The sequence below is a fragment of the Musca vetustissima genome, unplaced genomic scaffold, assembly GCF_032173495.1.
Source record: "Musca vetustissima isolate MV318-11 ecotype Yass unplaced genomic scaffold, APGP_CSIRO_Mvet_v1 utg17042, whole genome shotgun sequence".
Classification (NCBI taxonomy): Eukaryota; Metazoa; Arthropoda; class Insecta; order Diptera; family Muscidae; genus Musca; species Musca vetustissima.
The window spans coordinates 41,601-113,689 of NW_026878944.1; the positions used below are offsets into that span (position 1 = coordinate 41,601).

The 72,089-nt window shown below is 34.4% G+C and overlaps 6 protein-coding genes across 6 annotated transcripts in view; 3 read left to right on the plus strand and 3 right to left on the minus strand.

Moving 5' to 3' along the window:
- The window catches only part of LOC133323725 (activating transcription factor 7-interacting protein 1), a 5,623-nt gene extending 1,955 nt beyond the window's left edge, over positions 1-3,668 (minus strand). Inside the window, exons 1-2 of the mRNA XM_061532646.1 lie at positions 3,491-3,668; positions 201-3,423 (exon numbers count right to left, since the gene is read on the minus strand). Coding sequence (XP_061388630.1) covers positions 201-3,423; positions 3,491-3,668 — 3,401 coding nt within the window. The remainder of the gene's footprint in view (positions 1-200; positions 3,424-3,490) is intronic.
- Positions 3,669-21,814: 18,146 nt separating this feature from the next.
- LOC133323730 (H/ACA ribonucleoprotein complex subunit 3) lies at positions 21,815-22,095 on the plus strand. The gene is made up of 2 exons (XM_061532651.1): positions 21,815-21,878; positions 21,941-22,095. The coding sequence occupies exons 1-2, from the start codon at positions 21,825-21,827 to the stop codon at positions 22,079-22,081; spliced, it is 195 nt and encodes a 64-aa protein (XP_061388635.1). The 5' UTR covers positions 21,815-21,824; the 3' UTR covers positions 22,082-22,095.
- A 149-nt stretch (positions 22,096-22,244) lies between these two features.
- LOC133323727 (transmembrane protein 223) lies at positions 22,245-23,038 on the minus strand. Its single transcript, XM_061532647.1, has 2 exons — positions 22,612-23,038; positions 22,245-22,537 (listed from the first exon to the last, which is right to left on the minus strand). The coding sequence occupies exons 1-2, from the start codon at positions 23,036-23,038 to the stop codon at positions 22,245-22,247; spliced, it is 720 nt and encodes a 239-aa protein (XP_061388631.1).
- Positions 23,039-30,463: 7,425 nt separating this feature from the next.
- On the plus strand, positions 30,464-30,769 carry LOC133323732 (uncharacterized). Its single transcript, XM_061532653.1, has 2 exons — positions 30,464-30,579; positions 30,676-30,769. Exons 1-2 carry the CDS (start codon positions 30,515-30,517, stop codon positions 30,767-30,769), a joined length of 159 nt encoding a protein of 52 aa, XP_061388637.1. The 5' UTR covers positions 30,464-30,514.
- Positions 30,770-31,041: 272 nt separating this feature from the next.
- LOC133323728 (mitochondrial intermediate peptidase) lies at positions 31,042-34,370 on the minus strand. Its single transcript, XM_061532648.1, has 3 exons — positions 34,236-34,370; positions 32,507-34,168; positions 31,042-31,344 (listed from the first exon to the last, which is right to left on the minus strand). Exons 1-3 carry the CDS (start codon positions 34,368-34,370, stop codon positions 31,042-31,044), a joined length of 2,100 nt encoding a protein of 699 aa, XP_061388632.1.
- Positions 34,371-36,802: 2,432 nt separating this feature from the next.
- LOC133323731 (stress-activated map kinase-interacting protein 1) lies at positions 36,803-38,668 on the plus strand. Its single transcript, XM_061532652.1, has 2 exons — positions 36,803-37,548; positions 37,607-38,668. The coding sequence occupies exons 1-2, from the start codon at positions 36,808-36,810 to the stop codon at positions 38,591-38,593; spliced, it is 1,728 nt and encodes a 575-aa protein (XP_061388636.1). The 5' UTR covers positions 36,803-36,807; the 3' UTR covers positions 38,594-38,668.
- The last annotated feature ends 33,421 nt before the right edge of the window (positions 38,669-72,089 follow it).

The following is a 72,089-nucleotide window of genomic DNA, read 5'->3' on the forward strand; positions in this document are numbered from 1 at the left end:
CAATAGGCGCGGATTATTAAAGAATATTTTTGGAAAAATCTGCAGGCCAATAGGCGTGGATTGTTAAAGAATATTTTTGGAAAAATCTGCAGGCCAATAGGCGTGGATTATTAAAGAATATTTTTGGAAAAATCTGCATCTATAGTCTACGTTCGTTTTACAAGTCTACTCTCCTTCAAAGAAATAATAATTCTACTCACTTATTATGCATATTTCCAACTGGCGGTCTAGCACTTTGTTGCTGTTGCTGTGACGTCAAACGTTGTGCTACATCCTGATTGGCCGCTTTTGCTTGTTGCAAATACCGTTGCCTCTGCATTGCAGATGAATTCATATTTGCTGCTTGTATAGTAGACCCGCCCATTGGCGATGCGGCGGCATTTTTATTCAATATTCTCGGCTGTGCAACTTGGTTCTGATTCAAATTGTTGCGATAAACCTGGGTTGATGAATTACTAGTTTGTGGAACACTACTAACTGGCGAAGGATTGCTAGCACCGGGTACCGGTCGTATCGGTGTTACTTTCTGTGCACAACCACGTCTGGGCGGTGCCGTAGTATTTGCCGAATTTACACTGGTATTGGGTGTAGTGCGCAGAGCCTCAGATGCGGCAGCGGATTGGGGTGAATTGAATTGCGATCTTTGCGGTGATGTTAAATTGCTGTGTGATGGATTGGTGGCTGCACGTTGTGGTGAAACGGCCGGTATATTACTTGTTCCAGCACCAGAAGCAGCAGCTGCGGTAGCATTCGCTTCCATGAGGGTTTTTTTATTCGGTATATATACTTGAAGACCAACAGCTCGGGTAATTTTCACTGGCATAATAAATTGAGCATTACGCTGTTCAATATCTTTCACCACGCGATTGTGTACCATTTCAAGGTCACGAAATTGTTTTGATAGCTCCGATATTTTAGCACGATGTGAGGTAATTAGTTTTTCTTGTTTCTCAATTAGCTCACGCATTTCGGCAAATTCACTGCGATGTATTATGGCTTCGACCACCTTTTGTAGTACCAATTCTTCGAGATCTTGTTTTGTCATTTTGTCAAATGATTTGCGGAATTTTTTCAAAAAACCCAAACTAACATTGTCGTCCGAACCCAGATGTTTTAGCTTGGGCGCAGGATACAAACGTATCGGTTCGTCTGAGGGTTCAACTTTTAAAATATCTTTCTTGACCTCCTGTTTTTGATCAACATCTGTTGATTCATCTGTCTTTATCACCGGTGGTTCATCTGTTTTCTTTAACACCTCTTCACCCTTCTCGATATTCGTTTTGTCCTCAATTCCCTCTGTTCTTGGTTTCTTCGTAGATGTTTCGGTTACGGATGACTTGGAATCATTGGATTTGTCATTATCCATCTCTAGTTCAATGACATCATGTGGTCGTTTCAGCGATGTTGATAAAATATTCGAGGCATTACTTTCGCTCTCCGGTTTCTTTTCCAAACATTCGGACGCTCTTCTACTTTTGCTATTGTCATCGGTCTTGCAAGACAATTCACTGTCTTCACTAAGTCTTGGTCTTTTGGCGGGTGGTACAGCCTCTGAAGATTCATCACCTTTTTCCGAAGAATTTTCTCCAGCTTCTTTTGATTCGGTTTCAATGAGTTCTACATCACCATCGTCATCATCTTCTTCGTTATCGTTTTCTTCAGGTGTAGGCTCATCGCCGGTATTTTCACTTTGTTTGGCTTCAAGTAACAGATTGCTACTGCTGCTGCAATTGCTGTTATCCTCAGTGTCTTCAGGTTTTTTAAACGTCTTGTCTGTGCCAACAACAAAATCATCACGAGCATTATCTGAGTTGTCCATATCGATGGTGGAATGTTTTCTTTCGGTATCCTTTTTGGTTTCTTCACTTTCCTCAGTTGTTTTTGAAGACGACACATCGTTATTTTTATTTGTATCCACGCTTTTTTCTTCACAGACTGACTTCTTTGGACTCGAATCCGTTTCTTTTTTGTCAGCCTGCATATCATCATCATCGTCCAAGATGACAATATCATTATCTTCTGTAACCTTTTCTGCTACTTTGTTTTCTGTGTATGACTTTTCTTCAGTAGCTGTTGTTGTGGAAAGTTTGGCATCAGCTTCTTTAGCCTCTGATGCTGTCTCCTTAACTTTTTCCGGTGGTTTATCAACATAAAAGACTATTTCATCATCTGAATCTTCAATTTCTGGCGGTCCATCCATATCTTTGGGGCTTTCTTTTGCTTCCGATTTTTGTGATAGTTCTGTTTTTTCTTCCTCTAATTCATTTTCAGTTTCCTTAGTATCATCAGATTGTTGAGGTTTTGAGTTATTTTCCTCTTCTTTAGGTTGTTCTGTCTCTTCCGACTTCTTGTGCTCTTCTACTTCATTTAAGTTCTTTGTTTCACTTTCGACAACATTTTCTTCTTTTGAATTTTGAGTATTCATATCCTTTTCATCTTCAGATAAAAGTAAATCTTCAGTCTTATCGCCATCTGTTAAAACTGTATCTTCGTCGTTTTTAGCGTCAAGCAATTCATTTTCTTTCGTAGAATCTACTGTTTCATCTTCATCTACTAACATTTTTTCCAAATCGTTAGTATTTTCTTCATCTAATATTTTATCATCCTCATTTTGCTGTTTGTCCGCTGAGATTTTCTCCTCCGAGCTAGTTTCTTCTGTGGCAGTTGTAATTGCAGGTGTTTCATCAGATGCATTCGTTGGTGGTAACACATCTTCTGAGATAATGCCTTCAGAGTCAGGGTTTTCAACCTCTTTCTCCTTATTGTTAGTTTCTTCTTTACTACTATCTTTGTCATCAGTGGGAACTACACCGTCATCTTCTTTTTTATTTTCATCCTCAGCAATATCTTCATTGGTCTCCTTATTTTCTGCAGCTTCACAATCGTTATCTTCTGCTGTAGGTTTTGCTGTTTCCACATTTTCCAATTCTCTGGGCAGTGTTTTATCAACATCCAGGCAACTTTCATCTGTTGCTGTATCATCTAATAAAATTACACTTTCATCCATAGATTCGACTTGAGGTTCTTTATCGCCACCACCAACTTGTGCTTCATTTTTAGCTTTCTCTTCTGCTGCTGCCAGATTTTCCTCGTCTAAACAATCCTCAACGATGTCATTGATTTTTGACAATAGTGTATCTAAATCATCACCCGGATCACGAACATTATTTGAACTTGTTGTTGAATTGGATGTCTCCGCTTTATCAGCTAAGAGATCATCCACAGCCACCGATTCAGATGCTGCAATGCTATTTACTTTAACATCTGTCAATTTGGGTAGGAGAGCATCATCTTCGGCCAATAAGGCATCTTCAAGTTCTGCACTGACTGGTGTGGTGTTGATGGCACCGGCTGTAGAATCCAAATCAATTATGGATGAAAGTGGTTCATCACCGTTTTTAACTAAGCCATTGTTGGGGGTTTCTATAAAACAAAAAAAAAAAATATTTAAAAATTCCTTAATAACTTATTTTTGATTAATTTATCTTACCACCAATATTATCTGTTTTCATTATGTCATCACAATTCAAATCGGCGGGTCTAACTTCATCGGTTAAATCTGTCATGACCACATCATTGACTCCTCTATCGGTGACATCGTCAGTACTTTTGACCGTTGCCAACAGATCATTTAAATCAACCGGAGCACTTTGTTTAACTTCCATCATTTTGTGTTTGTGATTTTGTTGTTGTTGTTGGGAATTTTTAATTTCCGTTCATTTGAATTTTTAAATGTTGCTTAAAAGAAAAAATTACACAATTTAATATTTTTAATGAATCGAAAATAATATTTAAATAAAACAAACATAACCTATTCGCACTGAACACACGCCATACCAATTAACATTAGCTCATGTTACCGAAAAATATACTAAGAACCAGCAACGTTCACAGGATTTCATTTCGGGGGGGGCCCGGGAGTATAAAATGAAAAAATTCGCTGTTGCTAACATAAATTTACTGTGCGTACGTCCCTGCTAAGAACTAATGGGGACTATGTTTATAAATATACTAAGATCTGAAATACTGTTTAAAGTTTAACCCATTAATATGTTGCTGTTATAGTAGGCCAAATATATAATATACAAATATATAATATAGTGTCCATTAATATAGCGTCTGTCTGGGTACACAAGAACTGGTAAAATTGTACAAGCAAATGTACAATAAGATAAAATTGAGGATAAAAAGGAATCTGGATATTGTTTTATTATATTTTGAAACTATAAACTTAATAATAATCTGCAAATAAAATCGTATTTATATTCTTCGGCAATAATAAATAAGGAATGCTAATTTAAAAAACACAGGTTTGCTCCCTCTCAAAATTAAACACGTCCACTGAACATACCCTACACAATGAATGCGCCCACTGAACACATGCCAAACAAATAACCTGCTGTTTGTCACAACCAAATGAACCTCACACAACCAAATGAACCTCACACAACCAAATGAACCGATTACAATAACCAAACAAAAAAGGCATATTTTTCGGTTTGTATTATTAAAATAATTATAAAACATTATAAATAATAATAAAAATATATGAATAAATACAAAATAAAATTATTATGTTTCTTAAGTTCTATCTTCGGCAATAACAAAATTTAAAAAAACACCGGTTTTCCCTCTCAAAGTTAAACATGTCCACTGAACATACCCTACATAATAAATGCGCCCACTGAACACATGCCAAACAACTAAACAGCTGTTTATGTCAGCGACAAATGCACACAACCAAATAAACCGATTACAATAACCAAACAATTGTATATTTGCAAGATAAAATCCATATATTTATTATTATTTACATTATAAATAATAAAAAATTTTTTATATATATAATTTTTTTATATAATGAAGTTAAAATGAACAAATTAAGTTTATAAACGCCACGGATATTATCAGTACAATAGGGAGTAATGAATAAATTATTTATACATATATACTTATTTATTATATTTTATAAGAAAATGCTGTATTTGCATGCAGGCTGTAGCAAATACAGTAAAACCCTGATAATTGAACCAGACTTTATACTTCTCGTGTCAGTCATTCATTAGATTACCAAGCTATGTAATTAAGGCAAGGCAACTAATTCGGTTACTCGTATAGTGCGCAACACTATGATACATGGAAACAAAAATTACAAATGATGATTGCGAAAAACAAAAAAGGAAAACTTGTAAAAAATATATAAGTGAAATGCTGACAAATAACGCAATTGAGAAAGAACTAATAGAAAAAATATTAAAAATTTTGAAGATTTACAAAAATTTTTATAATATTATATATCTTACTATTCCAAAATTGAGACTTAGCTAATTAAATTACTTTGAAGAGCTATGGCCACACAGCTATATTATATTATCAAGTACGCTTTTCTTAAAATGTTTACTTCAATAAGAAAAAGAAACGGTATGTTGTTCTTTAAAACAAAATGGCGAAACAACTGTCATGTTCTATATAAATGATATGTCAATGTACGGCGTACGGTACGTTTTCTATATAAAGAGATAAACACAATACGGGGGCAGGCACAGGCAAGCAAGCAACTAATAACAAAACAATAAAAGCAAGAGAGCGAGAGCAAAGCAACATTATAAGGGAGAGAATGGGAAAGATAGCAAGCAGCAAATAGCGGACATACAACAAAACCATACATTTTGGTAAAAATAATAATACAATTAACTATATTTTTATTTAACTTACATTTTTCAGTTCAGGTTTTATTTTATAGTATGCAGAACTTTATTAGAAGCCACAGAGGCTTGCAGGGCAAAAACAAAAACTCTGTTGCAAATATGATGTTAACCAAAATAACGCAACCGTACGTCACCACGTGAAGCGGAGAACTGAACACAGCGAGCTATAAAAGAAACAAGTGAGACATTGTGCTTGCATGATTTTTATGGATGTGTTCGTGTGGAACATGTTCGGCTATAGGTTCGTCGTATCGGTTCAGGCTGTACTCTCGGAAAAATGGAAAGTTACCAAGTCTAAAAGCATGGACCTAGGGCGGTGTCGAGGGGGGTTTGCATACAAAATAGGTAAATTTGGGCCCGTTGTTCTCTTTGGTTGGAAAACATTACAAATTATTCATTTTAATTATAGCTACTAACTTTGGACAGGGAGGTACCTTTGAAAATCCTAAACCATGGAAGCAAAGATTTAAGTCCTTAGTTGGAAGTAGAATTGTTAAATATAACCAAACAAACAATACAAAGAGCGCGGACGGACGTCTGTGCCAAGTAAAATGATGCCATCTATATAACACCAAACAAAGTAGATGGACTACAACAGAACAAAATTTGTATGTGCAAATTTGAGGCATTGAGAAGGCAATGGAGGGCACGAGACAACAGCTACTGGCTACATGTGGGTTGTTGCATAACATAGAGAAAGTCAAAAAGATACTCGAAAGGTTCTTGTTATCGAGCCTAACCTCAAATGAGGCATTTTTTGGATAAATTACCCAGATATGATTGCTATGGAATTGTACAAAATTTACCAAGTGGAAGAATGTATCTATGCATATAACACATTACAGAGAAACCAGATGTATACCAACAGACAATACTGCATGACGACGACATAAGCGATTTTGTTTTATATTATACATACACAAAACGAGGTTTATGCTATGAGACGACGACAACTGGCTGAAATGTTTCCAGCATACTACTGACTGGAGTAAAAATGAGCAAATCCAAAATCCATTTGGTTGGCGAAAGGAATGATTCCGTTAAAACTAAAACTATCCGACGGAGGGTCCAGTATATCATACTGTTTCCCCTTTGTTATATATGGACTAGAATCACCTCTAAATTTCCTCAAGTACCCTTCAATAATCCATCAATAGTAATACAGTTTCCATTATTCGAACTACAAAACAAAATATTTTGACGAAAGATTTGCGATGCAACGACCAGATACTAATAGAATACACCCATCATCAGTGTGTTGGGGCGTTTGTGTGTGTGTTTGTCTGTTCGGATATGTTCAGCCAAAGGCAAGTCACATTTAGTGGCTCAAATAACTCAGACCATAAATATATAGGAAATGATCCACAGATAATGGTCACACTTAAGTAAAATTGTGACTCGAATCAAATTATTGATTTATTCAAGAAATTTGTAATAAATATCAATATTGAAAAAAACTAGAAAACAAGAGGAACATAACCACATTAAGACACAATACTGGAACCCACCATACTAAAAAATTAATGCATTGGATGATTTTCTAAATAAAAATAATAATATTTCAAAATTTCAATAATAAAATATTATAAAATTAATATAATAAGAAAATAATTTTTATATGATTGGAAAAAAAACAAGAGAACAAAAGTAGGCGCCTCTCTCACATAAATTCTCCTCTCTCTCTGTCTTTTTGGTTTGTTGTGTTTGGTGGGGGCAACACTGTTTTTTTTTTTCGTTTTGCTTTATTTGTTACCTCATATGGCCCCGCGCTTACTTATATAAATTAAGAAAACATGGGAGGTATATGAACCGATAATTTAGAAAAAATATATATACATATACCCCAATTTATTTCCAAGAATTGTTGAAAAACAAATCCTTTGGTATTCCTGATATCTGAAATCGGTTCCCTATCCTATATAGTATTGTCGAACAAGGTAAAAAAATCGTTATACCCTCAAATAGCACAACAAACCAAAATAATAAACAAAGCAAATGTAAACGGAGCAACGTTACACAGATATGTAGATATAGGTGGGTAGAGAATAAATGAGGAAAAAAGGGACAAATAAATGCTGCAGAAAGGTATAAATAAATTATAAACTAGAAAAGGCATTTCTGATTTAATAAAATAAAAGTTTATTGGTATAAAAGTATAAGAAGATTAAATGACTATAGATAAAAGAAAAAAATTGGAACAAGAGAATAAACAATAAACCCGTCATACCTGATTCGCCTTACCCGCAGTAGTAGTATGTATACATACTCAATGTACCTAACATGGAATAATAAACGAATATCGGGAAAATTTTAACATCATCGAAATGAAGATACAATTTAAATTTAAAAACCTATATTGTAAATTTCTAAATTTAAATTTACACAAAATTATAAGGCATTGAGTACATTATTTTTTCAATTAGTCAAACAATACACAAAGAGAAACAACAACAATGTATGCGGTAGAGAGCGTGTGAGAGAGAGAGAGCTTAGTCACTTGGCCGCCTTAAATGGCAAAATAGCAAATTTTCTGCTTAAGTATTATTTTTTTTTTACAATATAAAACTCAACTTTAACTTTAATATATCCGTTTCTTGCATATATGAAGATAGTTTATATTAGGATTTGCTATTCAATCTACATACTTATATATTTATGATATAATAGATTATATTCATCTATTTTTTTGTTGTACTTATATTTATTATGTTGTAATTATATTATAAAATTTTATTAAAAGTAGTAAATCTAAAAAATAGAATAAAGGGGCATATCTTGAATGGAATTTGTTAAAAGCAATATTCTAATAGACTGTTTAGTATTTAAAATATGTTATGACGAATATGTGTGTTCATTAACCTACTGTGAGGAGACTAATAACGCAAAGAGTTATCATCCCGCTCACAAATAGTTGAATGTATATGTATATAATGCTACCGTTATTCATTCAATTACTTTTAACCCTTTGTGGCAAGTGGCACGTTATAAAAGCATTTTTGGCAACATTATAAAAACAAATCAAATCGTTAAATGAGCATCCAATGAAGCGTTTACTGGGAACAGTGATCTCTTCTTCGGACATTATACATAAAACAATTCTATGCCAACGAACAAGGTAAACACTACTAATTGCTGACACTACTTCAAACATTTATACAAAAAAAAAGAAAATAAATACAATAAATTTATAAAAAATCTCAAAGTTTTTCAAAAGTTGGCATTCGAAATAAGTCCTGATTTATATTAGGCGAGTTTACTTGCGTCAATTTGTATCGTTCTCTTTTCAACTTGCTTTATGCATCTATACATGGCAATTCGGTTTCCAAAATATTTTTTTATTTGTTGTTTTTTTACATTTACACAAAACGAATTGCCAGAAAATTGTCGGTACGAGCAATTTTTTTCATTTCTATTCCCCTTGCCCCCCTCTCCTACAAAAAAATATGCAATATACGGTAAAAAGTTTATCGAGTCCTGATCAAAACAAGTTAAATATTTTTTGGGCATTCACTGGTATGATGAAAATGTCCATTACTATGACAAATAATTTAAGGGTAAGAATCTCCGAAACTGCTTCATTGCTCAAAGCTTGATTTATTCATACTGGACTGTCCATTTTGTGGTTTCTTTCGGATGAAACAACGCATACAAATTACCAAAACCCACTCCAAAAAATGGTGATTCTACCACATATTGTGATTTAAGAGGAGATTACGGTTTATATAATCGTCCGTCCAACTACGCAATTAGGAAAATTGTAAAGACATTTGAAGATACTGGAGCAGTTACAATTTTTTAAGGCCGCTCGATCTGCAGAAAATGTCGCGGCTGTAAGTTAAAGTGTTGCCGAAGAAGCGGTTGTGTTTATTCCTCGCCTTTTCAGGTATTAGGACTGTAGGACTTAGATCTACGGGTACATCCATATAAAGCTCATGCAAAAATTAAAACCAGCTGATAATTCAAATCGTCGTAGATATGTAGAATGGGTGCTTGAACAACGGACGGTGTACGGCAATTTTTCCAACAAATTGTTCTTCGGCGATGAATTACATATCTCACTCGATTTTTTGCAATTTTGTTTACATTTAGTAAACAAAATTGCCGTATTTGGGGTTCTGAGAATCCTCTAGTAATTGAAGTGAGGACATTGAATCCAGAAAAAGTACATGTTTGGTGTGCTCTTGGGTCAGAAGGTGCGATTGGACCTTACACTTCTTCGAAAACGAGGTTGGAACGACAGTCCCTGAATATTAGGAAAGTTATGTGTCAAGAAGACGGTACCACATGCCACACAACGCGAACGACAAAAAAACCGTATTCGCGTTCTAAGAAATGTCAGTATTTTGTTGGATATCCTTTTTGTTTTATGACCTCACATAGATGCCTAGGCTTTGGAGGTTAAATGGGGTGACATTTGATATCACTCCGTTTTTAAAGCTATAATGTTTACCATCACTAAGCCGCCACCATACTTGAATGTAACAATTCTTTTCCTAAAGTTATAGCCCTAAGATGATACTATTTGGATAAAAACTATCCGCTAATATATGGTTTTCTGGCAGCATTCCGACGTTTAAATCCAATTTTTTGATGTAAGTTAAGATGTAACACGAATTTCAAAGTCTCATTCTTTCAGTCAGTTGTACGTCACATACTGAAAGATCGATGCGGATTTGACGACGTAGAAATGACCAGTGACTTCTTGAGAATTAGAAACGGTTTAAATTGTCCACTTTGTATTTGTTACTAAATATATCGCTCATTTGCTGCAAGTAAGTTTTCAATTTATATAGACATTACATAGAACAGAGGAAATTCTATAGTGTCTCAATCAGAGTGTATAATGCCATGTACAGACGGGCGTCGTTCGCTCTCTCATTCGTTGTTCGACCCTTAATTATGAAGTAATTACTTAGTTCCCCATACAAAATTGTCTGAGCGAACACCGACTTTTGTACGTTGTTCAATTTGGTTCTAATTGGCGTACAAAACGAGAAACCAATGTGGGGAAACCCAAACAAAAAATTCTCCAATTTTTGTACGTGACATTTGAATTGAGAAAAAATGAAAATATACTCATAACAACAATACTTTCAGAAAAAATAGAAAACATGAATTAAAAGTAAATAGATATGGGTTCATACTATAGTCAGGAGAAAGAGAATTATTTTTTCTATTTAGATCCATATATGATTCACGCAAATATGTTACAATTTTGGTGTAAAACTAGAAACAAACAGTTTGAAATAAAAAACTCTGATGACATGAATTAAGAATAGTGTTGTATGAATGGTTATTTCATGTACGTAATTCTGAGAGCGAACTACGTTGTTCGAATGCCCGTCAGAACTTGGCATAAGAGATATTAATATATTTTTTTACAAAACATGAGGTTTATTATAGCGAACAATCGTGCATTATTAACTCGAAAATCACCTTTTTTGAGTTTTGCCTGTCTTGCAGCAAATGATCGTTATTGTATGTTCAATGTTCGTCTGAAAGTTCACTTGATTTCCATCCATATCGAGTTTTCCGAACTTTTTTTTTGTAAAAATTGCACTGAGTTTAATATAGGGTAAACGCATCTGTTTTATATAACTACAAATAACTAAAACATCATATAACTAAATATGAAAAATACCTTGAATAATCTTCAATAACACTGCAACCTATCTCTGTATAAAATTTAATAGTACGTTTATTCAGTCAAAATTTGGCATTTGGTCAATGAGGTTTGTCAACACTAACGATAATGCATGTTTCTTAAGAAAAAATTGGTGGGCATGTCGATTTCAAAAGACTTGTAAATATATTAAAATTATATATTTTCTACAAGAATCTTCTTCGTAATTGTAAAGAACATAGATGAGAATATTTTAGAATTTAAAATCATTAAAATCATTGCCGCCCTTAGGAACAACATTTTTGAAGGTTTTCCTAAGTTGACATATGGGCATGGTACAATTATAAAAGGTAACAGCAAGTCCCAGCTGATTTGATTCCAACGTAATACTAGTGCCAATATAAATTTGACAAATTATGTTTTTAAAAATCATCCAACAGGAAAATTGGGAACGCATACAATTTAAAATTGTTCTTTATTAAATGTGCTCCTGTTTTCAATTTACTCAATCTGCCTGCTGGGAAAGTTTGAGGAAGCAAATCTTTCTTCAAGGAATAACTCGCTATTCCCAGCATTTTCATATATGTTACACATATATATGACAATAGCTCAATTAAAGGAAAGATGTGGAAGCGATAGAAATATAAATTTGATAGATTTTCATTCATGTTTTTCAATTTTTATTTTGAGGATTCGAAAATATTCCATTTTCAAAATAAAAATAATTTGATGATAATTTGTTTGTTTGTTTACATTTTTCTGTCAAATGAGTTGACACTAGTAGAACTTACAACAACAAATTTCCATGTGGTTGTTGTATCGTTTTTTGTACAAAAACACTTGCTGTTACCTTCTATTATTATACCATGACATATAAGCTCATTTCCAATATTTTTGGCTCAAAATTGGAAAAAAAATGTTAAATAAGTGCTCTAAATAACGATTAACTTATAAAAAATCAGTTTTAAGTGGTTTTACATAATGGAAGACTTGGTTTTAATCTTAAATTATTTTAACCTCTGAAATGCCTTATTTAGCCATGCCGATAATTGGATAAAAGGTTCCCGAAGTCGCCACCATGTTTTATAATTGTAATATTTTAATAAATAAAATTATTTCAGATAATTCTTTTTATAAAACGAAATAGCATAAAAATTAATTAAAAAAATAAAATTTGTTTAACTAAAATACGACATGCTGACTATTGGAACATGACATGCCGACAATTGGAAAAAAAGTGTCGACTATTGGCACAAAGACATTATTTTATCTAATTATCAATTTAATCTACTTTAATACAAATTAATTAAACAAATTTTTCTTGCATCGGGGAGTAAACAAAATTTGGAAACATATGAACTTAAATACAATGGTGAAACGTTTAAAATGCGAAAATCCATAAAGTGCCGACTATTGGTGCACTTACCCTATATATTTTTAGTTTTTTTATGTAAACAGCGCCATCTAGCTTTTATGTCATGAAACCGGATGCCACATGTTACTCTGTCGTTTTTTGTTTTTAAAATACAAATTAAATTTCATACAATTTTTTTTATTTTTACATTACATACATTGAATTACTACGAATTATTATTTTATTTATTATGGGTATGCTCCGACATTCAGGATCATTCTAATGATTTACTACGTACATTCTGCTAAGAGTCCGCCGGCAAACCCAAGCTATTGCATATCAACAATGCAGCATGACAACTCTTTTCATTACAAGTCTCCTCATATCAAATACACACACATGTATGCATATTCATACGTACGTGGATGAAAGAAAATATTGATAAACATAGAAATTCGCATTATATACAATTCGAAATTTTTTTTACGATTTACCGGCTTTTTTATAACAAAAACAACCTGATATAAATCTAGGTTTGCCTATAACCTAACCTAAGATAAAGAAAAAAAAAACTAACATCAATAAATGTAATGAGATTTATATGCTACATATTCTATTAATATTAATTATACTCTCATTATATATAAATATTAATTATGCTATATATTTTATTTAACGAAAAACTCAACATATATTTTTGTTAAAGAATTTCATTTAAAGTGTGTATACCAAATCATAACCTGTTAAATGCATTTCCATTCTCTAACAGCGAGAGAGAGAGAGAGAGACATAGCGAAAGAGAACATACTGTGCTTTAGTCTGCTGCCTCGTACAAAATGATGTAGGGTGCTCTTTTTATTTCTTGCCTTTTTTATACTTTCAGAAGATACTTAAATGACTATAAATTGCAAAAATACAAAACAAAAATCAATATGTAATGTATGCAACTTTATTTTTTTAATTCTCTAACAACTTAAAGAACATCAAAAGAAGACCTACAAACATTTAAGGAATTTAGATTGTTGTGCAATTAGGAGTAAACATAACCAAACATTATAGTATGTATTTTTTTTTTTTTTTTTTGTTTGTTTATATTCCTTATATTATTTTTTCTGTTTTTAAGTCATTATTAAATTAAAAAAATATTCCCATTTGCTAAACATTTGGTAAATGCAATTCAGACAGAAACAAATAAAATTATTTTCCCCGTACCTATGTCAGACTTTAACAACAATACTATAGCCAGCCCATATGTGTGACAGAGATAGAGCTATCCACGATAAAAATAAAACGCCAAAGTAGTAATTTTAAAAGAAACGTTTTTGGAAAGGTAATTTGAAATTTGTTTTATAGAATATAGTCTGAAATTGATTGAAGGGGTCAAAGTCCAAAATCCTGGAAAAATCTCAATGGGAACATAAATGACATTTTGGTATTCAAAACATATGTGACACCGTCCGTCTACATGACTACGCCACAAAGTATGACGGGTCATAACAAAAACCGACAACAAGAGAAGCAACTAAAAAGAGGGGCTGGTGGCTGGTTCTCTGTAAAAGATTATACCATGTGCATACATCCATATAGAGAAGATGTTTGTGTGTGTGTATGTGAGGGATTTTTTATAAAAAGAAAATATTTTTCTTTTAATTTAAAAAAAATATGTAGAGGAATTTAAAAAGTTTTAATAATTTTTTTTATTTTGTCCATTTTCCCCATAAAATATTCCCTTTGTGTACAAACAGCAAAAATATAACCTACAAGTGTGCAAAACGTAACACACCACTGGCCATCGATACATAACAATGACCCCAAACCATTAACCGATTTTTTTTATCTAGAGGAATCGTATATAATGTATATATCTGGGATTATATATAGTAATCTAAGCCTATGGACTTTCAAGATAGGCATAAAGCTGAAATATATCAATTTCAAGGCAAATAGAGAGGAGAGCGGGAGAGCAAAAGAGAATACATGATGAAGAGAGAGCTCTAGTTATTGCTAAATGAAAACGACTAACAAAAGACTACACATATAACTGTACAAATAGGTTAGGTTATACTTCGTAATGGTAGAAAACAATGTGGAACTGCAAGTTTTCAAAGACGAATTAAGAAAATGAAAGGAAATAGAAGAGAATTGATTTTTTATACTAAAGGCCTTTTAATAAAAAATATAATATTATACAATATGTAATATGCGAAAGCATATAGAATCTCCTTCTTAGATTGATTTTTATTAACAATATTGCATTTCCAGACTAGGAACCCCAAGCCCATACGGTCGTGGGACCACTGAAATTGTTTTTCCCCTCCAAGCATTCCCTTTTCAGACAAGGGGGACTTCAAAAAGAAATGCATACGAAGTATAAAAGTACTTTTTGTTGTTGTGCTCGCATGACATTGTTTTTTTCAAAGATGGCCGACTTTGTGTATCAGTTGAGGTTATGTCTCTCCTCTCTCACACATAATCAAATAATGTTCTGGGTTTTTATATAGCATTTGAACCTTGAATTCCAAATCAAATTACCTAGGGATTTTAATATGTTTTCTAAATTCCAAAAAAAAAAAAATGAAAATAGTTTTCAAAAAATCAAAAACGATTTTGCAAAAAAATACTGGTACCGTAATTGATGTACAAATGAATTTAAGGGTTGCCGTCACTATGAAAATGCGGCTATGCGGGGGATTTGTTGAGTGAAAATCCCAGAAAACACCCAAAAAATGCAAGGAACTAAAAATTTATAAAATTTTGGAATTAATGTAAAGAATTATGGAAAAGAACAAAAAATTAATCAAATAATAAATAAAATCTATAAAATAAGTTTTCTTTAATTCTTTAATTTAATTTATAAAATTATTTGAAAACACATTTACATTATAATTTTTAGGTTAAGTATAGGAGCTCATCTCCAATGAAATTTTTATCACAAGTAGATCTCGTCTCCCTGATCACGAAAATATATGAAATTCATGGGGGAAATCCATATTTCCTGAGATATGGACCTCTGAAGTTCCGGTATTCATATATTCATAACTTCGACATTTATGGTCCGATTATGGTAATATTGGCGGATATTTAGAGAAACATCTTTATTTAAAAGAAAATTTCGATCGCGTAGCCGAATTATCCTTCTGGCCATAGGAGAAAGTCTAAAATACCCGATCGAAGGCCGGCTATATATCAGAAAAGAATTTTATGTAAAGGAAATTTAAATCGTGTGGCCAAATTTTCCACCCTTACACAGGAGAAAGCCTTAAAACAACGGCCGAAGGCCAGCTATTTCTAAAAAAAACATTAGTTAAAAAAATGATGCGCTAGCCAAATTTTCTGCCTTTCCTGGGAGAAAGTTTAAATCCCCGGCCGGTTTCTTTGCAAAATTTTTGGTTAAGGCGAATTTAATTTCATCTTTATTTACTTTGTAAGTGAAAATATAATGCTTACGGTTTACAACCATTTCGGAACTTTAAAGGTCCATATCTCGGGAAGAAATTTCAAAAAAAAATCCGATATGAGCCCCTAAACTCAACTTGTTCCTTTTCAGTTATAAATCTGACAACAGGTGGTGGCTGCCATGAAGCACATTTCATACAAGGTGGGTATGTTAACAAACAAAATTGTCATATTTGGGGTTCTGAGAATCCTCAAGAAATTGAAGAGTGGCCGTTTGGTGTGCCTTTTGGACCGAAGTTGTGATTGAATAGATGTCATTACATGCAGAGAAATTCGCCGTTTGCTGTGCCTTTTGGACTGTTTTCTTCGAAAACGATCATGGAAGGACTGTCACCGTCAATTCACATTACCATATGATAATCGATTTTTTTTTTTGCCTCAAAAGAATCTGCAAGCATTGATTCTTTCCAGTGCGCATTAAATCATTTAAATGAGCCGTTTATTTTGAAAGTGGTTTAAGTCAATTTTTTCTTATATTGAGATATTTTTAAAAGTTTGTTTGAAAAATATTGTTAAGTGGTATTAAATTTGTTAATTATTGAAGCTATTTGTTGGGCTTCTGTGGTCAGGTATTTTTGATGAAAATAAAGCTGGTTTTTTTCATATTTTGCTCGAAGTTGGCGTTTTCTTAACATTTTCAAGATCGGTTTTTATTGATCTATTGACAAAATAAAAATTATAACAATATACTGCAACGAGACTCCACAATATTTAAATAAAAATAAATAATAAATTAAAAAATAAAATAATTAAAAACACAGTTAAACAGATGGACTTGAAGATTGTATAACAAAATTTGATAATACTGGCAACCTACATAATTTTGATTTTAATTTAAGTTATAAATAATTGTTCTCGGCCCGTATTTATCCTTATCTTTTATTGTGATTTATTTATTTTCTCTGGCCATAACTTCTTCTTTTGCATGTTCCTCCATAGGCCTTTGTTTTTCATAAGTAAATATTTGTTTATTTAAGTAAAAAGTCAAAGCATTTCGAAATTTGAGAAAACTTAGTTTTTTCTGACCTTTCTCACTGTTAAGAGAATTAAGTTGTAATTCCTCTGATCAAATACAAAAAAATATGAACTAAATGTCAAATTAAATCCAATATTAATGTCCAGTTGTCAATATATCACTGGGTACTAATTATCACATAATTAAATTCAACCTAAATTTACTGACAGGGTTCAGGTGATATTAACTAGCAAAGTAATCCTGGCATACAGTTTCTATTGCGCAATTTTAAAACCTAAATATGATCATTGATGTGATCATATTTAGGGGTTTTAACCGGTGAATATATTAAATTAAAAACTAAAATATATAAAAAACAAAAAATATAAAAATAATTATTTTTTTTTTAATTCACATAAAATACAACTTCGTAATTATTTTGATGCAAATCTATCCCATATACATATTTATTCCTTTATATCTGCAATTGGGAGCACCTACAATTTATGTTGTAGACTTTCATACGACTGACAATGTTAAAGCAGTGAGATATGTAATATTTTTTTTTTCATTTTAATATATGATAGCAAAAATTCCACAATATTTGAATCTCAACATATTCAATTTTTTCCAATAATTTATCCTATGATCTTCATTCATTGTTTTCAATAAACAATATCTCTTTATCACACAACGCAAAACTCATATCCCATTATTTTATCAAAACAAACGAACAAATTGGCAACCCTTATGCGACGTTCATGGCGTGTATCCATAAAACAACAAACGGACTAGTTTCAAATAAACGATATATTACAATGAGCAAAACAGAAATTATATATTCTATATATTCTTCATACACTTACCTAGTTTCTTTTTTGATTTTAATTGTTTCAATATTATTAGTTATTTCAACAATTGATAGTCTTTAATACGTAAACAAACATTTAATTCATAAATTGCTCTTCTTGTGTTTGAACTTTTTCATATGTTTTCATGTTCAGTTGTGTTTCACGATTTTTGTTTATTTTTCTTTAATGTAAATTTCTTTATTGACAATAACCTTAGTAGTGAAAAGAATATTTTTGTTTTTATAAAAACAAATTTTTTAGTACATGAAAGAAAAAATTAATACAACTATCCGCTACACTTCAGCCGTATGCCGTCAAACTACAAACATTGAATGCACAGCTGTGTTGAGTTGACAATTCATTTAATGTCAGTGGTCTAGAGTGATGCCAAGTCCTATAAATAGATCTTGAGTGATGCCAAATACATACCCCAATACTTACTGAACACAGCCCACCTTGTATAACTGGCAGCACACGCAATAATTGAACACATTACATATTTGGAAATTGAGCAAATGTGTAATTAGAAATTGAAATATCAATTTGGAAGGGAAAAAATCATTATTTTTGGTGCAAAATCAGGTTAATCTTGGCAATGCTATTAATTATTAAAACGCGTAGGTGTTTGGAACAAAATGTATAATAAATTTACATTGTATTGGATTTCGTTAACCCATTGGGTTTAAATTGTCAATTCACTTACATATATGTCAAATAAATCCATCTAAAATAACCCGGTAAAAAGTTCTAATGTACGTGCAGTTTTAGTTTCTTAATCGAGGTACCAAATTATAATCAAGAAGCGTACCGAACGCAGGGTAAACATCCAAGCGGCAAATAGGACTCCTTAGCCTAAGGAAGGGAAACAATGTTTAGAATAAAGAATCTACCAAGATTATTTTTGTTTATTCTACTTACCAATAGGGAAACACATTATCATTATGCCATTACGATATTTATTCTCTCCCAAATTGATGCGTTCGTGAACGCCTTTCGTTCGACCGGCGCAAAATGCGATAAATATGTTTCAGTTTGTTAATCGAGGTACCAAATTCTAGCTGTTTAGACTGGCACTATAATCACATTTGTCAGCTGTTGATTTGTTCACTGCATCTATAATTTCTGTTGTAATTTTTTTAATCAAAATGTTTTTTTTTTTTTTTTTGTTCCAAAATCAGGGTTGTATTTGAAAATATTTTGATCAAGGTTGTATTTGAAAATGTCTGTAGAATTTGGAGCAAATGGAGATATTGAGTGGACTTAATTTTGTATTTAGCAATTCAATCGCAATACTGCCCATTATAACAATACAATTTACAGTCTAAGGATGGCTTAAGATGAACTACAAAAAAACAACTCTGCTTGTAGTGGTTTCTTTCGTCATTTCTTCCCTAAGTCGAGTACAGAATACTAACAAAAAAAAAGGCTTATAAATTAGAACATTTTACCGGGTTAAACTACTTTATGATGATTTAAACGGCATATACACTAGAACATTTTACCGGGTTTATGAGGATTTATTTGACATATATGCAAAGGAATTGACAATTGAAACCCACTGGGTTAACGAAATCCCGTTAAATGTAAACGTACTATTATTTGATTTATATGCAAATGAATTGACAATTGAAACCCACTGGGTTAACAAAATTCTGTTAAATGTAAACGTACTATTAAATTATTCGCCAGAGAATATTTAGAGAACTATTAGCCAACTTCGATTATTTTCCTTACCTCTGTTGTGTATTTTATGAATTATTTTCCAGATTTTCTGTTTGAAAAACAAAAAACTCAAATGGTAAACTGTGATCAATTGTGGAGAAATGTGGCTAGATCTATATAAATATCGTACATTGGATGGTCCAAATAATCTCCATTTTCGAAATAAACAAGTTTTAAGAAAAAAATGCTGGAAAATTACTGACATGATGAGAAATACTGCAAATACCCTATATCGAAATTGTACTGTCAAATGTGTTGTAGCCTTAAAGAATTTGGAATTCCAAATATGGACTACTATTGGCAAAGAATTTTGTCACCCTCCGAGAATCCGGAATGCCTTGTCTCGAAAGAAAAAGTAAACGTATATTGTTTCTTTACTAATTGGGTTTATGTATGACGAAAAAGCTGTCATCATGCGAACGAGAATGTCAAATTCACTCACTTGCTTTATAGCTTTCGAATGAATTGCTAAATCGCGAACTATGTACCAAAATTTGAATCACTTTCACACAACACAATCTCTATGCTCCAAATAATTTTTGGAACATGTTTTATAGCTATCGCTTGGATTTTTCATTCATGTTTACTGAAAATTTCCATTTGACATTTTTGTATATTCAAATGTGTGATGGTATTTATGTAGTTCGTTCTCATTTCCCATTTGGCTCTCATTTATTGAACATTGTTGTAAAACTTTACATTTAATTTAGTAGTTTTACGAATGGTATACGTAACGGCAAAGAACGATAGCTTTCGAAGTACATGAACGCTTTTTTAAACGAAAGTGAGTGAGTTACTTTCTTTCGTATTGATTTTCGTTCGAAATAGAAAAACAGGCTGTAAGAGAACTTACAGGCTTGACATGTTAAGAAGATTTCTTTTATTGTAAAAGAATAAAGGAGAACGGCGTCCAAAGTCAAGTTTGACTCTTACAATTCATATGAAGTCAACATAACAGGGCAGGCCTAAATCCTCGTAAGTGTTTTCCCCTTCATTTCCCTTTATATAGTAAGGGCAAATAAATGTTTGCCCGAAAAACAGCATATATTTACCTTAAGTTGTTCCCTTTTTGGGCAAACTTTTTAGCTTGCTTTCAAATAATTTTGTTTTGGTTATTTTGTGGTCAGGTTATGACAAAGAAATATTTGAAACTTTTCGTCAAAAAATTGCCTAATGTGACCTAACCTTACGGTGAAGATGCACTTTTCTTTGACTTGGTGTGTGTAATTTTCGGTTTCGAGGCTATCCGTCGAAAAGAAATACTTATATTCACCAATTTTGTTAAATTTTACTTAAAAACTGTTCCTGCACTCATAAAACTAGTAACCAAAATTAAGAGAACACTATCCAAAATGGCGTTCTCTTTGTAAATTTGTTACTCGAGAAATTTGGCCGATTAAAAATGGTAACCAGAAATGCCAACTTCTGAATGTCTGTTGTGTCGATTTTGAAGAATTGTCCTTTTTTGTCGATTTCTTGCTGTTCATTATAAATAATTTATTAGATGGCTGCCGAACGACCACACATTCAATCAAGCAAACATCGAATGTTTGCAAGATAGACGAGCAAATCTTATTCTCTGGCAAAATTGCCTTAGGTGAGTTAGAACATGTTAAAGCTACGTTTAGACTACTAAATCCACTAGGTCTCATATTCACAAATGCAGTGAATTATATTTGACGTATACGCTATTAAATTGACATTTGAGATCGATCGATTTCGTAAATTTAAATTTATCAAACCTAACCTTAATTTTTCTTGCTTTTCTTCTTTAATGCTTCTTTTTTCATTATCTTTTTAGTATATAGACCATGGACATAATGTCTTTCATCGCACCTAATCATGAAACAAGCTAAATATGGAAATTCTCATTCAACAGTGATAGCTTACACTGCTTTTCACCATAAGCGTCTTCCTTGTAAACGTTATCTAATTAAAGACTGCAACGCTGCAAAGTAAACACCTAAACTACGTTACTTGTTTCACTAATTCAGTGCCAAACAAATTACAACACTGTATCACTTATAGACTTTTACGCTTACCAACACTGTTAGACCTGAAAGAAAATAAACACACAACACACGTGTTTGTAACCCAAGTGAATAGATCTATTTTCTGCTGTTAATTATTTTTATTACCTAAAAACCTTATAAAAATGTATTTGATGTACACTTTGAACGAAAATGGTGAACGTGTTTACACCTTGAAGGTAATATAGATAAAACAATTTCATGGATACATGTATTTACCCACATTTTTTCTCCTTTCCAGAAACGTACTGAAGATGGACGCCCCACAATCTCTGCCCATCCAGCACATTTCTCACCCGAGGACAAATACTCCAGACAACGTTTAACCATTAAGAAACGTTTTGGTTTGCTGTTAACACAAAAACCAGAACCTGTCTATTAAGTTTCCAAAAATTTTATTTCAAATTTTCCTAGTTTGTAATTGATAAAAATATACATATTTTATAAGACTTAACAGCACATTGTTCATATATGTGTATTAGAAATAAATAACTTGCTTTATTGCATTTTCTACATATAAAGAAAACAAAGTGTTGTTTTTTCAGTTAGAAACGTCTATTCAATCCGGCAGTGTAATCATACAATCGTGCATTCTTAAATTCTCCTCGCATATCAAGTACATAGAAGAGGGAACGATTTCGTACTTTGAGAGGTAAATGTACTTTGGCAATTTCACGCGGCTGTTGGGCTGAGACATCTTTTAAAGGGACGGTCATAATGCGATTGTGGCCAAAGGGGCCGTATGTCACAATTGTGACATCTTTACCTCCTTTTCGTAGAATCAAGAAACGTACCGAACGCAGGGTAAACATCCAGGCGGCAAATAGGACACCATAGCCTAAGGGAGGGAAGGGATACAAATTTTTAGAATAACAGAACCCACAAAAAATTGTTTGTTTTTATTCTACTTACCAATGGCAAAACACATTATCGTAATACCATTACGATATTTATTCTCTCCCAAATTGATGCGTTCGTACCAGGCCAATTCCTGGCCCTCTTTTTGTTCGACCGGTGCATCACGCAATGACGTAAAAGCAAAATGCGATAAATATGTCCAAAATGTAAATTGACAAATACCGAATATGTTGATAATTTTGAAAAATTTAGGATTTTCATATTTGTACATAATAACATCTTTGGCAACATTTGTATTTACATCATAAGCCCGGCTGCAGTATTGTTTTGGAGAGCTGCCTTGTTTGGGTTTTACGTTGAATGTCAACGCTTCTTTTAGCCGGTGCACCAATGAAGATTGTTGACTGAACAGTCGTACATTTTGTGGCTGGCAGTGAGAACTTTTTATGGGATTTATTAATAAACGCAGTAAACTGCTCATTTTTTGATATATCTTTATCGTTGGTTTTTATTTTTATTTAACTTTTTAAACATAACCTAAAAAATCGTAACAGCTGTTTTGCAAATTAACAACAGAAGGCAATGTTACCAGATGTGGATGCTGAATATAAGCAGAAGACGAATTAGACAAACGTAACTTTTGCAATGCATTTTGTAACCACTATATTTCAGAACCTCAGCTTCAGGGAACCTCTGGGTTTGAATGGTTTGGTCCATCTCGTTGTGTATTGTTTAGAATATCATTTCAAATAAATTCAAATTAAATTTAATTATACTAGAATATAATTGTAATGCAAATGATTTTTACCGCGTTCGACTGGAAGTAAACTTTTGTTATGGATGAAAAAACATTTCATGGTATTCCCTACTGGATTTTAGGATGAAATTATAATATTTCATCGTCTTTTTAAGGTAAGTGTAGAAACAATTTTTATTATTTATAGTCGTTTTTTTGTTATTAACCTCAATTTGTCCTACCCTGATTTATTTTACCTTTAAATCCACTTGACCGCAATTATAACGATGCCGATCTACCTCATAGCTATAAAACTCACTGCAGAGATTATCATATGTAACGACAGTTCCCGGTTTCGTACATCCAATTGGGATATTAATGGGGTGAACAGTGAAGTTTATGTAAATATCAGGGAGAGAAAAATTCTAATTCTACTTAATAAAAGGCAAAGACTGTTTGGAAAACCGTCAACCATGCCAAGATGTTCGAGGACCAATCTAAAATTTCTTCCATTTGAGGAATATGAAAATATCTGCCACCAAATCTACAGACACACTGTTCACCATTTGGACGACTGAAATGAAGCTTCCACTGGTCGATGGAGAACCGATTCCGATCACAAATTACCTCAATATACTGGGTGTAACCATCGATAGCCTTTTCAAGTCCGATAAGTAGAGGACGGCAACTCCTGGAAAGCTGACAATGAAACCTTGTTGAACAATGGGTCGGTCAGTGGTGATTTACTCATGTAAGCGAATGCTGCCTTGAACTACAACATACACCCTGTTGTAGTTCAAGGCAGCATGACACCAGTAGACCACCTCCATGACGAAACGAACATCATACACAACCTTAACCGACGAAGGATTTCAACCAGACCTTATATTGGGCCAAAGGAAGGTACCGAGCCACACACCAGTAATAGGCAACGATATCCAACCAACTAGCTAGAAATGCTGCAGCACTACCCACAATAGATGTGAGCAATGCCAAACCCTTTACCCTCGTTCCAAACCCTTTAGGAACGAGGGTATGGGGTGATCCAAATGAAGACAAAACTTAGCAAATCCTAACGCTAAACAAAAAAGAAATAAGCAGATTGATGGGTATTCTTATGGTACACCTCAACCACAAGATTGGATGCTAGGGTAGAAGCAGGTGGAATATAGTGAAACGCTGGAGCGTTTCCAATGCCCAGCATTTGCAGGCCTTCGAACACAATGACAAGGACTAACCGATCCTAATAAATAGAGAATTCTTAGAATAATAGGGAGATCAGCCTAATATGTTTAATCTAAATTCCCTAATTCTAAATTTCTTTTCATCTCTAGAGCGCACAACAGGTCTAAACTGGCCTAAGTGTATGTCCTTTTTTTATTGGACATGTGGTGGTATTATCCACCCCTCCTTGCCAAATTCTATGTAGTTTTAATTTATATGGACCAAAGACCTACGAGTGAAATCGAAAAACAAACCTGTGGTATTCGGTTTTTTGAAATCATAAATTTTTTTGTTCGTCATTCGGTGGCCAATATTTCATACTAAAAATTACCACTATTGGTCCACGATCATATCTACTGTTTTAGGAACATTTTCGAACCGAAGTGGCTATAGTGGCTGTGATTAAGTATTCCGGGATCTTGGAGGGTTATAACTTCTTCACATAACCTTTTCAATATAAGTTAATGTATCTGCATAGCGCCTATACTAATATCATGTACCATTTTGGGCTTCATATTCATTGCAATATATCTTAGTGGTGTATATGCGATCCTCCAGAATTTGCAGGAATCGAAAATTTCTCAAATTATATTTGATTTTTAATTTAGTCGTTCAAATTTGATAAAGCCTTTCAATATAAAGGGGGGATTGATAATTACTTAATTTATACATTTACGGAAACTAAAACCTCTGGCAACACCACAACAATCCAATTCACTACACCACCCACCAGCACCATCAGCAGCTATCATATGTATTAGAGTTGGGCAATCTAGTTCAAAAAGGAAGGAGAAAGATCGATCTGCTTATCTTCCTCGTTTCTTTTTTAAAAAGGAACTAGTTCCTTAATGTTCCTTTGCTCTTTAAGGGCTAAGCCATGATCCAATAAACAGGTCGTGTCAGAAGCAATCGTTATCGACAATTTAGGAGTAAAATCCACCACCTGCGTGAAGTTAGCGATATCGCTAACTTTCGATAACAAAATTTTTATCGAAATTACAGGGTGACACAGAACATCAGAATTTCACGTTTAATACTATTTCTATCAACAGTGCTTTCCAACAGAGATAGCGCAGAATATTATAAATTAATATATTTTTTTTAAATTATTACTAAAAATGTTAACATAATTCATTAGTAATGAAAACTAATAAAAAATACGAAGATTTTGAAACATATTTTATTATAATCTAAACCTAAAGTATTACTAAGTCACAAACATTTTAATCCAGTGAATCAGGAGAGATGTCCGCCTCTGGAAGCCTCCCTATATAAACCTCGAACATAGTGATGGTACCAAATGAAAGAGGGAGTCTCTACGAGTATTTTGGTATGCACCATTTGATCAAATTCAGTTTTTTGTAGAACAAAGTTGTTGATCAGGACACAAAAATGGCTCTGGAAGCCTCCCTATACAAACCTCGAACATAGTGATGGTACCAAATGAAAGAGGGAGTCTCTACGAGTATTTTGGTATGCACCATTTGATCAAATTCAGTTTTTTGTAGAACAAAGTTGTTGAATTTCTGATTTCCAACTGGTGGTCAGGACACAAAAATGGCTCTGGAAGCCTCCCTATACAAACCTCGAACAAAGTGATGGTACTAAATGAAAGAGGGAGTCTCTACGAGTATTTTGGTATCCACCATATGTTCAGATTCAGTTTTTTGTAGAACAAAGTTGCTGAATTTCTGATTTCCAACTGGTGGTCAGGACACCAAACTGGCTCTGGAAGCCTCCCTATACAAACCTCGAACATAGTGATGGTACCAAATGAAAGAGGGAGTCTCTACGAGTATTTTGGTATGCACCATTTGATCAAATTCAGTTTTTTGTAGAACAAAGTTGTTGAATTTCTGATTTCCAACTGGTGGTCAGGACACAAAAATGGCTCTGGAAGCCTCCCTATACAAACCTCGAACATAGTGATGGTACCATATGAAAGAGGGAGTCTCTACGAGTATTTTGGTATGCACCATTTGTTCAAATTCAGTTTTTTGTAGAACAAAGTTGTTGAATTTCTGATTTCCAACTGGTGGTCAGGACACAAAAATGGCTCTGGAAGCCTCCCTATACAAACCTCGAACAAAGTGATGGTACCAAATGAAAGAGGGAGTCTCTACGAGTATTTTGGTATGCACCATTTGTTCAAATTCAGTTTTTTGTAGAACAAAGTTGTTGAATTTCTGATTTCCAACTGGTGGTCAGGACACAAAAATGGCTCTGGAAGCCTCCCTATACAAACCTCGAAGACAGTGATGGTACCAAATGAAAGAGGGAGTCTCTACGAGTATTTTGGTATGCACCATTTGTTCAAATTCAGTTTTTTGTAGAACAAAGTTGTTGAATTTCTGATTTCCAACTGGTGGTCAGGACACAAAAATGGCTCTGGAAGCCTCCCTATACAAACCTCGAACACAGTGATGGTACCAAATGAAAGAGGGAGTCTCTACGAGTATTTTGGTATCCACCATATGTTCAGATTCAGTTTTTTGTAGAACAAAGTTGCTGAATTTCTGATTTCCAACTGGTGGTCAGGACACCAAATGGCTCTGGAAGCCTCCGTATACAAACCTCGAACAAAGTAAGGGTACTAAATTAAAGAGGGAGTCTCTGCGAGTATTTTGGTATCCACCATATGTTCAGATTCAGTTTTTTTGTAGAACAAAGTTGCTGAATTTCCAACTGGTGGTCAGGACACCAAAATGGCTCTGGAACCTCCGTATACAAACCTCGAACAAAGTAAGGGTATCAAACGAAAGAGGGAGTCTCCAAGAGTATTTTGGTATCCACCATATGTTCAGATTCAGTTTTTTGTAGAACAAAGTTGATGAATTTCTGATTTCCAACTGGTGGTCAGGACACAAAATGGCTCTGGAAGCCTCTCTACGCAAACCTCGAACATAGTGATTGTACCAAATGAAAGAGGGAGTCTCTACGAGTATTTTGGTATCCACCATATGTTCAAATTCAGTTTTTTGTAGAACAAAGTTGGTGATTTTCTGATTTCCAACTGGTGGTCAGGAGACAAAAATTGCTCTGGAAGCCTCCCTATTCAAACCTCGAACATAGCGATGGTACCAAATGAAAGAGGGAGGCTCTACGAGTATTTTGGTATGCACCATATGTTCAGATTCAGTTTTTTGTAGAACAAAGTTGCTGAATTTCTGATTTCCAACTGGTGGTCAGGACGCGAAATTTGCTCTGGAAGCCTCCCTATACAAACCTCGAACAAAGCGATGGTACCACATGAAAGAGGGAGTCTCTACGAGTATTTTGGTATGCACCATATGTTCAGATTCAGTTTTTTGTAGAACAAAGTTTCTGAATGTCTGATTTCCAACTGGTGGTCAGGACACAAAAATGGATCTGGAAGCCTCCTTATACATACCTCGAACATAGTGATGGTACCAAATGAAAGAGGGAGTCTCTACGAGTATTTTGGTATGCACCATAGGTTCAGATTCAGTTTCTTGTAGAACAAAGTTTCTGAATTTCTGATTTCCAACTGGTGGTCAGGACACAAACTGAATTTGAACATATGGTGGATACCAAAATACTCGTAGAGACTCCCTCTCTCATTTGGTACTATCACTATGTTCGGGGTTTGTATAGGGAGGCTTCCAGAGCCAATTTTGTGTCCTGACCACCAGTTGGAAATCAGAAATTCAGCAACTTTGTTCTACAAAAAACTGAATCTGAACAAATGGTGCATACCAAAATACTCGTAGAGATTCCCTCTTTCATTTGGCACCCTTACTTTGTTCGAGATTTGTATAGGGAGGCTTCCAGAGCCATTTTGGTGTCCTGACCACCAGTTGGAAATCAGAAATTCAGCAACTTTGTTCTACAAAAAACTGAATCTGAACATATGGTGCATACCAAAATACTCGTAGAGCCTCCCTCTTTCATTTGGTACCATCACTATGTTCGAGGTATGAATAGGGAGGCTTCCAGAGGCGGACATCTCTCCTGATTCACTGGATTAAAATGTGATTTAGTAATGCTTTAGTTTTAGATTATAATAAAATATGTTCCAAAATGTTCATATTGTTTATTATTTTTCATTACTAATGAATTATGTTAACATTTTTATTAATAATTTTGAAAAATTATTATTTTATAATATTCTGCGCTATCTCTGTTGGAAAGCACTGTTGATAAAAATAGTATTAAACGTGAAATTGTGATGTTCTGTGTCACCCTGTAATTTCGATAAAAATTTTGTTATTGAAAGTTAGCGATGTCGCTAACTTCACGCAGCATTTTGACAGCTCGGGTGAAATCATCTGGCCTTATCGGACGACCTTATTATTGGATCATGGGCTAAGCAGAATATTCGCGTTGAGCGTTTTTATACCCTTCACCACACTGTGGTACAGGGTATTATGTCTTTGTGCATATGTTTGTAACAGGCAAAAATAATCGAGATAGACCCATGGTTCCTTTTGAGAATATGCATAGAATCACTTTCTGAATCGATTTATGCATGTCCGTCCGTCTGTCCATGTTAAATTGTAAACAAAGTACAGGTCGCATTTATGATCCGATTTGGATGAAATTTGGCACAGCTCATTTGTTTGGCCCAAGGACGAACCCTATTGAAATTGGGAAAAATCGGTTCAGATTTAGATATAGCTCCCATATATATTTTTGCCCGATTTACGGACTTTAGACCCTGAAAATCTTTCGATTTGCACGAAATTTGGCATAGCGTACTGAATTGAGCCACGAAAGATGTGTGCCAAGTTTCGTGAAAATCGGTTCAGATTTATATATAGCTCCCATATATAGTTTCGCCCGATTTACGGACTTTAGACCCTGAAAATCTTTCGATCTGCACGAAATTTGGCATAGCGTACTGAATTGAGCCACGAAAGATGTGTGCCAAGTTTCGTGAAAATCGGTTCAGATTTAGATATAGCTCCCATATATAGTTTCGGCCGATTTTTGGTAAATGGCGTACCAAAGTCCCTATATATCTTTCGATTTGCACGAAATTTGGCATAGCGCACTGAATTAAGTCTAGAATGATGTGTGCAAAGTTTCGTGAAAATCGGTTCAGATTTAGATATAGCTCCCGTATATATCTTCCTCCGATTTAAGGTAAATGGTGTACCAAAGTCCTTATATATCTTTCGATTTGCATGAAATTTGGCATAACGTACTGAATTGAGGCTAGAATGATGTCTGCCCAGTTTCGCGAAAATCGGTCCAGATTTAGATATAGCTCCCATATATAGTTTCGTCCGATTTCAAGTTAATGGTGCCCCAAAGTCCCTATATATCTTTCGATTTGCAGGAAATTTGGCATAACGTACTGAATTGAGCCTAGAATGATGTCTGCCCAGTTTCGAGAAAATCGGCCCAAATTCAGATATAGTTTCGTCCGATTTCATGTAAATGGTTCACCAAAGTCCCTATATATCCTTCGATATATTTGGATAGAGCTTCCATATATATTTTCGCCCGATTTTAAGTAAATTGGACATCAAACTCTTCATGCTAGTCAGGTTGACATCAAATTTTGCACAACGTACAAAATTGAGCATAGAATTACGTAGTTGCGTTTTCTAGAAGTACAGACATAGCCCAACAGATAACCTATTTATATTTGATTGAAGTCGATTTATATAACTTATGGATATATAGGTAGATTCACATTTAGATAAATATCACATATTTTATTTCATCCAATTTCATGTTAATAGTCCTGTTTAATATATCCATAGTGGTGAAGGGTATCATATAGTCGGCCCCGTCCGACTTTACTACTTTCCTTACTGGTTTCTTATCGCGTTAACGTACGCAAAAAGTTAAAATATATTTTACTCCGAAGCGCAGCGCACATCAACTTCGAGCGTTTGTGTCATTGTTTCCTTGTGGTTGTTGTATTTTCGGTAACATATAACGCGACGGATGGCTCAACACGAGTATTCTGCTTAGCCCTTTTTTACTCGCGTAAAAATTCTAAAAGTTACAAATATTACATAAAAAATGGCACAAAAAGGCAACGTAGCTGTTAATTTCTTCAAAAGCATTTACCACAATGAATTCCAATGGTAAATATCGTACAACTCATACATAAATTGAAAAATACCAACATCTAACCTAATATGACAATATTTACAATATTTTCTTTTCTTCGATTCCCATAGGTCGGTGGTCAAAAGTTTCGGACTATTCTTCTTGGGTATTCGCATTGCCAAAGAATTTGCCGGAGTGGAAATAATGCCAGCCATTGCCCATTAGACGCCCACCCCCCACATTTGTTCAATAATTTTTAGATGTTAAGAATATAACTTTTTCCCAATGAAATTGAAATATTGAAAACTACAAAAGATTGGTGTTTTTATTGTTTTTGGCCAACCAATGTCGTGTATGTATTTCGTGGTGTTACATTTCTATTAAAAAAAAGAAAACAAACTGATAAAAATTATAACAAAAATGTGTCTATTTAACTAAAATTAAGAAAATAACTTTTTAACAGGGGTTTTGTTTGTTCTAGGCAGTAAATAGTTTGGTTAAGCATCGGTTTTCAGCATATGCTTAATTTTATCATTGTTTATGTCAATTTCATTGATTAGACTTTGCGCCAGATTTTGGGGTGTGAGATCACGTTTTAGGAAGTTTGCCACCAGTTGTCGTGAGGGTACGCCACCACCGTGGGCCAAAACTTCTTGACGATATTTTTCACCAGCTTCACGATTGAAAGGATTATCTTCGAAATAGGTTTGCCATATCCAGGATGCAATTGTTTTCGATATTAAATAGGAATAGTATTTGGCTCCATAGCCCACCAAATGGGAGAAACGTAATTGCCAGGCCTAGAAGATAAACAAAAAATTAAAAATTTAAAAACAATTTAAAATCAAACACAAGAAAGAAATTAAGTCTTAAGTCATATGAAGGTACGGTCCCGAATCGTATACTATAAGTAGGACTAGGAGTTATGGGCCTCAAAAGTACCGTTGGGACCAATGCATACCCAATGACAATATAGGTAAAATATGGATGCGATTGGAGTCAAGTTTGCTATAAAATTCTATTTCTCGTAATAGTTACTCACAAAGATCCTGTCACGGTGCAGGTGTTAGTCTCTGTCGGTCCTGAAATATAGATCTACAATGAGCCGTTGGGACTAATATAGATATAGATTTAGCTCCCATATATATTTTCGTCCAATTTAATGCATATGGTGAACCAAAGTCCCTAAATATCTTTCGATATGAACGAAATTTGGTATAGCGCACTGAATTAAGTTTAGAATGTTGTGTGCAAAGTTTCGTGAAAATCCGTTCACATTTAGATATAGCTCCTATATATATTTTCGTCCGATTTAAAGTAAATAGTGCACCAAAGACCCTATATATCCTTCGATATGCACGAAATTTGGCATAGCGTACTGAATTGAGTCTAGAATGATGTGTGTTAAGTTTCGTGAAAATCGGATCAGACTTAGATGTAGCTCCCATATATATTTTCGTCCGATTTAATGTAAATGGAGTACCAAAGTCTCTATATATCTTTCGATTTGCACGAAGTTTGGCATAGCGTACTAAATTAAGTACATAATGATCTGTGTTAAGTTTCGCGAAAATAGGTTCAGATTTAGATATAGCTCCCATATATAGTTTTGTCCGATTTTATGTACCAAAGCCCCTATATATCTTTCGATTTGCACGAAAATTTGCATAGCGTGCTGAATTGTGTCTAGAATGTGTGTTAAGTTTCGTGAAAATCGGTTCAGATTTAGATATAGCTCCCATATATTTTTTCGTCCGATTTAATGTAAATGGTGCACCAAAGTCCCTAAATATCTCTCGATTTACACAAAGTTTAGCATAGCGTACTGAATGATGTGTGTTAGTTTTCGTGAAAATCGGTTCAGATTTAGATATAGTTTTGGCAGGAAAAAATTAAATCGTAGTATTCTCGCCGTTTGGAACCACACTGATCTTTAGCATGACTTATCCCACAACAACTTACCGTATTTTCTACATATGGCAAACTGTAGTAATCGCTTTGTACATTTTTCAAAGTCTCTGTGGTAGTTGCTCCCTGTTTCGATGGATCACCATGATAGATTTGATCCAATGCCGAATAGAACACCTGCAGTTGAGTTTCACTGGCAGAGAAAAGGTTCTTTGAGGCACACAGCCTTTGCAACATATCCTCTGACATAGGTTTATGGGTCTGGAAATGTTTGGCAAAGGTACGCACCACCCGGGGATCACTAGCAAAATACTCCATCAATACGGAAGGCACTTCAGCAAAATCGGTGGAGCATCTGGTACCCGTAACATGTTGATATTCTGTGCGTGCCAACATCGAATGCATTGCATGACCCATTTCATGGAACAAGTTATCCACTCTGGAGGGTGTCAATAGTGTTGGCCCCGTCCACCGTGGTTGTGAGAGGTTTAACATTACCACCACTATTGGTAATTGATATGAACCATCCGCTAATCGCTTGCCACCTTGTATGGTAAAATGACAATCTTGATTTGGTTTACCATTTCTTTCAAAGAAATCACAATAGATGTAACCGAGCAGACCCTCCTTTTCATGTACCACCGACAACTTGTAGATATCATTATGCCATGATTCTCCCGGTTGCATTTCGGTATTTTGTAGGCTAATACCATACAGGGAACGCATTAAATTATCCAAACCTTGCATGCAGCCACCTAAACTGAAGTATGGTAAAAATTCATTGGCGTTGGCATTCAATGCGTTCCGTTTCATGAGTGAAGTAAAGTAGGGTGTATCCCAGGCTGCAAGAGTGGCATTTTTCACGCCACTTTCTTTGCGTTTCATTTCTTCCATTACACGAAAATCGGCATCAGCTCGTGGCCTTAATTCCCGCGTCAATTCATCAATAAATTCCTTGACCATTTCAGGACTCTCCACAGTACTGGAGTTTAGGGCACGATGGGCATATGTTTGGAAGCCACATATCTTACCCAAAGCATGACGACATTTCAAAAGATCCGTAAGCAGTTCCTCTTGCCTTTCCGAAGGATATAAATACAATTTGTAGGCGGCTTCCCGAGCCAAGCCATTAGTTGAATTTGTGTAAAGACCGGATACTAGAATTTGATCTCCTTCCGTAGGGAAATAATTCCTAATAGATTCGGGAACTTGTAAACGTGGAAATGCTGTTGGCTGTACAGCTCCATGCATGAACTTTTGACCCAATTGCAAAATATAATCATTCAGACGTACCACCTTTTCCCTCTCCTCTTCTATCAGATGAATACCAGACTGTTCAAAATCAAAGAGGAACAATTTGGAGACATGTTTATCTACCTCGGTTGTGGGCACAATATCTCCATTATGGGCCACATTACTCAAGGCCATAAACAATTCTTTGTGGGTATTCAAATGTTCCACAATACCACTAATGCTGATGCAAGCATCCTCCGCCGCCTGGGCATATTTACTCTGGGGATGAGCCACACGTATAAATTCCGATAAATCGGCCACTTTACACAAGGAATCGGATAGTTCATCAAAGATTTGTACCATTTTCCGTTGACGATTCGGCGATATGGCCTCCTGTATTAATTGTTCGGTGTGATTGGTGACATTGTCTTTCAACAAATAGAAACCTTCATGGTTTTTCAACTCCGGCATACAAAAGAGACCCTGTAAATAAGAGCATAAAGGTGAATGATATAAGTGGTTCTGGTAAATTGTATTACATCTGACTTACCGCTTCATTACGTGTAAAATTGATTTTCTTATATGGCGGTGAATTAAAGGCCGTTGCCAATGGGGTCCAGGTTGTAACGGATTTCCTCCAACATTGTTGCAGTAACACCACAGTGGGCTTTTTCAGCAGTGTCATAGTGTATTTTTAAAGTTTAAGAATGAAATGAAGAGCAAATCTATTTGCGTTTTGTTTGAGACCACGGCGAATTCGAGGAATGTTTACTTTTTCCCTCTAGAAACAGCTGATATAACAGAAAATAGAGGGGGTTTCAGTGATGTCAACTCAAAGTTGAAAAAAATCAGAATATTATGAATTTTTCATAAATGAAAATCGAAGCGATAAGTTATGTTCCTATTGAGATTCTTATCTTTTCTGATCGTACGTCTCAGGTTTTTGAAGAGAGTAGTAGCCAAACATAGAGTGAAACCAAAAATGGAATTTTCTTGAGTGATCTTTGCGATTCACATCGACTTCGGAATTCCGATTAATTACATGCGATATCATGTTTAAATCGTCCATGCAAGCCAAAGCTGTCAGACAGAAGCCAAAAAGTAGAAGCAGGACCTCAAGTTGTTTTCCGGAAAAAACTTTGGAGCAGGCAAGGACATTTTATTAACCTTTTATAAACAGATCGGTAGTGCTACGTTACAGGAGACGTATTGTCCATTGTGAAGGATAAAAGATGATGGTGATAGAAAAGAGCAGTAGGTTAAATATAGTTAAATAATGTTGGAGTCTATTTTAGAGAGAAAAGGTTAGCGTTACTATATCGAATTCCCTAAAAAAGTTTATGCCTTCTGCATCGAAGTATTGTTAAATGATTTTGTGGTCTTTTTTGGAGAAAAAAAGTTAGCGTTTCTACTTCGAATCTCCCAAAAAGTGTATACCTTCTGCATCGAAGCATGGGGCATCGACAAAGTAAATGTTCGATCGTTTCTGTTTCCTCTTCATCCTCACATAGATTACAATAATTCACTTCGTTAATCTGAAGTGACCGAATTTTGTCAAAAGTATCTAACAGTGCCCTAAATTGAATGCGATCCACATCGAGCACGCTCAAAAGCTGTTTTATTTCGAAATCTAACAAAATGTCGCATATCCTGCAAAGTTTTTTTACACTCATGAACATCCCTAGAGTTTATAGTCCACGATATAATTGCTTTGAGTGCCGCGTGACTGTCGCCAAAAATAGTTACCGGTACCGAGTCACTAGTACACAGGTCCTTGACTAACTCCGTTGCTTTCAGGGTTGCTAAATTAAATTATTAAATTAAATTATTATTTAGTTTCTGTTTCATTATTGAACCGCCTGTGTATATTGACAGACCGTCAAGAGGAGGAAGTTCACCCGCCCAGGACTTTCTGCTTGGCATTGTTATTCTAAAGGCTAAGCAGAATGCTCGCGTTGAGCCATCCGTTGCGTTTTGTGTTATCGAAAATACAACAACCACAAGGAAACGATAACACTAACGCATGAAGTTGATGTGCGCTGCGCTTTGAAGTTAAATATATTTTAACTTTTTGCGTGCGTTAACGCGATAACAAAAAACGCTCAACGCGAACATTCTGTTTAGCCCTTAAATTCCTCAAAATTAAGGTGCCTTAAATTTCTATTGTGACAGAGTTCGTAATCTCTTCTAAAGTTTGGGACATTTCTGTGCTCATTGTGTGAAGTTCGCCATGTCGCTATATCCTTCATCATAAATGTGTTTCTAGTTAACGAATAAAGTGCCTGAAGATTTATTATCGCATTCATAACAGCCTGAATAGTGCTTCTAGGTGCTCGGGCTACAAGGATTGCTGGCAATATTTGCACACTACTTAAAGCGGTGTACACACTATCATTTTTGACTGTCAACTTTTTTATCGATTACTGACTGTCCAACAACCATAAATATTTTTGTGGTTGCCTGATGAATGACAAACATGTGAGGCCACACTATCAAACAAGCAAAATTTGGGCAAGAGTGCCATTCAAAAATGATAGTGTGTACACCGCAACAACACAAGGAAACGATAACACAAACGCATATCGTTTCCTTGTGGTTGTTGTATTTTCGATAACATATAACGCAACGGATTGCTCAACGCGAGCATTCTGCTTAGCCCTTAATTTCTCTTCCTCAGTGCCTCCCACCACCAAAGAAGAAATCCATAGGTATGAATGGGAAATACAACTGCATCGTAAGGCCAGAGTACGATGTGCGCTGACAGTCCCTATTGAGTTCATGCAAGAGTACAGTGCTATTAAACAATTCCGCTAGATTCCTTTTCCACGATAAACGGTGGTATTTGGAACGAACAAAATTTAAAATTTGTAAAGGTCATTGCACTTCTAAACGATCTATAGAATCCTATTACATGTTATCAGTTAATAGTGAATTTCTTACCACCAAGAAGAAGAATTTTCCTTTTCTTTCATTTTACACATATTCTAAACATAGTTTTGCTTTGTTTCTTAACTTTATTGGTCATTCTCCTTCCTCTGCGTTAAAAAATAATTCTTTTTTGTAGTAAAAAGTAGATTTTCCAAGAAATTTTCTGAAAATAAATATCTGATAAATATTCGACAATGGCAACTTACTCCAATCCCCATTGGTTGCTGTGTCACATACGAAATTCATTTATATCCACCGATGATACAGGAATGTGTGAGACTGTTATGGTTAGTGATGATCTGCCCAAGCATTACCTCAAAAAGTTTCAGGGCAATGGAACACGTAATTTCCAACAGCAACAACAACGACGTTCCTTGATTGCTGGTCAACAACCTCCACAGCCGGTGCATCATCGTAATTATGATCCACCACTGCAGGAGGTTGATTTCATATGTTATCCTGGTCTGGATCAAAGTGATGATGAGGACGTGGACTTGACAGCTCAGTCCTTCGATATACAAATGTATCCAGAAGTGGGAGCTCATCGTTTTCGTTCGAATACGGCACAGAAATTGGAAGAAATGGATAGGGCTCGACGTAATGCGGCCCAAACCAAACGGGTTAACTATGAAGATGATGTTGTAAAGCCGGAGAGTAATGATTTCTTTCAACGGAAGCCTGTAAAAGCTCAGCCACCATTGGATGCGGGTAAAGACGGAGAGGGGGATAATAAATTGAAAAGTAAATTGTCGCTGAAATTGGCAAATAGTCCAAAACATGTGGAAAATAAATTCCAAAAATATGCTGAATTTGATGGCACATCACAGATTGGGGTGCCCGTCAAGACCATAAAGATTTTTATTAGCATGTTGCCGGAGAAGGAGAAAAACTATCCATTGAAAATATGTGTATTGTCCCATGCAAAGATATATCAGGTGAGTGGAGCGATAGAAATAATGGACTCTTTTTGTAATTGAGAACCTTTCTTTGTAGGTCATTGGTTTGGTGTGTTATAAAGCCTCCATAGAATTTCCGGATTTACCTTTGAAATCGGTACGCCACTATGGACTGTATATGACTGAAGATAATGATGATCTGGAGGAATTTCCCCCACTGGATAATGATGAACCATTTTCCAAATTTGGTTTCTCTCACCTAACATTGGCCGAAAGGAAAAATGTACCCCCTGCAACGGGTCCCACCAAATCGATGACATCTGAAGATGATAAGGCCCGCTTGGCTGCATTGGCTGTGAATTCACATAATAACAGTACAGCTGATGCCGATGATAGAGATGATGTTGATGGTGGTCCCAATAGCACCGGCATTGATGGCCGTGTTGATGATTTGGAGGAGCGTATTCTAAGTCAAGATGATATGTTGGAGGCCCCTGTTTATCGCACCTATACCCTCAATATTATCGATAAGAAATTCTTTAAAACTGAAGTCATTTTGGGTATATCCGGTGAACGCATTGAAATCGATCAACATAAACATGGTAAATTCTGGACAAAACAGAGAGCTGTTACCTATCCCATTGATGCTGTGGCACATTGTGAAATTGTCGAGAAGCGTACAATGAAAGCTGTGTTACGTATATGGTTGAAATCTGCCTCCGCCATTAACACGGCTAACTTGAATGATGGCAAAACTGGCGGAGGATTAAGTGTTACCGCCCATTCACCCACAAGTCCTGGACATTATCCACATTTTTCATCACCATTTAATTTCCTCGGCAGTTCATCGAATGCGGCAAGTTCATCCGCCGCCCATCCCACCTCATCATCGTCATCATCATCAACACAAAGTATACGTTTTAAACATTATGATTTTGAAACGACACTGCCAACAGCTGAACAAATTTACAAAAAACTTAATTGTATCCTGGAGATGACTTCGTCCGAGGTACGACGTGAATTCCTTAGCATAAAACAGCGTAAATTGGAAAAGAGTCAAGCTAAGAAGCATCTTAAATTGTAGTATCTAAAAAATTTCTATATGCAATGTTATCGTTATCTGTTGCATTCCTGTGTGACGGGAAAATGTAATGATATAAATGCTACAATATTGCAATTACAACAATCACAAAAATATCTAAAATAGATTTTAAGGTTATGATGAGGTGAAGTGGATTTAATCATACTGCAGTGCGGTAGTTAAAATATCACTTCTTAAAATTTCATAAATTATGGTTTATTTGAGTTTTCACATATGTAATCATCGGAAACTCCCTTCATTCTTTAAGAAGGAAAAATCAAAGAAATTTGTATTTAAATAATTTCCTTTCTATATCAACGCTCACCTCAAATATTACAATACATCATTTTGAACAACTTTTAACACAAATTCATAGTTTCAAAAGTATTTGTATCTCTAAGCTAATAATACTACATATATACATACATATTTTATATTTACATTTAAGTTCCAATTTTATTAATACGATTTAAGATTTAATTTTGTTTTGATTTTAATAAAAAAAAAACATAAATAATCTTAAATACTATCTACGTCACTTTATACATTAAAAGGAAATCATAAAAACAACAAATATTATAAACAAAAAATATAATAAGCGTATATTAAAAATGCAAAATCATTTTACGTGCACATCAAACTATGAGAGTTTGACATACTGTGAGTGAACTTGAAAAAATATCTATTAATAAACGGAAATAAAGGCTTAACGACATTTAAATGTTTATTAAAAATGAATGAGTATTTTATTATTGTGATTTATTAAGGTTGAGGTTTTAAAATATATTTAATAATACAAACTTCCGTTCTATGGGGAGAGAATCTATTAATAATCGGAAATATAGGTAAACAATATATAAATATGAATGTGTAATAAATATATTTTTTAGGTTATAGCAAAGCCTAGATTTTTTTTAAAGATCATTCTTATCTATACTAATACAAGAGTAATGTTACTGACTGACTAACGGCTGAAGCTGAAGAATCTTTGGCGAACCGGTAGAGCTAGAACCCCTAAATTTTAAATGATGGTCACTGATAGAGTGTAGAATATATGTAGCGAAGGGTTTTCTTTTGGACATTCGAACTATAAACATCCGAAAAGTATTAAATGTTCTAAATTTGGTACAATTTCGTAGCATGTGAATGGATAGGACTAAAAACTTGAAATTTGGAATGCGAATTAAGGTTGAGAAATAGTGTCGTTATAAGGAGGTGGTTTTACTGTACACGTGTATACGAAAAGTACTAAACTGTACTAAATTTTGTACAATTTGAATTCGGTGAAACGGATGGAGCTGGAATCCTGAAATTTGAAATCATCATTACCGTCGGATTGTAGGATAGCGATATGTAGGTAGTTTTGGAAATTTATTCATTTGTGTACGAAAAGTACTAAAAAGTACTATATTTGGTACAATTTGGATTTGGGTGAACCGATAGAGCTGGAACACTGAAATTTTGAAATAAGATTACTACTACATTGTAAAATTTAGGTATGTTGGTAGTTTGGGGAATTCGTACTAATTTGGTACAATATGAATTTTGGGTGAACCGAAAGAGCTGTAATCCTAAATGGTACTAAATTTGGTACAATTTGAAATTTGGGATAACTGATAGAGCTAGATTCCTAAAATTTGGAGTTTGGATTACTGTTGAGTTCTAAATGGCACTCAATTTGGTACAATTTGGATTGCATGATGTAGGTAGTAATGGACATTTTTTTTTACTTATGTGCACTAAAGGGTACACAATTTGATACAATTGGGATTTAGGTAAACCGATATAGCTGGAAAAATTTATAATTAATATTGGGGTATGTGAAGTGAACTAACTGATACTAATTTTGGATTTTGGATTTAGAAATAAGTAATTTTAGTATAGAGCTAGATTTATCTTATTGTGGTTTATGTAGCAGCCCTATTGCTTGTACACAATGGGCTGAGGTGACAGACGTTGGCCGAGTAAGACTCGAGTCAGTTCAAATCGTAGACCCCTCTGTCGTGAATACGAGATTTCTGTAGTGGTCAGAATTGGTGTGTAGTGTTGAGATATGGAGATGCTATTGAAAATACATAAGAGAACATAGGTATTAAATGGTACTAACAATATCAAAGAGTATAATTTCATAAGAATATTTTTGTGAGCTATATAAAAGCGTAGATTTTTTAATAAATATTTTTATTGGGCTATATTAAAAGGTAGCTTTTTAAGACTATTCTTTGAGGGCGATCTCAAAACATTAAAGGAATTTATTTTGGAAAAATATTTTTGGAGCTCTATATCAAAGCGTGTAATTTTTAAGAATATTATTTTGGGCTATATCAGATTTTTTTATGAATATTCATTTAGGGCTATATGATGGCTTATATATTTCATAGAAAATATTTTTGAGACTGTGTCAAAATGTGGAAGAATTGAGGGCTATATCAAACGCTATTCTAGGTAGATTGTCGGCTATGGTAGAGGGTCGATTGTTTTAAAATACTTTTTGAAGCGCAGATTTTAAATGAATTTTTTTGAAGGCCATATAAAACTGCAGTTGCATGATTTTTAAAGAATGTATATTTAGGGGCTATATGTAGCAGTGGGCGCAGCTTTGAGAGTAGATATTTTAACCCTTTCGGTGTCAAAAAATTTTTGTCGGAATAAAAATCTAAAATTTTGTATTTAAGATCATATAAAGGCACAGAGTTTAGAAATAAAGCAATTCCTAATTTAACACACGGACAGTTTTGCATTTCTCTCAGCAAAAACATCAATTGTAACGGTACATGGGATAACCGAAAAATCGCAAAGAAAGACAGTAATTTTAAATGTCGAATATATTCGACAAAAACACTGAAAGGGTTAACGATTTTTTCTTTAGTAACACTGCATCGATCGTAGATTTTTTCTAAGATGTTTTTTTGGCATTTTATAGAATATATTTTTGACAATTTTTTTTTTTTGGTACCGCAAAAGCCATCTTATTTATATCTTGAGTATATTTTACTTGTAGAGCCATGAAATATGGGTCATTTAATATAATTATCTAAATTAACATTATCGATCTTTTAAATATTGTGCAGATCGTTACGTAATTTTTCAAGATTTGGATAAAGTTTAAGGATGACATCTATATATTTTGGCGATGTTTCGTTAATATTTATGGGATCAAAGGGAATCAAAATTTGTATTTTTGTCTGTCTTTCTAATCGCTCTACATACCATATTTATCATCTAAAATCACGAACTTACATGGGTAATGACTCTGGGCAAGGAATAAGTAAGTACACTGGTTTCCAAAACTAAAGCAACTGAATAAATCAGCTTTAAATGGTTTTGAAAATAAAGTTATAGTGAAAGTTTTTTTTTTTAGAAATAAATAGGTAATTAATTCATTAAAAAAAGAACAAAAAATATAAACCTAAAATTTATTTTGAAATAAACAAATTTCTATGGAATATTAAATTGACTCAATTTTTGCATGGTCAAAACTAAAGCAACTTTTTAATTATTTCTTATAATGAAGCAATTTTCGTTAGTAATCGACACCATTACCGTTTTTCATTACGACAGAACTACTACGAGGCATTCAATTAATAAAATGTTGAATTTGATTTGATAAAATGCTGAGGTTATGACTGTTTTTTTTTTTGTAAAACACTTTTGATTTCGCTATCATTGATACTGCAAAGATTTTCTACAGGGCAAATATATGATGATTGTGCCATTATAAAACCCTGATTTTTGACTCCCGCAACCAAACATTGACATGTTTTGGTGTATGTTTAGAGGTTATTGTCAAGCTGAAACACCCAAACAAACGGTATAATTTCTGCAGCGGAGGGAACCAAAGCGTTTTCCAACACATTTGTATAAACAATCCTATACATTACTCCACAAATCCCGTGTAAAAAGATCGAATTTCAGAAAAACAAAAATAGCCCAATGCCATTATTGACCCGCCTGCATGCTTCCCAGTACCCTTTCAATGCTGTGGCATTTCATTTTTGACATTTCTCACGGTAATTTTTTCATGTCTGAGTCTTTAATTTTTGAAGTTCTCAACAAGACATGGATTTTTTATGATTATTTTTTGAAGTCCTCAACAAGGCGTGGATTTTTAAAAAATATTTTTTTGATGTCCTCAACAAAGCGTGTATTTTTAAAGACTATTTTTTGATGTCCTCAACAAGGCGTGGATTTTTAAAAATATTTTTTTGAAATACTCAACAAGACGTGGATTTTTAAGGAATATGTTTTTGAAGTCCTCAACAAGGCGTGGATTTTTAAGACTATTTTTTTGAAGTCCTCAACAAGGCGTGGATTTTTAAAGATTTTTTTTTTGAAGTCCTCAACAAGGCATGGATTTAAAAAATTAAGGCGTGGATTTTTAAAAAACAGTTTTTTGAAGTCCCTAACAAGGCGTGGATTTTTAAAGAACAGTTTTTTGAAGTCCTCAACAAGTCGTGGATTTTAAAAAACAGTTTTTTGAAGTCCTCAACAAGTCGTGGAATTTTAAAAAACAATATTTTTTTCAAAACCTAAATCCACGCATTAAAAAAAGTATTTTTTGAGGACCTCAAGAACAGTTTTTTGAAGACCTCATAGGGCGTGGATTTTTAAAAAACAATATTTTTTTTCAAGGACCTAAATAAAGCGTGGTATTAAAAAAAGTATTTTTTGAGGACCTCAAGGGTGTGGATTTTTAAAAAACAATATTTTTTTCAAAACCTAAATCCACGCATTAAAAAAAGTATTTTTTGAGGACCTCAAGAACAGTTTTTTGAAGTCCTCATAGGGCGTGGATTTTTAAACAACAATATTTTTTATCAAGGACCTAAATAAAGCGTGGTATTAAAAAAAGTATTTTTTGAGGACCTCAAGGGTGTGGATTTTTAAAAAACAATATTTTTTTCAAGGACCTAAATAAAGCGTGGTATAAAAAAAGTATTTTTTGATGACCTCATATTTATTTTTATACCCTTCACCACACTGTGGTACAGGGTATTATGTCTTTGTGCATATGTTTGTAACAGGCAAAAGGAAACGAGATAGACCCATGGTTCCTTTTGAGAATATGCATAGAATCACTTTTTAAGTCGAAAATGCATGCGTCCGTCCGTTTGTCTGTCCATGTTAAATTGTAAACAAAGTACAGGTCGCATTTATGATCCGATATGGATGAAAATTGGCACAGTTCATTTGTTTGGCCCAAGGACGAACCCTATTGAAATTGGGAAAAATCGGTTCAGATTTAGATATATATATATATTTTCGCCCGATTTAATGGAAACGGTCCCTATATATCTTTCGATTTCCACGAAATTTAGTACAGGCTAATCAATTAGGCCTAGAATGATATCTGCCAAGTTTCGTGAAAATCGGTCCAGATTTAGATATAGCTCCCATATATAGTTTCGTCCGATTTCATGTAAATGGTGCCCCAAAGTCTCTATATATCTTTTGATTTGCACGAAATTCTGCATAACGTACTGAATTAAGCCTAGAGTGATGTCTGCCAAGTTTCGAGAAAATCGGCCCCGATTTAGATATAGCTCCCATATATAGTTTCGTCCGATTTTATGTAAATGGTGCCCCAAAGTCCCTATATATCTTTCGATTTGCACGAAATTTGGTACAGCCTAATCATTTGGGTCTAGAATGATGTCTGGCAAGTTTCGTGAAAATCGGTCCAGATTTAGATATAGCTCCCATATATAGTTTCGTCCGATTTCATGTAAATGGTGCACCAAAGTCCACATATATCTATCGATTTGCAGGAAATTTGGCGTACTGAATTTAGTACAGAATGATGTGTGCCAAGTTTTTGTGAAAATCGGTTGACATTTAGATAGAGCTTCCATATATTATAGATTGATTTTAAGAAATAGACGCACCAAGGGACCAATATATGGCTGATAGGAACAAAACTTACTGAAATTAGTGTAACCTAACCTGTGATTAGTTTCGTTGGAATCGGTTCATATTTGGATATAGCTTCCATATATATTTTCACCCGATTTTAAGTAAATTGGGCATCAAATTCCTCATGTTAGTCAGATTGGCATCAAATTTTGCACAACGTACAAAATTGAGCATAGAATTACGTAGTTGCGTTTTCTAGAAGTACAGACATAGCCCAACGGATGACCTATTGATATTTTTTTGAAGTCGATTTACATACTTTTGTACCATTGTAACAAACGAATGACATGTTTATGGATAGATCTAAGTCGATTCACATTTAGATAAATATCACATATTTTATTTCATCCAATTTCATGTTATTAGCCCTGTTTAATATACTCATAGTGGTGAAGGGTATCATATAGTCGGCCCCGACCGACTTTACTACTTTCCTTACTGGTTTTTAAATATTTTTTGAGGACCTCAACAAGTCTCAGATTTATTTTTTTTTTTTTAATTTTTTTTGGGGACCTCAACAAGTCTTAGATTTAATTTTTTTTTTTAATATTTTTTGAGGACCTCAACAAGTCTCAGATTTATTTTTTTTTAATTTTTTTTGGGGACCTCAACAAGTCTCAGATTTAATTTTTTTTTAATATTTTTTGAGGACCTCAACAAGTCTCAAATTTATTTATTTAAATATTTTTTAGGACCACAACAAGTCTCATTCTTGAAAAAAAAATAAAAATATTTTCTGAGGGCCTCAACAAGTCTCTCTGGGTTTTATATATTGTAACTTTGTTCAGGATTATTAGATGTGTAAATATGGCAACTGACAAAAAAATTTGTACAGAAACCAGATTTTGGGCCAGTGAAAAATTCATTCCACTGGTAGTTGTGTATATATTCAGCCCAATCATAAATATCCCAAAGGAATTTGATCTAATAGTAATTTTTGGTACAAAATCTAATAAAAAAGTGTTAATGAACACACCTGATTAAAGTTTAGGTGATTTAGTTGACCTAATAATTTATAATGCTCCTATAAAAAAAACCGAATTAAGAGAATAATTTATTCTTAAATAGCTTTTTGCAAATTGTCGAGCTATTGAGCATATATATTTTTTTTAAATAAAATTTATTCTAATAAAAAAGCATGTATGTATGTATAAACACATGTTCTCAATGTTATTAATAACTTTGTTGTTATTAAGCGCACATTTTTTTAACTTCCGAGTCAACTTTTTCCTACAAACATTTCATTGTTTATTTACAAAATTGCAAAAATAAAAAAAAAAATCACTTGATCATCCTTGATGTGTTTGTTTGTTTGTCTGTCCGCTGACATTCAAAAGCAATTGCATGCATTTATTTCCTGTCTACGGAACCGTTATTGATATGCATTCTAATGCACACAAAACAACAACAACAACCACAACACAAATACTGGAAATGAAAGACTGCACTGCACATAAACAATGTACCCAGTTGGAAAATTGTAGATACACGAAAGAAAGTGTTTGATTTCTGGTTTTAATTAAAAATTTGTATCAACAATTGAAAGTGTTAAACATACATCTGCAAGATCACACTTTCCGATAACACATTTTCATGTAAAATCACCAATTTGTTTATTTGCCAAATTTCTAATAAGAAAAATGTCTATTGAGATCTACAATTATTTAATAAAAAATTCTATACGGAACAGTAAAAGTCAATATCACTTGAAATTGTTTTTAGTTGTTGTTGTTGGTGTGTGAGAGATTAATTGTTTGCATTTTTTTCACAGAATCATTTTGTTTATTTTTAGTCTTCAATGAAATGGCAGAAATAAAAAAAAAATCTTCACTACTTTCCTAAGTCTGGGTGGTACAGCATGAGGCACTTGGTGTCAAGGAGACTGATGAATAAAAAAGTAGACACAATGATTAATGTCGGATTATTGGGTATGTTTAAAAACTCAATATCGTTTAACGTAATTTTGATCGATTGTGTGTGTGTGTGGTATCAGAAGGAACCTCAGATTTTAAAAAAATGTTGACGTTAAATTGGGAGTTATCGTAACGGCGATCATATAATACACAAATTAGACTTTAAATTCATTGTGAGGCCAGTGCCAAAAGAATTAATGCGATAGGGAACCTCTTCATACTTGATCTTGGTTTGGTAAAAACTGTGTGATCTACAAATCTTGGAAAAAACGTCATATTTAATGGCAAGATTCCAAATGTGTATCCTTTGTTATGAGGTACCAGAAGGTGTGGACTTATAGCTCAATCTTCAGACTTCGGATCTAGGTTTAGTAAAAATATTGTTTGCATGCTTCTGAATATTGAAATATCTTAAATTGTTTTATCATTTTGTGGGTGGTGTAGCAGATGAAGTGGGTCCATGGTTTCCATGATTGAATTTTGGAAGAAAATTTACGATGGAGATCAAATCGTCGCGTATTATTCACACCAGCCAATAAAACGGTATAGAAAATTGGTGGGTCATTATAACGAACATAGGTGGGTCACCGTAATCCTTGTATTACCATTAAAGGAAATTATGATAAATTTTAATTTTTCAAGATTTTCAATGGGCTGGTAAATCAATACCAATGCTTGTTAAGGTTTGTAACTTTGCACATATATATTTGAAGATTTAAAAGAGAAGAAAAATAATTTACAAAAAATTTTTGTTATTGTTTTGTTGTTGTTTTTTGTAATAAAAGAAAAGTCCTTATTTTTGATGGCGGGCATGATAACTCCTCACTGGAACATCGGAATCCGAAAATTCCAACGATGTTAGAAAGAGTACATGTCTGGCTCTCGTATGAACTAGGATTAAGGGATCCCCTTAAAGGAAATTATGATAAATATAATTAATCAATTTTGAACATTTGTCAAGAGGTATTTGAAGACTTCCACTAGGCGTATATTTAAAAAAAAATGTTTTTGAAGACCTACATAAGCCGTAGATTTTTAAAAAGAAATTTTGAGAACGAAGATAAGGCGTAGATTTAAAAAAATTGAGAACGAAGATAAGGCGTAGATTTTTTAAAAGAAAGAAATTTTACAACGAAGATAAGGCGTATATTAAAAAACGTGGATTTAAAAAAATTGTTGAGTAGCTAATTAAGGCCTAGATTTTTGTTTAACCAAATTTGAGGGTCTACTTAAGGCGTAAATTAAAAAAAAATAATTGAGGGCCTACATAAGTTATAATATATATATATATACATATATATTTTTTTTAATTCAAGGACCTCAGCAAGGCGGGGATTTTTAAAAAATATTATTTGAGGACCTCAACAAGTCGTAGATTAAAAAATATTTTTTTCAAGCTTTAAATTAAATTTTTCAGCTTTAAATTATTTTAAAAAAAATTTTTTTGGGGACCTCAAGAAGCCTGATTTAATTTTTTTAATATTTTTTGGGGACCCCAACAAGTCTCAAATTTAATTGGACCTCAACAAGTCTCAGTTTTTTTTTAATATTTGTTGTGGACCTCAAATTTTTAATTTTTTTAATATTTTTTGAAGACCTCAAAAAGTCGTCGATTTAAAAAAAAATTTTTGAAGACCTCAAAATAAAATTTAAACAAATATTATGTGAAGACCTCAACAAGTCTGAGATTTTATAAAAATATTTTTTATGACCTCAAAAAGTCGTCAATTTAAAAAAAAAATCAAATAAATCTTCCATTAAAAGGTTGGACACAATTATTTAGTTGCAATTCGATGACAAAGAAAGTGGGCGGTTGAATGTTGAAAATAATCAGCAACAATAACAACAATTCAAAGCCAACCAATAGTCATGATCTTTTGGCAAGCGAACTACTCTCTAACAGATACAACATGTCGTACATGTGCATATTCATATGCAAACAGGTTAAAATGCAAAAGAAATTAACAATATTTTGAAAAGAAAGAAAACAACTGAACTATATTTTATACAGATTCTGGCGACACATACACTTATTTTCGGGCTATGAACGAACCACCATATGCATGTCACTAGCTCCTAAATATAGCCTAGAATGACATTAGCTTAATTTGGTCGAATAATAATCCAAATTCGACCAAATTAAACTAATGTCAAGTGGTGCGAAGTGGGAAATTTTTAGACCCTAACCAACTTCAATCCATCCCAGTCTTAATATAAAAATTATTGTTTATCAAAGTAATTATTGTTTATAAAAATTTTTATTATTTTTAAAAATTATTATTATTATTACGTAGTACAAATTGCATTTAATGCAAACACACATACATGCATTACGATCACTATGTTTGTATTTGATGTAAGGCCAAGGTTATCTGTCTGAATTTAAGGTCGTTGATATCACATTAGAGGAAAATGTACATTTGTATATAAATAAGTGTGTGTGTGTATATTCTAATGATTATAGATTGACTATTAATAGCGTTAATATATACAGACATCTATTTAGATATGTATGAATGTGTGTGTACATCTGTTGGGGTGTCTGCCTATAAGTCTGTGCGACGACAAGTGTATGGCAATTTAATTTTCATTTTTTTAATGACAATTATGGCAATGACATTACAACTGTAAAAAAAATGTAAACAAATAATAAAAAAAATAATAATTTAAATTCTTTGCAAAGAATGATGTGAGAGAGCGTTTGGCAAATTAATAAATAAAATGTATAAATAATAAAAATTGCCAAGTGCTGAAAGGCTATTAATTTGTTAATTTGCCAAAAAAAAATGTTTTATTGGCAATTTTTACGGAAATAAAAATTTGTAGGTCGTGTTTAACAAATACAATGGGGAATTTGTTTGAAGTGAAATGCCTGCGATAAAACCTGGTTATATGAAAGGCGAGAAGTATACCCAGTTACCCGGTCCAGCCGTGTTTTTAACATTTCTACCATGACGAATATAAAAAAGTTCTCCTCTGACAATATCAGCATTCTGGACATATAAAATAAAAAAAAGGGGAGCAGTATAGTAGGACGGGGCCGACCATACGATACCCTACACAACTACCACGGAACTCAAATTTTCTGCGGATGTTTATTCCGAGCCTGGGCAATATTTCGTGATATTTGCACCCTCTTGCCCGATTAGAGGTAAACAGCACCTCTTCCTCACACTGACATATTTTCCGAATATTATGAGTATTCAGTACAGCTATTGTCCTTCACCGTGGGTTGTGTTGTGATATTCGGCTTTCATTTGTGGTCTATAGATCGACTCGAAAATAACACAAAAAATTAAGTTTTTTGTCCACTTCATTCCAAAATTATTATCTGATCATCACCGAAATTTATAGGCGTTGTTCTTGACCATACCTGGAACATTTCAAAGCAATTAGCGCTATAGTTCCGCTCTCTAGAGTGATAATGGGTTACTAAATAATATACGAATACGAATAATTGGTATTAATTTAAAGGTCAACCACTCCTCTTGGATATAATATAAACTTGTCGGGTCTATGTCCTTCAGGGATAAAAATATACGCTATAGAATACAAATTTTGCCATTTTTCACACAAAAGTCAGGGTCAATTTGACCCGCTAAATATTGACCGATCTTTATGAAAACAGGCATGCTTATTCTTTGGCCCGATCCCCTTCTCCATGGAAAATTTCACGATGTTCGGGCCATTATTGCGGCCTCTGGAGCGACCAGAAAAACCGATCTTTCCCAAAAACAATAGGGGTCTTCATTGGCCAGAACCCATCCTACATGCAAAATTTCGTGAAGATTGGTCCATAACTGTGGCCTGTATCGTGTTTACAAATTATAATGGACAGACGGACAGACGGACGGACACACATGTCTAGATCGACTCAGTTAGTCGAGATATGACGATCGGTATACTTAAAGGTGGGTCTAGGACCAATATTTCGCGGCGTTACAAACTTTTGGGGCTGCACAAAGCCATAATACCCTGACAACATAGTTGTGTAGGGTATAAATACAGTAAGGAAAGTTCAAAAGTCGGACGGGGCCAACTATATGATACCCTTCGCCACTTTGGGTACATGCAAGACATGTTAATATCTACAATATCCTGTAGATAGAATGGTCATAGAATCTTTGGAGGACCATTGAGAGGAATTTGGGCAAAATTAAATGTGCTATCTAGATAAATATTTGACCCAATTGAAAAACCCCATTCACATACCATTCTGAAATCAATGAAAAATTGCATGTCAAACGGACAGACTTAGATTCTTTGGTGTACCATTTGTATGAAATCGAGTGAAATTATGTATGGGAGCTATATATAAACACATGGACCTAATTGAGTAACCGTTGCATACCCCACTTGTTTTTTGTTATCACTCTAAATCCAATTTAATACCCTCTGCTAAATTTCGTGTAACCACCATTTACACAAAATCTGAACCGATTTCAACAAACCTTATCATTTTTTTCTCAATAGCATCGGTATGCAAAATTTTACTCAATCAGACAAATATTGGGAGTTTGGTGTATCATTCACAAAAAATCGGACGAAACTATATATGTGAGCTATATCAAAATCTGAACCGATTTAAAAAAAAATTCGCAGGATTTAATGCAATACTCTGTACACAATTTTGTTCCAATCGGACATATATTGGGAGTTTGGTGTATCATTCACAAAAGATCGGACGAGACTATATATGGGAGCTATGTCTAAATCTTAACCGATTTTAACAAAACTTCGCAGACATCAGTCTGCACATAATTCAGAACCCTGTACAAAATTTTCTGCCAATTGGACAAATATTAGGAATTTGGTGCATCATTCACATAAAATCGGTCGACTATATATATATGGGAGCTATATCTAAATTTGAACCGATTCCAACAAAACTCCGAACACATAAGCAGTGCGCTGTGCAAAATTGTGTCCCAATCGGACAAATGTTGGGTATTTGGTGCATCATTTACATAAAATCGGACGAAACTATATATGGGAGCTATAGCTAACTCTGAACCGATTTTCTCCAATTTCAATAGGGTTCGTCCTTGGGCCAAATAAGTGAACTGTGCCAAATTTCATCCAAATCGGATCATAAATCCGTCCTGTACTTTGTTAACCAAAATACATGGATGGACGGACGGGCGGACAGACGGAAATGCATAAATCGACACAGTAAGTGATTCTATGTATATTCTCAAAAGGAACCATGGGTCTATCTCGATTCCTTTTGCCTGTTACAAACATATGCACAAAGACATAATACCCTGTACTACAGTAGTAACGCTTAGCTGCATTGGGTTGTTTTTCGGGGGAACTACTAGACATAGGTTTCTGAAAAGTGAATATACATATATCCGCCAATTTTGCAAAGTAGTTTTTTTTTTAATCTTCCAGATTTCTTAGTGTCAAATAACAAGCACGTTATGTGGAAAGCTATTTTTACCTCACAAAAACCCGTAGGCTTAAATACATCCAATTCTTTTTGGAAATTTTGGGTTTCAACCATCGGAGTATGTGCTACGCCAAACTAAGTCGTTCGAAATTTTGTCGTTTTTTGTTTACATCAAAAGCTTCAGTGTTTTACGTATAATTAGCCAACAAGTTTTTTTTTTTTGAATTTATCAGAATCGACCTAATTAAATTAAGCTTTGGTATTGACATACTCAATTCCAATTTGCATAATTATCATTAACCAACATATGCGTGGTTAGAAGTCCATTATCCAGCTAAGTGGTTCATACTAAAGAATCATGATTTTTAATTATTTTTTTCCATGTCAGAAACGTGAATTTTTACTATCGTTATACCTTCAGCCTTATGGCTAATTAGGGTATATACACATTGATGCTTTAGGCCCCATGTTTCTTTGGACCAAATCCGTTTCAGACAATTTGGAGACGATTTACAAATATTCGTCCTTCCGTCTGGCAGGCTGAGGCGCACGATAACTCTTGAAGAGGGTAATTGATTTCATACAAATTTTGCACATTTTACACCTTATTTCTATAGCCGTCAAACTATGTGACATGACGGCTTAGCAGCACAAATGTGCATTTACAAGTAGAAGCCTAGTGTCATGTTTTCGAATTTCACTTGTTTCTACTGTCCGTCAACGTGTTAATATTTCTTCCAAACTTAGTTCAATTTCGAAGGAGTATCGGTCCACTCCTTCTGGTACCTCCCTCACAATTTGGTCAAAATATTATAAATAATTAATTTTAATTTTAATACCATACGATCGGACTATCCGATTTGAACCAAACATTGATGCGACCCATTGGTCAACTTCTTCCGTTACAAATGATCAAAATTTGCAATATTTATAAATCCAATATAAGGCGAATGGAATATCAACCAAACTTTGCACCTAATATTTGTACCAAGCCTAGATCAAGTCCGAAGATGTCCATATCTTCTGGTACCTCCCCCACAAAGTGTCCAAATTTTCAATATTTATAAATCCAATATCAAGCGAATGGAATGTCCGATTTGAACCAAACACTGTACAAATTATAATCCTTACCAAGCCTAGATCAATTCCGAATACGGGACCTATTGGTCCACACCTTCTGGTACCTCCCCCACAAGGGGTCAATTTCATTTCAATATTTAGAAATCCAATAACTGGCGAATGGAGTGTTCGATTTGAACCAAACTTTGCACAACCTATTACCATTACCAAGCCGATATCAAGTTTGAAGTTGGGACCCATTGGTCCGCTCCTTCTGGTACGTCCCACACAAGTGGTCAAATTTTTCAATATTTGTAAATCCAATATTAGGCGATTGAAATGTCCGATTTGAACCAAACCTTGTGCAAACTATTACCTTTATCAAGCCGATATCAAGTTTGAAGTTGGGACCCATTGGTCCACTCCTTCTGGTACCTCCACCACAAGGGGTCAATTTCATTTCAATATTTAGAAAACCAATATTAGGCGAGTGGAATGTCCGATTTGAACCAAACTTTGTGCAACCTATTACCTTTACCAAGCCGATATCAAGTTTGAAGTTAGGACATATTGGTCCACTCCTTTTGGTACCTCCCCCACAAAGAGTCGAAATTGACAATATTCTTAAATCGAATATCAGGCGAGTGGAATGTTCGATTTGAACCAAACTTTGCACAACCTATTATCATTACCAAATCTACATCAAGTCTGAAGGTGTGCCCCGTCTGCCTCTACTCTGGTACCTTCCCCAAAAATGGCCAATCTATACTAATAAAGGAGTAAAGTGATTGACTGACTGACTTAGCGATTCATCACGCCCACGGCTGAAGCTAGAATCTTGGGTGAGGGTCACTTTTGGTATAAACGTGACATATAAGGCTGGGGTTTTTTGGAAATTCGTACTATAGAACGGCACGAAAAGTACTAAATGTGATACCATTTGTATTTGGCGAACCGTTAGAGCTTGAACTCTTAAATTTTAAATGAGGGTCATTAATGGAGTGTAGAATAGATATAGCAAAGCACTATATTTGGTATAAATTTAATATGGAGAAACAAATCGAGCTGGAATTTGAAGTTAACATTACCGTCGGAGTGTAGGTTTGGGATTTGTACGTGGTTTTGGAAATTTGTTACTTATGTGTACGAAAAGTACTAAATCGTACTATAATTGGTACTATTTGGATTTGGGTGAACCGATAGGGCTGGAACAATGAAATTTGGAGTTACGATCATTGTAGGAATGTAGGATTAGGGTCAGGATTCAGTTTAACAAATGTATACTTATGGGTACTAAATGGCACTAAATTTGGTACAATTTGAATTTTAGGTGAACCAATAGAGCGAGAATCATGAAATTTTGAGTCAGGATCACTGTGGAGGTGTAAGATTAAAATATGTAGGAAGTTTTAGAATTTTGTACTAATGTGTACTAAATTTGGTATAATTTAAATTGTGGGTGAAGCGATAGCGTTGAAATCATGAAATTTTTATTTAGGATCACGGCGGAAGTGTAGGATTGAGGTATGTAGGAAGTTTTGGAAATTGGTACTATTGTGTACTAAATTTTGTACAATTTGAATTGTGGGTGAACCAATAGTGTTAGAATCCTTACACTTGGATTTTGTATCACTGTGGGATTGTAGGTGTACTAAATCGTACTATAATTGCTACAATTTGAATTTGGGTGAACCGATAGAATGGGAAAAATAAAGTTTGGCGTCACTATAGGGGTGTACGATTGGGGTTCAGGTTTCAGTTTGAGAAGTTCATACTTATGGGTACTAAATATGATACAATTCGGTATTTTGGGGATATTGGACCTGTTTTTCAACAACAAATAAATCTTCCAATTAAAAATGGGATCTATTTGGTTCTCATTGGGTGTTAAATCTACCACAAATATTTCATGGCATAACCTTCCACATATATCTCTTATATCTATATATATAAAAATGGAGCAAGAAAAATGTATACTAACGCATCAATTGAGAACGGCTGGGCCGAGTTGACTCATAATTTCTTTCAGTTGTCGGTAATTGCTATGGGAAGGTTTTTATGAAGGAAATTTTTGAGAAAAATCCGCGGAAATCTTGAAAAAATTATTTTAAAGAAACGGTAGTACCGATTTAACTTAAAGTTTCTGTTAGCAGTCTGTCATTGAAGTGGAAAGGTTTTAATGAAAGAACATTTTGAGAAAAATCCACGAAAATGTTGCAAAATATATTTTGAAAGATATTAGCATTTCTACACATTTTATATCGAACCTTTATGGTTTCATCTCTTCGAAGTTCTTTTTGGACATATTTTGGGTGAAAATGGGCAGCGTATATCTTTAAGTAATTGCCAATTATGGAAAATTCTCAAAATATATCTTAAAAAACTATGCCTTAAAAAACTATCTTTAGACTTTGCAGAAATTTTCGTAGTCAGTCAAGTAAGTAAGTTATAGCATCTACCGTAATCATACCTCTGAACTTATATTTATTTTCTATGCATATATCTGAATATCTTCAATAAATATGTTCATAAAAATGTGTACACATGTTACTCAGATATGTACACATCCAATCTTAAAAGTCGTTTACATTGAACAGGATTTGGTTAACAGAGTGGGTTTAAATTTTCAATTCCTTTGAATATATGCCAAATAAATCCTCATAAAGTAGGTTAACCCTGTAAAAAGTTATAATGTAAAACGGCATTTACATTAGAACTTTTTACCTGGTTAACCTACTTTATGAGGATTTATTTTACATATATGCAAAGGAATTGACAATTGAAACCCACTGGGTTAACGAAATCCGGTTAAATGTAAACGTACTAACAAATGCCGTATTAAATGAAAAGGAAGTAAAATTTGGTCAAAATCAGAATTGAAGAAAACGAATAAAAGTATGCATCAGCAATAATTGGGAGATATCCAGAAGCGAAATGCAGATGATGGATTAAAAGTTATAATAATCTGAAGTCTGTGAAATACGGGACAATATTGATATTTTTCCTCTCCCAAAAAATATAAAAATTTGAGACGTACCTTTATATGGAGCCTTCCCTAAAACGTGGACAAATATTAATAAATTCTGGTAGAAGGATTTGCTACCCACTAAGAAACCAAAATACCAATTTACATCTAGGCTAAACAACATTTCCAAACGTTATACCTAAACGGGGAGCGATATCCTACAAGTAGTACCTTGCAGAAGTAGTAGCATCGATATGAGAAATGTATAAAATATGGGTCCATTTTTACGAACCCCAATTTATTGAAAGTTATGGCAAAAATCTACCAATTAGACATTGAATTGCTTCCTCATTCTCCATATTCTTAAAATCTGATGGTAATTAGGGCTACTATAATATATATCAATCAATCCTATCAATAAATAATAGCATTTAAACTTAATACAAATAGTTTTCTACGTGAGCTATCCTATGTTAATCACTTTAGCGAAGCGCCACGGGTCCAGCTAGTTTATTTTAAATTTTAACCTCATTGTGGTGAAAGGACGATACAGATCTACACTGTTTGGTGAAACCACCAATTCCGATGAAACCACTCATTCAATGTTATATACATATGCATATACTTTCCCTTCAAACACATATATATCACGTCATTGATCGTGGAAATGTTCTAGAAACGTAATCTTAGAATTTGTTTAATTCTTGAATAATAACTAACTCGGAAAACTAAACATTAGTGGTTTTATGGCGTTCCACGCATGAGAACAGAAATTTGAAATTTTGAAACAAGTTTCAAATCGTAGACTACAAAAACAACAACAAAACTCGAATTTTTGCGACAAATGAACAAATTTTTTCTAAAATCCATTATTACAAAATGCGTGACATTTGACGCATGCTTCGTTACCTGTTGCAGTTGCCAGTGTTTGCCTGTGTGGTTGGTTGGTTTGTTGGTCTCCTTCACACAGCCAACATACCTTCGACTGTCTGCAATTACAGCCAAAAACCTGCAAAATGAAACATGCATTTTTTTGTTACTTGATGTTGCAACTCACTCACTCATAAATTATTTTAAGTGACTCTGGGTTGTGAACTCTGAATATCATCGAAGTTAAAATCTAAATTTGCAACGAAATCTGCATATGGCTACCTTGAGATTCCATACGAAACAACACGCAACTGGATCGAAAATTAAAAAAAAAAACATAGAAAACAAAATGTATGTAAAGCAACACACACACACACAAATAACTTCTAAGCGAAAATAATATATTTTATTGTTTTCGCTTTCAAGCGAGCATTGCTGTTGCTGTTGTGTTCCATATGTTCGAACGGCATATCAATGACAAACATATGGCAGCCAGGCAACAGAATCGACAAACGGGCCAGTTAAAAGGCCTATTACCACTAGCAAAGTCATTTGATTTGCAAAATTTAACTATTACGATAACAGCAGCAGGCTGACAAAAGTTCATACATACGTACGTACATATGTAGGTAAGTATGTAGATATGCACGCAGCAATTTTACATTTACTCACGCGCAATGTATTTGCAACAAGAACACCACCGCCACTCACTTTTTATTCTAACACAGTGGACAGAAAAGGAAAATCATATTTCCAAGGGGTGGGAAACTTGGATGAGGATATAATCGTATCATTAATCTACTTCCGAATTAACGAGGAGTTTCAGATTTAGATATAGTTTCAACATATATTTTCATCCGATTTTATATAAATAGTGCACTAAAGAACCGACTACTGCCACTAAATTTTGCCCAGCGTACTAAAGTTAGTCGAGAATGTCGGTTCTGATTGGTTTCTTGAAGTCTGTTCAGATTGTGCAAATGTTTGCATCAAAGATCTTACGTCCGAAATTTTGTATATCATACTTAACTAAGTCTATATAGATTTCTTAAAGTTTCAGAATTATATCTAATCTCCCAAAAAATCTTACGTTTTTCGGAGTGACACACAAATTTGACACAGTGTACCGAATTAAACATGGACATGAACTACCTGAGCCAGGAACGTAAATTTTTTTTATACTCACATAAAAAATTTGAAACGCCACCAATTAGTATACCGATCTCATATCTCGACTAGCTGAATACATTTTGATACGCTGAAAATGCGCCTCATCGAAGTATTTGTTTTAGACCCCATGTTTCTTTGGACCAAATCCGTTTCAGAAAATTTGGAGTCGATTTAGCCATGTCCGCCCGTCTGTCCGTCCGTGTTTAATTTTTCTTCCAAACTTAGTTTAAGTTTGAAGATGGGGAATATCGATTAACTCCTTCTGGTACATCCCCCACAAAGTGGTCAAAATTGTGTTAAAAATTAATTTATAATAACATTCAAATGGTCTATTACCATTACCAAGACTGGATCAAGTTTGAAGATTAGACCCATTGGTCCACTTCTTCTGGTCTCTCCCCCACAGAGGGTCAAAATTTTCAATATTTATAAATTCAATATCAGGCTAATGAAATGTCCGTTTTTAACCACACTTTGTACAACCTATTATCCTATTAGGGTGAGGGTATATATCTATTAGGGTGAGGGTATATATCTGTCGGTAACACCGACTGACACTTTTTTACTTGTTAAATATTTATTCCCAGGGTGAGGGTGAAACATTTTAATACGGGCTCTCCTTCGGGCCGACTTCGACAGTCCCCTACCATCCATCTGGTATGCTGGTATCTGGGACAGCTCAGTACTCAGTTTACCCTTGGACGGTACTGAGGGCTTAGAAGTCCCAGGCACCAGTTCTCTAGGTGTACTAGAACCTCCGACAGGTTTCTCCTTCTTTGAAGATACTACCGTGGTGGTCTTCGTACTGGATCGGAGGATCCTTTCAATCAAGAAATCCCTCTCAATATCATTCGGATAGTTCCTGGAGAACTTCCGGATAAATTTGAGGTTCGTCTTGATTAAAAGGAACTCCTTTCCCGCGAAGGAGTCGCTGTCCCGTCCGATGAATCGGTTACAGTAGTTAACTGCTCTCCGGTACATCTTTTTGGCAGTGATCTCCTTGGCATCGACTTGCCTAGCAGTTACTGGTAAATCATCCATCTTATCGACGGGAGTCTCATCAGTACCAGTATCCGCTTCGACAGCCAGCTGCCTGAGTAATCTCGCGACGTCACTACAGGCCGTGGAGATTGAGTGCTGATCCTCAACCTCGCCAGGGTTTACATGTGGGAGGACTCTCCTTGCTTCAGAGGAGACACCAGAATCGCTACAGTGTTTTGTCACCGTAGTGCTAATCACTGTAGTTTTCATGATGTCTTCCTCGTCTGACAAGGGTGAGTCATCCCAGAGCTGATTCGGGATGCTCTCCTGACTATGGCGGAAGGAGCCGGTTTTTCTCTATTAAATTGAGGAGAAGATCCGACTGCCTCTCCAGTCAGTCTTTCATCCATCTTATCGACGGGAGTCTCATCAGTACCAGTATCCGCTTCGACAGTCAACTGCCTGAGTAATCTCGCGACGTCACTACAGGCCGTGGAGATTGAGTGCGGATCCTCAATCTCGCCAGGGTTTACATGTGGGAGGATTCTCCTTGCTTCAGAGGAGATACCAGAATCGCTACCGTGTTTTGTCACCGTAGTGCTAACCACTGTAGTTTCCATGATGTCTTCCTCGTCTGACAAGGGTGAGTCATCCCAGAGCTGATTCGGGATGCTCTCCTGACTAAGGCGGAAGGAGCCGGAAGGAGAAAACTCTATTAAATTGAGGAGAAGATCCAACTGCCTCTCCAGTCTCTCGATTACGTCGTCGAGAGTGGGGCATGAGGTCCAGGGGAGTAGCTTGGGTCGTCAACACTTGAGGGGGTTCATTGATGTCTGACCTTGTAAAGTTCGAGACTGAGGGTGCCAAGGCAGCCACACCAGCTTCAGTCGAAAAATCGCATACTAATGACAACCTAGCGTTAGGGGGTAACTTTGAAAGGTAGTGACCCAAACCTTTGAGATGGTTATTTAGGGGCGCCATTCTCGTCTCCTCAGCACAGGGATCATAGGCACTCGGTCATTTCCTTCGAGACTCTCCCCCTGAGCCCGCTGATTGTCCACGACTGTTTATTTGTTATTCACAGCTACCCAATGAATAGTATTGGGCTACCCACTATCGGTAACCAGTGGACGTGTCCGTTCGCATTCAGCTCTGCTCCCCGAAGGCGGAAGACCACCTGGATTAATGTTCCCCTTTAAAAAAATCCGCTAATTCATTTGTTCTTTTTACCACAATCTCTGGGTCAAGCTTGACTGGACATTTCCATTATTTATCCCACCAAAAACGGATTCCAATTTGTCTTCTCACAGTGATTTATCTCCCTGCGAGCGAAGTTAACTTTATCACTGTCCAATGACAGATTGTTGATAGTCCATAACAACAACAAAAAACCTAAATACTCTAGACTACAATACGTGAAGGTGTTGTGGGCCAAACACTGCACCATGTTGAGGTGGCGTGTTTGGGACATTGATTCAATTTTTTTTTTGGGGTGTAACCGCTCTGGTTCTGGTTGTTGCGTTCTTGAACACGCATTTGATAAATTTGAGGTTTGGTCAGTTTGTGTTGTTGTTTTTTTTTTGTTCTCACAAAGCATAATAGATGTGTGGCCAAGATCATTTCTAGCCATATGGAGCGTAAACTATTCACAGACACATATTTGAAGGCGTTTTCTTTTAACTGATATTCAAATTGGAATTCAAAAGACTTTTGAGATAATGGAAGTCCTAAAGTCGACCATATATTGGCTGGTAGGTTGCCCGGCTGGCTGCTTGAAAAGGTGTTGCTTTGTTCTTGCCATGGATGGATGGATGGCTAAAGGCGGTGAACATTTATCAGCCGATGTTGACGACTGGAAACACCTTTTCCAAATAGCTTGACATTTGTTTTCCCATAAATTTTCTAAAATGTTGTTGTTGTACTAAACAACAACAAATAATGCAGTGAAAAAATACTTTAATTGTCAGTTTTATTTGGTTTTAAAAATATCTGAATTGGGCCTATTAAAGATAACATATGGACGTAAAATGTATGCAAATTCATAGGTAGATATATGAGTGCGTGTGTGTGTTTGAGTTTTGAATGTGAAGTGAATGAATTTATCCGTTCATTTAAATTGCCTATAACTCTGTTAACATCGTGTTTGTTGTTGTTGTTCTTTTGGTTATTTTATTTAAAGTTGTTCTATGCGGGGTATTGTGCGACGCCACATCGTTTCATTGTCATTTTGTAAACACTTGTTTTCAATTTAATTATTGTCGTGCGGTTGTTGTTGTTGCTGTTTTTATTTTTTTGCTATTCTATGAAAACAAAACTTTTCAATTTTTGTTTTGTATTTTTTTCGATTTTTCTCGTCATGCGTTCACAACAACTTTCATTAAATGCAAACGAATACAAAACATGTTTGTTAGGCCAACGATAATGAATATCCTTGATAGAAAGGTTTTCACATGTATAAAATGTTTGTATGTGTGTGTGTGTTGTTGAGTGTGCGTAACAATTATTCATTAATTGATTGTCACATCGGCATGTAAACAAAATGTTTAGCTGATAAAAAGAAACAAAGTGAACTAGAAAAGTAAGGGGGCGTTTCCATTTTAGTTACAATTTTTTTAACATATAGTCAAATATTTGTTAGGTTTATTTTTTAATTTCCACTAAATTTTGTAATGGTCGCAAATGGCGTATGATTAATACAATATATTGATATTGCTCATACTATAGCTTAGATTAGGTTGGGGAAAAATAAATCCATTATTTTGTCGGCAGATGGCTGTACTGATAGATTTCTCGTAAAGTATCGATCAAACAATTTCAGATTTATGCCCGTTGGAAGGGTGACATTTCACAGTAAAAAACCAGTGAGCGGAGCAATATAGTCGGACGGGGCCGACCATACGACCGATCTTTCACAAAAACAATAGGGGTCTTCATTGGCCAGAACCCATCCTATATGCAAAATTTCGTGAAAATTGGTCCATAACTGTGGCCTGTATCGTGTGTACAAATTATAATGGACAGACGGACAGACGGACGGACGGAGACACATGTCTAGATCGACTCAGCTTGTCGAGATATGACGATCGGTATACTTAAAGGTGGGTCTAGGACCAATATTTCGCGGCGTTACAAACTTTTGGAGCTGCACAAAGCTATAATACCCTGAAAACATAGTGTAGGGTATAAAAATTTGCTGTTTTTTTGTTGTGAGTTACAGGGTGTTAAAAATGGAAGTGAACAAAGAGAAAATTCGGTGCACGTTAACAGTTATTCTTTGGCAAAGGCGAAAAATGCAAGACAATCGGCTAAAAATGTAAATGGTGTTTATGGTTCCGATACTGCAATTTTGGTTTTGTAGAAAGTTGGAAGTTTTTTCTTTCTACAGGAAAGCTATAGGTATTCCTCTTCCTGTGGAAGAGTCGAAAATGTCGATAAAATCGGAGATTTGATTGAAGTTGACCGACAGCAGTCGTAACATCGCCCAGGAGCTAAAAATCTACCATAAACAGTTTTAAAACATTTAGAAAAAAACCTAATATTTTCCAACCTAATATGTTCCGAACCAAAAGCATCGATTTTTAAATATAGACAATCTGACCCAACATCACAGATACCTAAAATTTTTTCCGACCCAGAAGAATGGATTTTTAACCTTTTTTTGCCGAAACTTTTTTCAATTTTTTTTTCTGAACCAAAATATTTATATAGACAATCCGACCCTGAAATGTAGAATTTTAAATATATTGGGGATTTTTAATTATAGACAATCCGACTTAGAAGCGTGGATTTTTAAAATATTTTTATCCATCCCAGAAGTGTGGATATTTACATATAAAATTAAATTTTTATACCCTTCACCACACTGTGGTACAGGGTATTATGTCTTTGTGCATATGTTTGTAACAGGCAAAAGGAAACGATATAGACCCATAGTTCCTTTTGAGAATATGCATAGAATCACTTTCTGAGTGGATTTATGCATGTCCGTCCGTCTGTCTGTCCATGTTAAATTGTAAACAAAGTACAGGTCGCATTTATGATCCGAATTGGATGAAATTTGGCATAGGTCACTTATTTGGCCCAAGGACGAAACCTATTGAAATTTGGAAAAATTGGTTTATATTTAGATATAGCTCCCATATATATTTTCGTCCGATTTAATGTAAATGGTGTACCAAAGTCCCTATATATCATTCGATTTGCACGAAATTTGGTATAGTGTACTGAATTAGGTCTGGAATGATGTGTGTTAAATTTCGTGAAAATCGGTCCAAATTTAGATATAGCTCCCATATATATTTTCGTCCGATTTAATGTAAATGGTGTGCCAACGTTCCTATATATCGTTCGATTTGCACGAAATTTGGCATAGCATTATAAATTAGATCTAGAATGATGTGTGTTAAGTTTCCTGAAAATCGGTTCAGAGTTAGATATAGCTCCCATAGATATTTTCGTTCGATTTAATGGTCCAATCGGCACAAAATTTTGCACTACGTACTGAAGTTACTAAAACATAACGTATGGCAAGTTTAGTTGAAATCGGTTTAGATTTAGATATATGTAGGTCCTTCAAAAATTCGACGTCTGTTATGATTCATCTGTTGGATATACCCAAAGTGGTGGAGGGTATCATATGGTCCAATCGGCACAAAATTTTGCACTACGTACTGAAGTTACTAAAACATAACGTATGGCAAGTTTAGTTGAAATCGGTTTAGATTTCGATATATATAGGTCCTTCAAAAATTCGACGTCTGTTATGATTCATCTGTTGGATATACCCAAAGTGGTGGAGGGTATCATATAGTCGGCCCCGTCAGACTTTACAACTTTCCTTACTGGTTAAATATAGACAATCTCACTCAAAATCATGGATACTTAAATATTTTTTCCGAACCAAAATATTTATATAGACAATCCGATCCTGAAACGTAGATTTTTAAATATATTGGCGATTTTTAATTATAGATAATCCGACTCAGAAGCGCGGATTTTTAAAATATTTTTTTTTCGTCCCAGAAGTGTGGATATTTAAATAAAAAATTGATCTTTTTTTTCAATATTTTTTCTAGACTATCAGAACCAGATAGTTATATTTATTCCGAATCAAAAGCATCGATTTTTAAATATAGACAACCTGACCGAAACTTGCGGATACTTGGATACGTTTTACGACACAGAAGAAAAGAACCAAAAGCGTTTATTTTTTAAATAAATATTTACAGGTGCTTACGTATACATAACTCACACTAGAGGATGGAAATATAGCGCTGATCGTTTTGAAATTTTCCATGAGGATATTTACAGGTGCTTACGTATACATACATTATTTAGTAACTCATTACCACACTAGAGGGTGAAAACATAGCGCTGATCGCTTTAAAATTTTCCATGAGGATACAGGTATGGTCAAGGACAATGCCTATAATTTTCGGTGATTGTCAGATAAAAAATATTGGGATGTAGTGGACCGAAAACTTATTTTTTGTGTTTTTTTCTAGTCGATCTATCTATATGCCACAATTGAAAGTCGAACATCACAACATAACCTACGGTGAAGGGAATCTGGACAATTAATTGCAAGACCTGTATAATATTAGTAATATTTGCAAATATCGCGAAATATTTCCATGCTCAGAATGTAGTAATACAGAATGTTAGATTTTCGTGGAAGTTGTGTAGGGTATCATATGGTCGACCCCGTCTGACTATACTGTTCCCCTCACTGTTGTTTTTTTTTGTCAATTTTACAAAAAATTGCCTTCAAATGTGTATTTAATTTACTATTCCTGATGGCCATAAGTCTACTTTTTTGCCATCTTCCTTATAAAGATCCCAAGATTATTAGCTTAGGACCAAAAATTTGGCACGGTCGTAATTAACGACTTTTTAACTCATTTTATATATTTATAAGAAAATCAAAACGTACGTTTTATATTTTTTTTCTTTGCCATCTATTTTTATTTTCAAAATCTGGTCGCCTAAAGTAAAGACTATAAAACTATACCAAAACAATGACCCATATCCAAAAACCATATAATCTTAATATATAAAAGAGCTTAGAGATAAGGTAGTGAGCAATTGACTGACAGATTATCGCCCAGACGAAACGGCTGAAGCTAGAAGCTTCGACCGAGAAGGGTACGAAAAGTACTTAATGTGGTACTCTTTGTATTAGGCAAAATTCGTTCTAAAGGTGTACAAAAAGTACTAAACTTTACTAAATTTAGTTCTAATTGTATATATATATATTGAACATATTTAGCTAGAATCTTGAAACTGAATATAGAATACAGGTTGTGAAGTGGTGTTAGTACTATTTGCATTTAGTTGAGCGTATAGAGATGTAATCTTGAAAATAGGAACTAGGATTACTGTTGGAGTACAGGATTGAGGTAGCTTTAAGAAATTCGTTCTCATGTGTACGAAAAGTACTAAATGGTATAAATTTGGTACACATTGGGTATAGGTGAATAGAAGATATAACTGGAATCTTGAAATTGGGAATTAAAATGATTGTAGGATTGAGGTAGTTAAGGAAATGCATACTTATGGGTACGAAAAGTACTAAATTTAGTTAATTTTGTATTTAGGTAAAAACCTGAAATTTGGAACTAAGATTACTGTTGAGGATTTTAGCTATAGAGACAGTTTTGGAAATTCGTATTTTCGTATCGTGTACGAAAAGTACTAAATGCTCCAAGAGAGGCTTTGAAATCTGAAATTTTGAATAATGGTTGCTTTTATTTGTACTAAATTGTACTACATTTGGTACAGCCTGAGTATGTGTGAACAGATAGAGCTGGACTCCTGAATTTTGGAATAAAAATTATTGTTGGAATGTATGATTGAGGTAGTTTTGCACGTATATGTACTAAATTTGGCACAATTTAATTTTGTATGAACGGATAGAGCTAGAATCCTGAATTTTGGAATTAAAATTACTGTTGGGGTGTAGAATTGATGTAGTTAATTAATTCGTACGTATGGGAAATGGTACCAATGGGCTGGAATTCTTAAATTTGCGATTAAAATTACTTTTGGAGTGTAAGATAGATATAGGGTTGCAAATTCTCACTTAGGGATACGAAAAGTAATAAATGTGGTAAAAAAGAAGAAGAGAAAGAATTCTAAAATTTGGAATATGTGTCACTGATGCAGAGTTGAAAAGAAGTATTATAGTATTTTTGGTACTAACTGATAGGGGAGACTGGGGCACCTTCGGCACTTTTTTTTTAGAGCTCTATATCTCAGTACATATTCAACATATATAACAACTATATGGCTGATTATTGTCCTCTGACACTTAATTATGAAAAATAGTACCAAAAAGATATATAAAAATAATATTAGTTAAAAAATTTTACAGTTTTGTAAAAAAAGTCAAATTCGCCGAATGTGCCCCAACCCGGGGTAGCTTCGGCATTTGAAGGGGCACATTCGGCACCATAGTCATAGCCGGGTAATTGTCATCGCTATCAGTCTGGTTGAAATTCTGATTATCTAAAGGCTCTATTTGGTTTTAAAACGCCACACAATGTTTGAATTATAGGGCTTTATTTTCTAGCGGCGGACGTTTACATCTCAAGGTCGCACACACCATCAGAAATAGGGGTTTTCTATCGCATTTTCGTCAATATAAGCACGTTTGATCTTTTATATGCAATTTCGAGCCATATTAAAGGATTAGTTTTAAAGACAAACTCAAAAACATTTTAAGGAAATAATATTGCACAACCTGTATATGGCCGAATGTGCCCCAATTTAAAATGCCGAATGTGCCCCGAATGTACTTTTTATAGTTTTTTCATTTTTTTCGATCAGTTTTGTAGAAATATTATATTTTTAAATATTTCTATAATAATACACATCGTAGTTAACCACTTTTTAATAATATTGTCTTAAAAATTTAAAAAGTTTTATACACGAAATACTTACGAAATGGAATTGAAATATTACAGAAACATCTATAAAAATACAGAAACCTATGTATCTAAATAAGCTTATTAGCTAGAAATTTCAAACTTTGTGTAAGTTATTTATTTCGATATTCGATACCTATGTATCGAAACTAGTGATGTACGGTGAGAGCTTCATATCGAAAACGCGATTGCCGAAGGTGCCCCGATGCCGAAGGTGCCCCAGTCTCCCCTACTAAATTTAGTGAAATTAGAAGTACGATTGATTTATGATGATGTAGTATTTAAAATGCGTACTCATGTGTTTGAAAAGTGCTGAATGGAACTAATAGTGGAACTTGTTGGTATTTGCTAAAATATATAATTGGAATTCTGATCTCTTTTGAATCTGTATAATGGAAGTAAGAAAACAAGTGAAAAAGCGTTAAGTTCGGCTGGGCCGAACTTTGAATACCCTCCACTGAATACCCTCCACCTATACCGACATTTCTAAAAACGGATTATGTAAACTATAATGTAAACCATAATACAAATTTTAGAAATTTTTAATGGATAGTTATACCCTCAGCCTTATGGCTAATGAGGGTGTATACTCTTTGACACGGTGAAAATGTGCATCATCGAAATATTGGTTCTAGACCCCATGGACCAAATCCGTTTCAGAAAATTTAGATTTCATCCAAACTTTGCCCATCTTATTATTTCTTTCAAAATTAGTTCAAATTCGAAGATGGGAAATATCGGTCCACAACCTTCTGAACCTGCACACAGGGGCTACGACTATAGTTCATTATCGAACCTTACGTTGTAATTTTTTATCTCGCTATCCTCCACATGTGAAATGATTACAACAAAGTCTTAGAACCAAACTCAAAACGCGGAACAAATCAGATAACTATTTTAATATAAACAAGTGAAAAAGCGTTAAGTTCGGCTGAACTTTGGATACCCTCCACCATAGTTATACTGACAGATACATGCAATGAAAATATAGGGAACATACCAAAAACCCATTATGTACACCAAATACAAACTTCAGCAATTTTTAATGGGAATTTTTCCTAAAATCTATAATATATATATCTATATACTGATAACGCGTGGTATTACAAAGATATATGAGGGTATGCCTAAAGGGGGACCAATATTGATTACATAGTGTAGGAAATAGTGAATATTTGGGGATATCATTATATGAGGGCTATGCCTAATTAATGACCGGTATATGCCAATTTTGAACCCAATATTTTAATTGTTTATCTCAATTCTTTACTGCAGGAGGTATGACTATATTTAGGAGATGCCTAAATGTCTGCCGATATATTTCATTATAGTCATATTTGAGTTTTTTTATCGCAATATCTTTAGAAGGCGTAATGCTTACAACAGATGGCTAAATAGTCTTTGTAGGCTACCCAACCGCAACACTCGGAACAAATCAGATAACTATTTTTTAATATAAAAAAGGGGGTTATATGGGAACTACTCCTAAAAAGTTTTTTTTTTATTTTTTTTATTTTTTTATATTAATTTTGTCATTCCGTTTGTAACTCATCGAAATATTCATTTCCGACCCTATAAGGTATATATATTCTTGATCAAGGTAAAATTCTAAGACGATCTAGCCATGTCCGCCCGTCTGTTGTAATCACGCTATCTTCTGAAGGAATTGAGATAGGGTGCTGAAATTTTGCATAGGTTTGTCTTTTGTCTGCAGGCAGGTCAAGTTCGATGATGGGATATATCGGTCCACGTTTAGGCATAGCTCCCATATAACAGTACCTCCCAATTTTCGGTATTTTGGGGTTATTGGGCGCGTTTTTCAACCGAATACGCTGAAATTGATTGGTACATTGATTTCTTATTGGGTACTTAATGCCCCTACAAAAAAATTATAAATATAGGTCCACTTTTTCTGGTAGCCCCCATATAACGGTACCTCCTAATTTTCAGTATTTTGGGGGGTTTTGATCGTATTTATCCACCGAATTGGCTGTAATTTAGTATTTCGAGTTCTTAATAGGTACCAAATCTCTCCACATAAAACTATAAATATAGGTAAATTTTTTCGGATATCCCCCATATAAGGGTACCCCCCAATTTTCGGTATTTTGGGGTTCTTGAGCGCGTTTTTCAACCGAATTTGCTGAAATTTGGTACATTAAGTTCTTAATAGGTTCCAAATCTCTCCACAAAAATTTATGAATATAGGTCCATTTTTTCGGATATCCCCCAATTTTCGGTATTTCTTGAGCGTGTTTCTCAACCGAATTTGTGCAATTTGGTATTTTGTAGTCGTATATGGTAACAAATCTCCCTACCAAAAATTATTAATATTCGCCCTCTTTTTGGGGTAGTCCCCATATAACCCCCTTTTTTATATTAAAATAGTTATCTGATTTGTTATGCGTTTTGAGTTTGGTTCAAAGAACCTTTTGTAATCATTTCAACTGCGGAGGATAGAGAGATAAAAAATTAGAACGTAAGGTTCGGTAATGAACTATAGCCGCATTTAGACCTATCCCCTGATTGGAGGTTCCAGAAGGAGTGGGCCGATATTCCCCATCTTCAAATTTGAAGTAAGCTTGGAGGAAATAATAAGATGGACAAAGTTCGGATGGAATCTAAATTTTCTGAAATGGATTTGGTCCAAAGAAACATGGGGTCTAGAACCAATATTTCGATGAGGCACATTTTCATCGTGTTAAAGTGTATACACCCTCATTAGCCATGCGGCTGAGGGTATAATTATCCTTTAAATATTTCTAAAATTTGTATTATGGTTTACATAATCCGTTTTTAGAAATGTCGGTATAGGTCCACTTTTTGGTATGTTCCCTATATTTTCATTTATAGTACCTGTCAATATAACTATGGTGGGGGTGTCAAAAGTTCGGCCCGCCGAACTTACCGCTTTTTCACTTGTTACCATATACGACTACAAAATACCAAAAAATTGACCTATATTTATAATTTTTCGTGGAGAAATTTGGTACCCATTAAGAAATCAAAATACTAAATTACAGCTAATTCGGCGGAAAAATACGATCAAAACCCCAAAAATACTGAAAATTAGGAGGTACCGTTATATGGGGGCTACCAGAAAAAGTGGATCTATATTTATAATTTTTTGTGAAGACATTTAGTACCCAATAAGAATTGCGTTCGGATGCATGCAAAAGCCGGGCAGTGGCATAGGAAATGTTCCAACGTTTCGTTGTCTTCCCCACACGCTCTGCACCTGCTGCTTCCCGAACACCCAATCTTGTGTAAATGTGACTGCAGGTTAAGATGTGCTGTGAGAATGTCTATCATTGTTAGGGTTCTCAGCACGGTCCTTTTAAAAATAATCTATTGTTACGCTGTAATCGAATATATTGGGCTGTAATCGAATATTGTTCCTATCAAAATACCATATTTGTCAATAAAATTGTTAAAACCATTTTAATACAACATTAATTTTGGTTCGCCAAAAATTACTTAATTTGTTGCAGAAAACACACAACGAACTAACTAATTGACTAAAAATTGTACGACGACTAAACGGATTTTGTACGAGTATGTAATTCATAGACTCTGAAGATCATTAACGCATCGATCACATATTGATATTGGTTTGTTCAAAAATGGACAACAACATTGTGTGTCTATGTGTCTCTGTATTTTTGTGAAGGTGAACAAGATTTTCAAATAAAAAAAAAATCGTGGTGACATAGACTAAAGTCAAATGAAAAAAAAATAAATAAATAAAATTTCCACTTAAAAAACGGATGTTGTTTTAGAAAAATTGCATTCAATGCGTGAGACAGTTGTCGCTCATGGTATTAGTCAATCAAGTTTTTTTTTGGAAGTAATTTTCAATTGAAATTTTTTCGTTATAAAATTTAAAAAAATAAAAAAACAAAAATTAATTGTCAATCCTATTATATCCGTATCAGGTGTTTTGGTTAACCAAAAATTTTAAACTGGTTTTCCTGCAATTTAAAATGTTCATGTTTTAAAATTCTTGCAGAGTTTGTGACAATATGTCAAATTGTCTTTAAAGTGTGACGGCAATCGTTTTTGGGAATTAGAGAATCTGAGACTATGTAAAGAGAGTTTTAAGCATAGATTGAATTATACAAAACCGTACAATTGAGCTCATCATCCGAGGGAAAGAAAATTTTCATTTTGAGAATTAAAACCCAAAAAAACCTGAAGTATTTACTCGCCATAGGTATTGAAATTGATTACGTATGTATGCTTTGAAATAAAATTTTAATACAACCAGTAAGGAAAGGAAATATCTATGGATATTGTGTCTTTGGTGCTCCAATCTGAACCGATTCCAACAAAACTTAATACATGTTAGCCTGTACTTACATCAGGCCAATATCCAATATCTTAAAATTTTAGTAGAGAGATTTCTTACCTAATGAGTATCCAAAATTACAGCTATTTCAGTTGAAATCCGTCTGAAAATCGAGGGTATTGATAATGGAGATTCGGTTCCCAATATGGTTCCTAAAATACCAAATTACAGCGGATTTCCTTGGGGGTTATGCCTCTAAAGTTGACCGATATTGTCAATTTTGTCGAACATGGACTACCTGCAAACAAAATTTAACCAGTAAGGAAAGTAGTAAAGTCGGACGGGGCCGACTATATGATACCCTTCACCACTTTGGGTATATTCAACAGATGGGATCCTAACAGACGTCGCATTTTTGAAGGACCATTAACATGAACATAAACATGTCATTCTGCAAACTATATTAAATTTTGGTCAGATATAGAGTTGCTTCTTACAATGTGACAAAATTATGTAAATAAATTTAAAGCAAAATATCGAAATCTTAACCGATTTCGTCGAAACATGTCACATGTTCGGCCACATTTTGAGTTCTTCATTTACTTATAAATCCACATTTGCATAGCGTATTGAATTTCGTGCAATGGAAGGATATATAGGGACTTTGGTGCACCATTTACCAATAATCGGGTGAAACTATATATGGGAGCTATATCTAAATCTGAACCGATTTGCACGAAACTTGGCACACATCATTCTAGACTTAATTCAGTACGCTATGCAAAAATTCATGCAAATCGAAAGATTTTTAGGGACTTTGGTGCACCATTTACCTAAAATCGGGCGAAACTATATATGGGAGCTATATCTAAATCTGAACCGATTTTCACGAAACTTGGCACACATCATTCTAGAATTAATTCCGTATGTTATACCAAAATTCGTGCAAATCGAACGATTTTCTAGGACTTTAGTGCACCATTTACCAAAAATCGGGCGAAACTATATATGGGAGCTATATCT

What these genes read in the sequence shown, in the direction of transcription:
- LOC133323732 (XM_061532653.1), top strand. Translation starts at nt 30,515, where the DNA reads ATGGCACAAAAAGGCAACGTAGCTGTTAATTTCTTCAAAAGCATTTAC. An exon ending in TACCACAATGAATTCCAATG is followed by an intron (nt 30,580 to 30,675) that starts GTAAATATCGTA and finishes CGATTCCCATAG; the next exon opens with GTCGGTGGTCAAAAGTTTCG.
- LOC133323730 (XM_061532651.1), top strand. Translation starts at nt 21,825, where the DNA reads ATGTATTTGATGTACACTTTGAACGAAAATGGTGAACGTGTTTACACC. An exon ending in AACGTGTTTACACCTTGAAG is followed by an intron (nt 21,879 to 21,940) that starts GTAATATAGATA and finishes TCTCCTTTCCAG; the next exon opens with AAACGTACTGAAGATGGACG.
- LOC133323728 (XM_061532648.1), bottom strand. Translation starts at nt 34,370, where the DNA reads ATGACACTGCTGAAAAAGCCCACTGTGGTGTTACTGCAACAATGTTGG. An exon ending in ATTTTACACGTAATGAAGCG is followed by an intron (nt 34,169 to 34,235) that starts GTAAGTCAGATG and finishes TCTTATTTACAG; the next exon opens with GGTCTCTTTTGTATGCCGGA. An exon ending in TGCCATATGTAGAAAATACG is followed by an intron (nt 31,345 to 32,506) that starts GTAAGTTGTTGT and finishes TTTATCTTCTAG; the next exon opens with GCCTGGCAATTACGTTTCTC.
- LOC133323731 (XM_061532652.1), top strand. Translation starts at nt 36,808, where the DNA reads ATGGCAACTTACTCCAATCCCCATTGGTTGCTGTGTCACATACGAAAT. An exon ending in CCCATGCAAAGATATATCAG is followed by an intron (nt 37,549 to 37,606) that starts GTGAGTGGAGCG and finishes CTTTCTTTGTAG; the next exon opens with GTCATTGGTTTGGTGTGTTA.
- LOC133323727 (XM_061532647.1), bottom strand. Translation starts at nt 23,038, where the DNA reads ATGAGCAGTTTACTGCGTTTATTAATAAATCCCATAAAAAGTTCTCAC. An exon ending in GATAATGTGTTTTGCCATTG is followed by an intron (nt 22,538 to 22,611) that starts GTAAGTAGAATA and finishes TCCCTCCCTTAG; the next exon opens with GCTATGGTGTCCTATTTGCC.